Below are 72089 nucleotides of genomic sequence, written 5' to 3' on the forward strand. Positions count from 1 at the left end.
TGTTCAAAAATCCTTCCCAACATCTGCAGTGTAGAGTTCCAACGCGTGGGGACATCACACACCAGTCTGTGAGCCGGAAGCTGCAAACGCTGTTGAAACATGGCAAGGGCGGCGGAAGCTGTAGGTGACTTTCTAAAATGGGCACACAGGCAGCGTCCTTTAACAAGCAGATCCAGCAGCTCTGGGTAGGATTTGAGAAACCGCTGAACTACGAGGTTAAGCACATGGGCCAGGCATGGTTCGTGTGTGAGCTCACCTCGCCTCAGAGCCTCCACCAGGTTCCGGCCATTGTCACACACAACCATGCCTGGCTGTAGGTTTAGCGGTGTGAGCCACAGATCTGCCTGCTCTTTCAGAGCTGTCCACAACTCTTCAGCATTGTGCGGTTTGTCACCTAAGCATATTAGCTTCAGCATAGTCTGTTGCCGCTTTGCCGAGGCAGTGCTGCAGTGCTTCCAGCTTGTGACTGATGTGGGCATTTTGGAGATGGAGGCTGAAGAGGAGGAGGATGCTGAGGAGGATGAGGTGCAAGAGCTGTAGACTGTGGGGGCAACCCTGATTGATCTAGGGCTCGCAATCCTTGGCGTCGGGAGCACGTGTTCCGTCCCAAGGTCCGACTGGGTCCTGGCTTCCACTATGATAACCCAGTGTGCCATCAGTGAGATGTACCGTCCCTGCCCACAAGCACTTGTCCACATGTCCGTGGTTAGGTGGACTTTCCCGGTAACTGCGTTGTTGAGGGAACAGCTAATGTTTTGGGACACGTGCTTGTGTAATGCGGGGATGGCACACCAGGGGAAATAGTGGTGGCTGGGGACCGAGTACCGAGGGTCGGCTGCCGCCATCAGGTTGCGGAATGCTTCTATCTCCACGGGCCTAAAAGGCAACATTTCGAGCGCAAGCAGTTGTGGTGCTTTGCTGCCATGTGCCTGATCATGCTGGTGGTGGTCAGGCTGGTCGTTTTGCCACCCCTGCTGATGCTGTCCTGACAGGTGGTGCAAATGGCCTTTTTGGGGTTATCGGCAGAGTCTTTAAAAAACAACCAGACTCGGGAAGGCTTAACAGTTGTACTGACAACTTCCTTTGTGTTGGTTTTACGGGGACGCGTTGTCTGCCTTCTGTCTGCGGCCACCACACTGCTTCTTTCTGTCTGTTGGGGTGCTCTACCTTCTTCCCCCTGTGTGCTGCTGTCCTCGCTCTGCATGTCCTCCTGACAGGTTGGGTCAGTTACTGTATCATCCACCACCTCGTCTTCCACTTCCGCACCCTGGTCCTCCTCCTGACTTTCTGGCAAATGTGTCTCATCATTGTCCAGCTCTTGTGACACTTTCCCACCGTCACCTTCTTGTGACCGTGGCTGGTCAAATATTTGGGCATCACTAAATGCGATCTCCTCTTTCCCCGCTTCAAGTGGACCGGGCGAGAGACCCAAATCTACAAATGGAAAAATGAACAGCTCTTCGGAGTGTCCAAATGTGGGATCGGTTGTCTCTGGGCACTCTGCATGGTGGGAGGAAGGAGGATCAGGGTGAGAAATATCCAGACTCACAGCTACTGAGACTTGACCGTGTAGAAGACAAGGTGGTGTTGGTGGAGGCGAACTGACTGAAGCATTATCCGCTATCCAACCAACAACCTTTTGACACTGCTCTGAGTTCAATAGTGTTGTGCTGTGGTCCCCTAGGAATTTTGACAGGAAGGTCGGGCGAAAAGATGTTGGTGTTTGTTGCGACACAATTTCAACTTGCCCACGGCCTCGGCCTCTGCATGCACCATCACCATCACATCCAGTTCCCCGTCCCTTGCTACACGCCTTGCCCATTTTAAATTGCGGACAATATCTTCCACGCTAACTACAAATTGCTGAATTTGGAGCAAAGTTATATGTAATCCGTATGATGTAGAAACCACAGTTTGCGGGGTGTGGAAGACGAGGTGGTGGATGATATAGTAACTGACCCAACCTGGCAGGAGGACATGCAGAGCGAGGACAGCAGCACACAGGGGGAAGGAGGTAGAGCACCCCAACAGGCAGAAACCTGGCCTGTAGGTAACTATTTTGAACAGCAAACTGGTGTCGAAAACTTTGCTGACACACTGAAAAAAAATTAAAATGGAGGCCAGAAATGACAGAATTTTCAGAAAACGTATATGTGATCCGTGTGATGGACAAACCACAGTTTTAAATACCTGGCCTGTAGGTAACTATTTTGAACAGCAAACCGGTGCCAAAAACTTTGCTGACACACCGAAAAAAATTTGAATGGAGGCCAAAAATGGCAGTATTTTCAGCGCAATTACATATGATCCGTGTGACAGAGAAACCACAGTTTTAAATACCTGGCCTGTAGGTAACTATTTTGAACAGCAAACTGGTGTCGAAAACTTTGCTGACACACTGAAAAAAAGTTTGAATGGAGGCCAAAAATGGCAGTATTTTCAGCGCAATTATATGTGATCCGTGTGACGGACAAACCACAGTTTTAAATAGCTGGATTTTTAGCGCTGTAATATGGAAAGGACCTGGCTGTATTGTGCAGTGCCAACAAGCAAATGGTGCAGAAAAACGGTGTTCTCTGGATTGCTTTTTAAGCAAATAATGAGGATTAGTGTTGAGCCACCCCTGTAGTGTTCGGGCTCGGTTCGGTTCGTCGAACACCGGCATGTTCGCCGAACGGTTCGTCGAACACCGTCGAACACTGTTAAAGACAATGGCAGGCAAACAAAAACACATAGAAACACATAGAAAACACATAGAAAACACCTTCAAAGGTGTCCAAAAGCTGACAAACTGCTCAGAAGACACAACTAACACATGGAAAAGTGACAAGTACATATAGTCATGCGAAAAGAAAAGAGGTGGAGGAGTAAAAGGAGGAGGAGACACAGATATAGGCATGTCATGCCCTTCTAAAATCAAGAAAGGCTGGAGTAAAAATCTAAAATCAGCCTACCAACACCCAGACGTCGTGACAAGAAAATTAAAAAAAGAAATATCTTTAGGTAGCATGGCGGTTCCATTCAGAACACTTTCCTTACAAGACGTAGTGGTATCCCCGTTGGGATTCGTGCCAAGAACGGAACCCAATACATTCGGACTAATCCACCATTTGTCATATCCAAGGGGCAGATCAGTAAACAACAACATCGACGCGGAACCAAGTACAGTAGTATATACTGTACCTCCTTTGACCAGGCAATCAGGCGGGTCAAGAAGTTGGGAAGGGGCACCCTAATGGCCAAAACAGACATTGAGGGGGCGTTCCGGTTACTTACTACCTGTGCTTCCGAATAGTGTCCGCCTATTGGGCTGCTTCTGGGAAGGAGCATACTATATAGATTGCTGTTTGCCCATGGGGTGCTCCATATCCTGCTCACTATTTGAGGCGTTTAGTTGCTTCCTCAAATGGGTCGTCATGGACGTTTCTAAGGGGGCACATATTATCCATTACCTCGACGACTCCTTATGCCTGGGCCCAAAAGATTCGCCACAGTGTGAATACATGCGGTAGTCCACCTGTGCTAAGGAGAGAGCTGGAGGGAGAGCGGACACCACAGAGCCGAGGGGTTAGATGGAGAACGGAAGAAGGAAAGAGGGCGAGGGAGGTAAGGGAGTACGGTGGAAGGCCGACATGAGCTCCTCCATGTTCCTGCTGGGCGGGGAACAGCCCTGGGAAGAAAAGCCGGTTGCGCATCCCTTTGAGGTTACGGGCGTGAGCGGTCAGAGGGACTACGCTGGAGTGCGAAACCGACGCGGCCAGGCTGTTCCTGCCCGCCTGACCTCCGTGTCGCCGGGTTTGTGCCAGAGCCGCGGTGGACCCTGACGGCCAGCCCCACTCTCCCAATACTGGTGCCTGTCCGCTGGTGGGTCGAGACCCCCCGCGGTGGAGGCAGGTCTAAGCTCTGTAATTTAAATTGGCTCTGTAATTTGAATGAGTACACTTTAAATCCTTTTACAAGGATCTATTGGAGGGCAAGTCTCATGCCAGCAGCCGCAGTAGCAGGAAGAGGAAGAGGCGGAGCCTGCCGTGTGCTGCTGTGTTTGGGGTGTGGAGAGAGCTCCTGGGAAGGGAGGTTTTGCTTTTCCATCTGGTAGTTTTTGTCTGCCCCCTTCCCAGGAAAGCAGGCTTGTCCTGGGATTGGCCTCTGGGGCTGGGCCCCCGGCTCCTGCCCCCCTGTCCAAGCCGGCGGGGGGCGGGAGGAATACCATCCCAGCCGGTCCGGAAAAGGCTGGGGGTCCAGCATGAAGACCAGAGGGACCCCCGAGGCCACGGCCGCGGTGGCTCCTCCCCCCGGAGGTAGGCCGAGTACGAGCAGGGGTGCTGCCGCGGTGCCCCTTGAATGGGGCACCAAGGTGGCGAAGGAGTCCACGGTCAGCTATGGCTCCCGCATTCATGCGCACCTCTGCGAGTATGAGGACGCCTCTAGGAAGCTAAAATCCCTCGGGGGGAGTTGAGGGTAGCTCAGGAGAGGTCCGACAGGGCCTCTAGCAGCAAGAAGCCTGAGCTATCCGCCGCGGTCAGGAAGATCAAGAAAACCATTGAGGAGGTGGAGAATCGGCGGTGTACCATCCTGGCCAGCAGCGGGCCATTCCGAGAAAAACTCATGAATGATGACCGGTTCAGAGCCATGGCCGGTGGATCTCTGGAGGGGTCGCGGAGCTCCAGCCAGATGGTGGCGGTAGAGGATGAGCAGGAGGAAGAGGACTGTGAGGAGGAAGTCGCGCCCTACCCGCCATCTGGTGGCCTGGTAAGTGATCTCCAGGCGTCGCATAGCGGGATAGCCCCCGAGCAGATGGCTCTCCGGTCAGATTCTAGCCCTTCAGAGGGCAGCGGGAGCGAGGGGGACGATGAGGAGGGTGGTAGTATCAACAGTGAGGGGGGCTGCCTCGTCATGAAGCAGATCCGGCAGATCGAGTCCCCAGTACTTTTTAATCAGCTGATGTTCGGGGATGAGATCTGCGAGGACGAGGCAACCGGGAGGGGGATGAAGAGGAAAGCAAAGAAGGCAAGGAAAAAAAAAATATCATCTGTTGCACATAAATTTGTGTTTGTCCCCCTCTCTGGGGCCCCCCGGTCCCGTTGTGCGGCACCCGCTACCCACCTCGGCTCGGGGCCTGTTGTGGGTCCGCAGCGAGGGAGCGGGGAGACTATAGGCCAAGGCACGCAGAGCGCCGCCTCTGTTTGCAGTAATGAAGGTGGAGTGTCGGATGTGTCTGACATGGAGCATGGCACGGAGTGCGGCCCATGGGCGGACAAAAACCATGGTGGTGCTCAGGCTGGGTCCCCTGTGAGAGAGGGGGCTGGCCTGGCGCCTGGTGTGCCTGCTGGCGTGCGGGGGGTGGCGAGCGTAACTGCCGCTGCCATCTGCACTGCTGGCGGCACACCGGCAGCCGGGGCCGCATCTCCGGCGGCGTGTGCTGGGAAAGTGTCTGGGTCCCTCACTCACGGATCCGTTAAAAAATCTGGATCGCTTTTGGGGACCCAGGCACCTGGTACGGCATCTGGCAGGGCAAAAAGTGCTGGGCCGGCGACTCCGGCAGAGCCGGTTCGTAAAAGGAAGGTGGTGGGGCCTGCTCCCCTGGCGGGGTCCGTGGCGAAGTCGGGGCCCCCGGCGCAGGGGCCCAGTAATGGGTCGGTGCTGGGGGCTCCGCCGCCGGTGGACGCCGAGGGGGAGTGGCCTAGCCTGGGGCCGGCCGCCAGAGTTGCTGTGGCCAAGCTCTTTGTGGCCAAGAGAGTGACAGTGGGGGGTGCTGTGCCTCCGGGACTTGGTGCCGCTGGACCGGGGACCCCTGAGAGTAGACCCAGCTCTGGGTCGGCTTTGAGGGTCCCGTCGCGTCCGTTTTCGGGGGGCGTGGCATCTCTGGCATCCCCCGCCCATGTGGGAGTGGCCTCAGAAGGTTGCACTGCACTGTCGGGTGCAAGGGGCGTGGCTTCCTGGGGGCAGGGCCCGCCCATGTAGGAGTGGCCACAGTGAGCAGTACTGTGCTGCCGGACGCTGGGGGCGTGGCTTCCAAGGTCGGGTCCGCCCATGTGGGTGTGGCCACGACCAGGGGCGGGGCTTAGTGCTGGCGCCGGTGGCTGCTCCTGGAGCAGCAGAGACCACAGCTGCAGTCAGTGCCAGTGGGGGGGCTGCAGCCATGGTGAATACAGGTGCCTGCGTGTCGGGGTCCCCTGTGTCTGGGGGCTTACCTGGGGCAGGGGCTCTGGCAGTGCAGGTCTCCAAAAGGGCTGCAGCAGGGCTGGTTGGTGCAGGGGGAGGAGCTACACCTGGCTCTTTTCCTGCCTGTGTGATACTTAAAGGGCCAGCAGCACTGAGTGTGCAGAACCCCCCGGCAGGGAAGACGCCACCAGCAGGTGGCAGTACTGTCACTGATAATATGGACGGTGGTGAAACTGTGCCCAGAAAGTGCACCCAGAAAAAGAAAATTGTTAACCCCAGAGCGCATGGGAGTGGGAGCAGGGCGAGTGGGGTGACCGTGGATACAAATGGTGATGGTGTGGGTTTGGAAGTGGCCGTGGCTGAGGATGCAAATGGGAGTGTGTCTGCAGTAGGGGGCATGAATGGAGCGTCTGTGGGTAGCGGGGAACACTGGGAGGGGGCTGGTCCATCTGCCCCCCCCGGCCGCGAGTCCCCGGAGTTTTGCGGGGGGTAGTGGCCGGGGCCTCGGGGTCTTCTCGGGGGGTTTCCTCGCCCCTGGGCCTCAGGGATGGTGACTTGCGACGCCGTTTCCTGGAGGCTCTCAAAAAGGGAGAACAGACGATCATGGTAGAGGGAAGAGAGGTGGACCTGGCCTTTTGGCTGGATAGGCACGGCCAGGCTGCCTTCCAAGATAAAAGGGAGGGTGAAACGATATGGTCCCTCCCGACAGCTGGGCAGGGGGTGGCCAGGAGGAATGTAGTCCGTCTTCGGTGGAGGGGCAGTGAAGCGTGCCCGCCAAGAGCGAGGGTCGTGGAGCTCCTCCTGAAGATGGACTTTAGGGCGACTGACATCTTTGCCCTGATCCATCCTTTTGGTACCCCCATCTTTGACATCAGTTTTGTTCAGCCGGAGGGCTTAGAGCTTTTCTGGTCGAATTTTGAACTGGTGAAGGGGAAGCCTGGCTGGCGAGACTTTGCTGTGCAGGCAGTGTCTCGCCAAAATGGCGTAAAGAGGGTGACCGTTCTAACAAGTAACGAGTCACTCTCTGGGATCGATATAATGCCGTGGCTTTCTTGCTATGGGGAAGTCACGGAGGTCCCAAAGAAGAACAGGGACGAGTTCAGCATTTGGTCAGGGGGCTGGACCTTCATGATGAGGTTGAAGGTTTCAGGTGGTACTGTCACCCACATCCCCTCCTCAGCTTTTCTGGGGAGGGACTGGATCCTGATCTCCTACTAGGGGCAACCGAAGGTCTGCCACAGGTGCGGTGACCCCCGCCACTTCAGCGCGGGCTGCAAGGAGCAGAAATGTGCCTTGTGTGGTGGGGTAGGTCATCTGGCCGCGGCCTGTGGTGACATTAGGTGTCACCTGTGTGGTGATCTAGGTCACCCGTATAGCCGCTGCCCCCATTCCTTTTCCAACACCATCTCTGGCCTGGAGGGGGAGAGCCGTGGGGGGGTCCCCGGCGGTGCATCTTCTGCTGGAACTGGAGGTGGGGGCGGGAGGGGAGCTGAGGGGTCAGTGAAGAAGGGCGAGGCGAATACATCTGCCCACCAGTGGCAACAGGTGGGGCGCCGAAGGGGTAGGGGGCAGGATAAGCCTCAGGCGACTGGGGTGATGGCTGTCCCCTCCCCGGAGGTTGCAGCCGGAGCCTCTGAGGCCCTGGGGGAGGAGGCGGTGAGCGAGGAGATCAGGAGGATGGAGAGAGAGGAGGCGGCTGCTTCCGATATCTCCTCCCAGTATGAAAGTCTGGATGAGGAGGTGGTGGAGCAGCCAAAAAAATCGGGTGACAAAAGTACCAGTAGTCGGAGGAAAAAGAACAGGAAAAGGGTAAAAAAAATCTAAAGCCCCCCCCTCGACCGCTACGGTGCCTACGGAAGGGCTTACCGGCTCCCCTCTGATCCCCCTCTCCAATCGGTTCCAAGCCCTCGATGACTCTGCTGTGTCAGAGGTCGGGGGTAAGGAGCCGGAGACAACATCTGAGGTGCCTTCAGAGGGCGGCGGGGTCCGTCCCCCGGGGGACTCGGTTGCCCCTGGGGGGGGGGACTGCCCCGGGGTCCAGAGGTGAGGAAACCTGTGCTGGGAAGGAGGTGTCCGATGCTGGAGGGGCGGGCATGGACACCTCGGTATCTCTAAAGAGGAGATGTGACTCGGGCTCCTCCTCAGACAGCGAGAGGAAGAAGGGGGGTAAGGTGAAAAAGAAGGCCATCTAACTCAATCACCCATGATGGCGTAAACTACCCCGTTGACTCTGGCATCGATTAATGTCGCCTGTATAAAGTCAGATGCAGCCAGATTTACGGCCTTTGATTTTTTCACCCGAGTTGAGGCTGACATTTTATTTTTGCAGGAGACCAGATTAATGGACATGGGGGCCATTTATAAAGCAGAGAGGGAGTGGAGGTGTGGGCCCTCATACTGGTCTCTTGCGGCCGAGCCATATAGCGGGGTAGCGGTCCTTTTTAAGGCCGCTTCGGTGGAATGCAGATGGGTGATTGAGGTAGAAATGGGGAGGTGCTTGGTTCTTGATGTCTTCATGAGGGGACAGGAGCTCCGGCTCATTAATATCTACGGACCGCAGTCTAAGTGGGACCGTAAAAGTCTCTTCATGAAGGTCAAGCCCCATGTTTTTACGAGCCGGCAGGGGGTCTTTGGTGGGGATTTTAACACTATAATGAGATCCCGTGATAGGGGAGGCCCCGGAGACCGGCTGGCTTATGATAGCATAGCCCTGAATAGCATAGCAAGTGAAGCTCGCCTGGTGGACACATCCGGCACACCCCAGGTCACGGGGGTTTCACCTTTCATAGGGATAGCAGTAGGTCTAGGATAGATAGTTTTTTTTTAAAGGAGGAGGCCGTCTCTACTGCAGTGTCCGCTTTTGAGGTGGAATTCTCCGACCACTGTTTAATTTTCTTTTCCTTGAATGTTACAGAGACCCCCCGGATGGGGAGAGGCCTATGGAAGCTGAATTCGTCCCTGTTGGAAGAAGCGGGTGTAAGACAATCCTTTGAGGAATTTCTTCAGAGCCAGGTACCTCTTTTGGGTCTCTGTAGTACTAAGTCTGAGTGGTGGGAGATCTTCAAAAGAAGGGTTGCAAGGTTCTTCCGTCAGCTCTCAAGCCTCAGGGGCCTGAACAGGTACCCCCTGTATCGGGATCTGGGGAGGAAACTCGAGCAGCTCGTCTCGACTGGAGGGGACCGCGAGGAATTCTCCAGGGTGAAGACCTTGCTCAAGGGGTGTCAGTATGATAGGCACACATCCTTGGTTTTTGAGAGGGATTTCGGGAGGTACCGCTCGCCCGACCCTTACAGGAACTGCAGGATGTCAGTGAGTTGTAAGGTGGTAATAGGACTGATCGACAGTACGGGGTCCCTGAACAGATCCAAATCAGGGATCCTGGAGGTGGTCAGATCCTTCTACTCGCACCTCTTGGGGAGGAGGGTACCTGATCGGGATGAGATGTCGGCTTTCCTGGCTGAAACCATCCCCGAGCAAGGGGATGACCCCTCTCTTCATGTTTTGGCAGAAGTAATCAGGGAAGAGGAAGTGAGACGGGCGATTGATGGTCTTCGGCCCAAAAAGTCACCTGGTCCGGATGGCTTAACATCCGAGTTTTACAAGACTTTTAGGGACTCTTTGGTCCCCCTCTTGATTGTGGTGTTTAATGAGTGTCTCTCCTCGGACAGTTCAATGAGGAAGTCAGCCCTGATTATCCTGTCAAAGGGTAAAGACTCGTCCCGTATTGAGAATTGGCGTCCCATAGCGCTTCTCAATACGGACCGTAAGGTTCTGGCAAAGGTGCTTTTTAATCGGTTGGTGAAATTTGCACCCCGGCTCCTTTCGGGGGCCCAGCACTGCTCTGTTCCAGGCCGCAGTACATTTAGTGCTGTGCTCAGTGTCCGGGAGGCCGTGGAGCAGAGCAGGGCAGGTCACTGGAAGGGGTACTTGCTGTCCTTAGACCAGGCGAAAGCCTTTGACCGGGTTAACCATGAGTACCTCTGGTCCGTCCTTCTGAGGTACGGTCTGCCCGGGAGGTTTGTTGATTGGTTGAGAGTGTTATACAATAGGGCAGAGACTTTTCCGCTCGTGAACGGTTGGGTCGGAAACCCTTTTGAGGTGAATTCTGGTGTCCGCCAGGGCTGTCCTCTGAGCCCACTGTTATACGTGTTCGCGATCGACCCCCTTTTAAGGAGGGTGGAGCGTGGACCATTGGTGGGAGTCAGGATGGACCAGGCAGAGCCAGAGGCTACCTTGAGGGTAGTGGCTTACGCCGATGATGTTTCCCTTTTTGTATCCTCGAGAGGGGAGGCAGATTGGGTCATGTCTGAGGTTGAGCGCTACTCGGTGGCAACCGGGATAAGTGTGAGAGTCTCTGGCTGGGAGGGGGAGATCCTAGTTTTGATCTCCCGGACATCCTTCCAGGGCCTCAGGCCATAGCAAAAATTTTAGGTATCAGTTTCGGCCCGGGTGACTATCCCCAGCAAAATTGGGAGGGCAGACTTAAGATCGCCGCCCAGAAGGTGGATCAGTGGAAGGGTTGGTCCTTAACCCTGAGGGAAAGGGTTAGCATGGCCAAGGGTTATTTGCTCCCTTTATTAATATATCTGGGCAGCGTCTGCATCTTGCCAGAGCCTCTTTGGACACGGGTCTACAGCCTGTTCTTCCAACTATTATGGGGGAATAGGCTGAACCTAATCAAGAGGGAGGTCGCGTTCCGCACGAGGAGACTAGGAGGGTTGGGTATGGTCAACCCAGTGGTGTTCCTAGTAAACACCTTTATTAAGGCAAACATCGCCAACCTCTGGTTAGAGAGGGCTCCTCCGTGGGTATTCTCCTGTAGGGGGTGGTTTCGGCCTTTCTTCCAGGAATGGGAGACAGGAGGGCAGGTGAAGGACCTTCGAACGCCTCATGTGCATCTTCCGGCTTATGCTATCCCGGTTCTGAAGGTGATCTGCCGGTGGAGTCTGGGAGTGTGGGAGATCAGAACCTTGTCAAGGAGGTTACTTGACAATAGGGTCCTGTTGACCCACTTTCAGAAGCCCCTGGTGCTCAAGGATTGCCCGAGCCGGGATCTGGAGGTAGGGCTTGGGTTATTGAACTCTAAGCGGATCCCCTTGAAGTTTTGGGACTTGGCTTGGCGCTGCTTCCATGGGAGACTGTATGTGTGGGACAACCTGAAGTACAGGAACTCTGATGACCGGGATTGTCCCCGCGAGGAGTGTGGCGGCATGCTCGAGAGCATGGAGCACTTCCTGCTTCAGTGCCCCTTTAATACAGAGGTCTACAGTAGGGTGGGTGCTTCTATTGGCTGGTCCATGCTGGCAGGCCTTTCCTATGCGGAGTGGGCCTATGGGGCATTCAGGTCCCTTGGGGGCTGAGATCGGGGCACTGTTTTCTTAGTTAGCCTAGTGACTAGGTTTTACACGTGGAATGCACTGTGTTTAGTGTCCACCCAGCAGAAAGCCCTCCCCCGGGAAGAGGTGATTAGGAACATCCTGGGTGACCTGGCAAAAGTGCGTTCGCTGGAGTATGAGAGGCTGGGTGCAGGGAGGGCTTCCCTTCTATGGAGGGGGTTCTCATTTAATGTGCCCTAGGGAGAGTTAGGGTACGTGTGTCTGTGATAGGGTTAGTTTAGTCCCTTTCTATATTTTATATTTATTTGTAGGGTCAGATAGTTGTGTAGGGTCAGGAAGGGACAGATAGGGACAGTCCTTAGGGATAGTTAGTTAGTATTAGGTTGGTAGTGAGGGTCAGTGAGGGACAGGTAGGGAAAGATTGGTAGGGCGGTAGGGACATGGTTTTCTTGAGCTCCACTGCAGACTGACCTCTCTTAGGATTCTCTACTGCAGGAACTCTTCAGAGGAACTGAACTGCCTAGCTCCACCTTTCCTATTTATATCCCTAACAGGCTCCCTCTGCTGGTCTGAGGTGGAAGGTGGAGATGTGTGAATGTTTATGGGGGCCTCTTGTGGAGGATTCCATCAATACACTCTTCTAGGATCTGTGATACCAGGCGCAGCGGGGCGTCACAGATGCTATTGACGACGAGGTTAGGTTGCGCCTTCCTGGACAGAGACGGAGTACTGGAAGCACATCAACAACTGCATCCTCAACCACAACTCTGCCTCTGACCACAAGTCATAGTGGCTCTTCGGGTCGCATGGGCTCTAAGCCTTGCATAGCCTGGGCATTTATTCAGATCGATAAGGATGACCCAACTCGTGTTGTCTGTAATATTTGTCACCAAAAGCTAAGTAGAGGCCAAAAAATCCATAGTTTGAGTACTTCATGCATGTACCGTCACATGGATATGAAGCATAAGTTGCAGTGGGAAGCTCACTGTGCTACAATGCGGCCTAGCAGGCTGGGCCAACCACCGTCTGCCCCATCTTGTGCATCCGCGGCCTCTTCATCCTCTGTGACTGGGGGGACAGCAGTCACACATGTTTTTGGACGCAGACCTGCCACCTCTTTACCTGCAACAGCCAGTGTGATTGGCAGGTCGTCAGTTCATTGGGAAGTGGAAACACCTGCTGGTGTTGACCGCTCTCTGACATTGAGAGCACCACCTTTGGATCAAGGCAACCTAACATGTCCGCCTGCATCTTCCTCACAGACCGGCAGTTTGCCGGGGACACCCTACTCAACCCCGTCAAAGCACAACAGCCAGCCCTCGGTCCCTCAGATGTGGACAAGTAAAAGACCATTTCCTCCTAGCCATGAGAAAGCTAAGAGGTTGAATTTCACCATCTGCAAGCTGTTGGCTACAGAAATGCTGCCTTTCCGCCTGGAGGACACAGTGGATTTTCGAGACCTTATGTCCGTCGCAGTGCCCCAGTACCAAATGCCCAGTCGGCACTACTTCTCAAAGAAAGGTGTGCCTGCACTCCACCAGCATGTCGCACTCAACATCACCGCTTCTTTGAGAAACTCTGTGTGTGACAGGGTGCATTTCACCACAGACACTTGGATGAGTAGGCATGGGCAGGGGCGTTACATGTCGCTGACTGGGCACTGGGTAACTATGGTGACAGCAGGACAAGGGGCTGCTGTCCAAGTCTTACCGTCCCCACGAGTTTTGCGTCAATCCTCTTTATCTCGAAGTTCCTCCACTGCTTCTGCCTCCTCAACCTCCTCTCGGTCCTCCACCTGCACCCAAAGCCTGTCTGGTAATGCCACCTGCTTTCTAACTGCGCAGAAGGAATCCTGCACACCTCCTTACTATGCTGGCAGCAGGGCTTAACGGCATCAGTGTTTACTTTGAAATGTCTGGGAAATGTGAGTCACACAGCTGAGGACTTGTGGTCAGCTTCTGGAGACCCAGTTTCATGAATGGTTGGCTCCACTGGACCTGCAACCAGGGAAGGCCATGTGCGACAATGCTGCAAACCTGGGTGCGGCCCTTCGCCGGGGCAATGTCACACACGTGCCTTGTATGGCTCACGTGTTGAACCTGGTTGTCCATAAATTTTTAGCCCACTATCCCGGACTAGATGGCCTTCTGCAGAGGGCACAGTCGCTGTGTGCTCACTTCCGCCATTCGCATCCCGCAGCTCAACGACTTACATCTCTACAGAAGTCGTTGGGCCTGTTAGTTCACCGGCTGAAATGCGATGTGCCGATACGGTGGAATTCAACTCTACACATGTTGCAGCGACTGTGGCAGCACCGACAAGCCCTGGTGCAATACGTTCTGACGTATAGCCTGGGCCAACGAGATCCAGAGGTGGGGCAAATCACACAGCAGGAGTGGTCTCAGATCAGGGACCTATGAAGTTGACGCGCCCCCTGGGCTTTGGGGTACCCGGAGCCGGGCCGGTAGACGCTGGGGGTTGTAGTCACTGTGGCGGTGACCCGGTCCGTGACCCAGGGCGGTCAATCCAACGGTAATTTGTATATATGGATTTTATAATGTCCAACTACGCCACCTGTGGAGTGCGGCCAAAGGGGCCGCCAATGCGGAACAGTCCTCTGAAGCTGGTGGTTTTGCAGCAATGGTATTATTACTCCCCACAGGAAGAGAGTAGCTTCAGGGCAGTGTGGGTGGATGATGGTAGTTGTAGTGCAGGGAGTCAGTAATGAACACAGAGTCCGTGTGATGCAGTCCCAAGATCTTTACTCACAGTTGTTGCAGTCCAGATTACAGGTACCAGAGCAATCTCACCCGTCGTGCTGTGCGTACTCAGTGAGGGGCTCAGTCCACCCCCAGATAGCTCCGGAGTACTTAGCAGGACCCCCTTCTGTGTGTCCTTTCTCTGGCCTTCTCCCTGCACCTCACACCCAGTGACACTTCTATCCGGTATCCTCGGGCCTTGGCGGGCGACTTGTGTTCCGTCCCCTGGGTCCTATGTGGCTACCTTCTTAGTGAGACTGGTGTGGACTTTTGCCTGCAGTACATGAAATGCTGCAGCCTCCGGTTTCTAGTTGAGCCTTGCTGTTTCTCCTCTAGTTGAGGGACCGGTTCCCCTTATCTGGCCTGACCACTCTACCTCCTGGTAGCAGCGGGAGTACAGGTGGCCTTCTGTACGGCCCGTAGCCCTAGGGTCCCTTCGGTTCCTGGAGCCTTCGTGCTCCCACTCCTCTCTTCTCTTCTTCAGTCCTGGGCCTCCCAGGCTAGGCCCGCCTCCGGAGCAGAGCTCATGCCGAGCCTCTGCTCCTGTCACTTTTCCTCCTCTGACTGGCTTGCTCTTTCTAAGATGGCTTCCTATTTATACTCTCCCTGTCATGTGCTCCCCTAAGCTGCTCCCCTAAGCACCCACTACATAGGACCCTCCCACCAGCTAGGGACCTGGGACTGTGCTCTCCCTTAGGAGCAATCTCGCCCTACCCCCACTGCGGGTATGTGTTGGATGCAGGTGTTAGGGTCCCGAGCCATACGCCTTCCTTACCTGTGGGTGAGATACCACACCTCTGGGTGAGATGCAGTAACTCTGTGGCGACTGAACCCTCAGGGGCGCCACACACCCTTCTGCACAGTTTTGAAATGGCGACGAAGATGTTTAGTGCTGACGACGATGCCATTATCAGCATGACTATTCCGGTGATTTACATGCTGGAGCACACATTAAACAGAATTCAGAGTCAGGTGGTGGGACAAGAGGAGGTGGAGGAAGTAGAGGAGGAGTCGTATGCGGAAGGGATAACATCTCCAAGGTCCAGACGGTTGGCAGCACCAAGGCGGCAGGCATGGGAGGGTGGGGGAGAGGGATTAACCAGGACGCATGGTAGCAGCCAAACTGTTGAGGAAGGTGCAGGAGCCGAGGAAGAAGTGGAGGATGAACTGGCGATGGGCATGGAAGACTCATCAGATGAGGGAGACCTTGATCACATTTCTGTTGTGCGAGGTTGGGGGGTGAGGGCAGAGGAAGGAAGCATGATTCTTACCTCGCTACCAACACAACAAGGACTTGGTCCTCCTGGATGCGCAAGACACATGAGTGCATTCTTGCTGCACTACCTGCAACATGACCCTCAGATTGCAGAATTCGAAGTAATCCCGACTACTGGTTTGCCACACTCTTAGATCCCCGGTACAAAAGTAAATTTGCCTAAATAATTCCTGCCATAAAAAGGGATTGACGCATGCAGGAGTATCTGCAGACGCTGTTGCAGAATCTTACATGTGCTTTTCCACAAAACACCAGTGGTGCACGAAGTGAATCTCACAGTTCTAACTAGCCAACCGTGGGACTGTCGAGTCTTCATCACTCAAACCGTAACAGTAACACAGTATCTGCTGGTAACAGCAATTTTGTGGAATCGTTTCACCACTTTTTTAGACCATCCTTTGCAAGGCCAAAGGAGACAAGAAGTCTGACACATAGTCAATGCCTAGAGAGGATGGTGCTGGAGTATCTCCAAGTGAACATCGAAGCCATGACTGTGTCACTGGACCCTTGCTCATTTTGGTATTCCAATCTGGAAAAATGGCCGAAGCTCGCCACTCACGCCTTGGAGATCTTGTCATGCCCTGCAGCCAGTGTTCTCTCTGAACGTGTGTTCAGCGCTGCTGATTTTGTGCTGACAGATAAGCGAACGCGGCGGTCCACTGAGAATGTAGACAGACTCACGTTCATAAAGATGAACAAATCATTGATTCGCAAGGACTTTTCTAACCCTGTGTTATCCTTGGGAGACTAAAAGCTTGAGGATTTGGTAATATCACCTCACCAACCATTTTAAGCAACTGTGGGGCAATTGATGCCACTTAACTCTAGAACGCATGACCATAAAAATCTACACTTTCATATACCTGGGGCCTTTTAGGCCCGTGAGCAAATAACATGGAATAACTCAAACTCAAATGACAAACAACTATATACATGAAAAATACCTAGAGTTTCAAAAGTCTAACTAAAGTAATCTTGCAGAAAATAGAAAACAATTAACAGGGCGGGACTGCGAGGCCCCAGGTATGCGTTCTAGTGTTAAGTGGTGTCTGTGCCACAATTTTGGGAAAAAATGGAGACTCTTTTTGGAGTCCCCTTGCTGTGTCTTACGTGACGTTGGCATCGTCAATTCCAGGTGGGTTGGGTCGCTCCCCCCCCCCTTTTAACTGTAAGAAACTACATACACTATGGTTTGAGTCTGAAGAGCTGTTTACTCAGAGGTCTGCTCCAAATCTTCAGTGTCTGCTAGTCAGTGTAGAATTTTTAACTGCATCTAGCCTAGGCAATACTTTGGGCGTAGTAGCCCAGCTGCCAAGCAAGCTGCACCGCCTGTGTATCAAATAAGAATTTTTAAATGCATCTAGCTTAGGCAGACTGTGGGGACCCCCAACCAAACCCAGACACTCAGCCCCCCTACCGTCCCCCTTTCCTTGACAATACAATAATGTAACTCTTACAACTGGATGGGTGAGGATCGGTCACAGCTTTATTAACTCTTTATACTCATTCCATTAGAAAGGCATTTTATTTCTAAAACAATTCAGCTTGTTGCAGCATGCCCTGGGTCTCCACTCCGGAAACTTGGCCAACAACTGTAACTCTCCAACATGTCCCTTCTATTTCCAGGCCACGGAGGATCCTGCATACTCGTATGCAGGACTCTGACCCCCACCCATCACTCTTAACACTTGTTCCACTCCGTCCTGGAGTCCTGACAGGAATATGTCCAGTCCAATATCCATTAAGTGAACACCGTCGGGCCGTATGAGGCCTGCTTTATCTCCTTCCAGTTGTCGGTGTCGTACCCTTACACAGCCTCTGTCTCTTCTAAATTTTGCCATCTGAATATTTATTACCCGCCTTGTCCGTTCGATGGCCGTGATGTCTCACGCACCTTGCCATACCGCTATCGGCACAATCTCTGACCATACTATAGCTAGTTTTGTGAAAAATTCTCTGAAGCGCTCAGTGTCTAGTTTCATTATTGCCATTAGTTATGCGCTCTTGTGATGACCTAGGTTGTTTCCCCCGGCCTGTATAACTAAGATGACCAGACATCTTGCCTCTCTCCCTACCTTGATTACCTCCATTAGTACCTGTGGCCATAGCAGTCCTCTAATACCTCTCCAGTTGAAATATGTGTTATGAAACTCTAATTTCCTCCCGCCTGGGCGGACTTTCGCCCTTTTTTCTGCCCAATATATATATGAGTGGCCTATCACCCACACTGTTGGCTTAGCGTCACCTGTAAAAGTAAAAAACCACGTTAGGATAACAAGTCCGGTCTTATGTATCTTGCCAAACACGTGGATCGCCATCTCCCTATCCTCTGAAATTCAGTTTCTGACAGTCCTGCTCTTGCTGCTTCCGTGGCCGCTCCTATGCGGAATGAGTGTGTCCCGTAATCTTTGGGGCGGTTCCCTGCCAATGTTATGCATTTATTAAATATAGCTTGGAACTGGTATCTTGATAATGGCGTCCCATCAATGTGTGATAGGAAGAAATTACTTTGTGATCTGATGGTTAGATATGTTTTTACTATTGTTACCCGACTCAGTGTACCGTTTGTGGGTTGTAGAAGTACCCAAGTGCCCCTGCCCGCTGGAACCGTTTTCGATTTGTGTATGCGTAGACGTATTGCATTATTGGCTATGACTACGTCCTGGTGTAATAAGCCTCCACTGGTGCTAATTTTGGATTGAGGGACTAATTCGCTTATGCATAGCGCCCCGAAGAAGGCGATCACAAATGCAGTAGACAGTAGTGTTGCTTCAAATTGTGAGTGTCATGATAATGGTGTTAGGGATATGATGTGAGAAATCAGTTTTAGTGACACGGGACGGGACGTCTACACTCCTGACTTGGCTGACCCCTTTTCCACCCTTTTATGGATTGTCTGATGATGAATCTTTGTCACATCTCCCCAATTCAGTAGTTGGAAGTGAAATGCTATTCCGGTCAGACACCGCTGCGCTGACGCCCCTGATATGCCCCTCATCATTAGCTGGTGGAGAAATTCTATGGTGACTTGTGATCTGGCTTGTTCACATTGGTCAACCCATCTGCCTGCTACTAGTCGTGTCCACTCTTCCCATGCCTTACCGTATGCTTGCCACGTCGACGGGGCAACTGACGCTCTGATTAATGGCATCAACTATTCGCCACTAGATCCCATAGGGAAGGTGGGCAACTGTTGTCCCGATGGGTGGGCGTTGTGGAAGAGCTCTGTGAAAATCTGCCAATTGAATTGTTATAAAGCGTTAGCAGCAGCTTTAGACCCCTCAGCATAGTGGCTAGCGCGGACCCATACATTGTGCTTTAGGCACAGGAATGCTAGTCTGGGTAGTAGGCCTAGCACTGGGAGAGACGATGATGCCATCTTATTAATGCAGTGCGCTAGGCTGGTGTTTTTTGTTATGAAGCGTATATTTTTGTAAGCCAGGAGCGCGCCCCATATTTCTATTGCTACCACTATTGGGAAGAAAAATTATTTTCAGGGCTAGATGCAGCTAAAAATTATTATTAATTTAAAAGCTGGTGGAGCTTGGTATAGATGGCCTAATACAATGAGTCCCACACACTGCTAGAAGGCCAAATATTTTTTCAGAGGTAGATGCAGAAAAAAATTATATTCAGTTTGAAACCTGATGGAGGTCAGTATAGATGGACTAATAGAACAAGTCCCACACACTGCTGGAAGGCCAAATATTTTTTCAGAGCTAGATGCAGATAAAAATTATTTTTAATTTGCAACCTGATGGAGGTCAGTATAGATGGACTAATAGAACAAGTCCCACACACTGCTAGAAGGCCAAATATTTTTTCAGAGCTAAATGCAGATAAAAATTATTTTTAATTTGCAACCTGATGGAGGTCAGTATAGATGGACTAATAGAACAAGTCCCACACACTACTAGAAGGCCAAATATTTTTTCAGAGCTAGATGCAGACAAAAAAATATTTTGAATTTGCAACCTGATGGAGGTCAGTATAGATGGACTAATAGAACAAGTCCCACACACTGCTAGAAGGCCAAATATTTTTTCAGAGCTAGATGCAGAAAAAAATTATATTCAATTTGCAACCTTATGGAGGTCAGTATAGATGGACTAATAGAATGATGCTATGCCCAAAAGGTTTTACTTCACTAGGTGCAGTAAAAAAATTGGTATTCTATACACAGGTGGTGTAGCTTTGCAACACAGATAGGCTACTCCACTGACTAACACACTCTGCAATAGGCCAAAAAGGATTAGCTTTGCTAGATTTAGCCAAATGCTGTGAAAAAAGCTTGCACAGCACTGGCACAGACCTGCCTGGCAAAAACTGATAGGAACTGATGTAACTTAGTCCTGAAAAGGACTGCAATTAGAATTAGTCTTTACTTCCACAACCTATCTATTTAAGAGCACAGACCTGCCTGATAAAAGTCGTAGGAAATGCTGTAACCTAGTCCTTAAAAGGACTGCAATCACAAATCTTCCCTACTCCCAAGCTATCTGTAGATTTGTGCGAAAATTGGCTTGAAATTAACAAGGTATAGCGCACACAGCAACAGCGGTGCCGTCTAACACGCAGCTGCAGCAGTGAGAAAATGGTGGCGACGGGGAAAATGGCTGGGTCTTATAGGGCAAGGACATGTGACATACACTACCAATGACCCATGCCCTTGCTTGTGTGAAAAAAAGCACTTCGCTCCGTGTGTGCGCTGCTGATAGGCTGACAGATTGCACCTCCCCACTGTAAATGCGGGAAAGAGAAAAAAAAATGGAGATCTTCATTATTCCTGCAGAGATCCATCCCCTGCCCCTCCCCCTGCCCCGCTGTACACTCAAACTGCGTGTTAACATTAATTTTCATCATTACTGAGAAAAAATCCATTTATGATTTTGGTGCACGAACAGTTATCGAACATAACCTCGAACAGCCGAATTTTTTTCAAATCGTTCGTGTTCACCGAACGGCTCGAACACCGCCAAAAACAGCTCGAATTTGAGATTGGCGAACAGTTCGAGTCGAACAACGCTCATCTCTACCTACAAGTTAAAACTCCCGGCCACCTTATGGTTTCCCAACTCCTTCCACGTATCTCTCCTCAACCAGTTGCCTTTAATTCTTTTTCCAACAATCCAGGTTCTTCCCCTGCTCTGGTTTCTGCTGAGGACCTTTTTGAGGTAGAGAATATTCTGTCCACCAAAAGGGTAAGAGGAAAAACCTTTTTTCTGATTGATTGGAAGGGGTTTGGCCCAGAGGAGAGAACTTGGGAACCCAGGGAGAACATCCATGCCCCTATTCTCCTTGAAAAATTTCTTTCTGGCCTAAAAAAGAGGGGGTGTAAAGGGGGGGGTACTGTAGCTTCGGCGTGTCTGCCCCCTGCCAGGCAGAGACACCGTCCCTCTCACCTCCCCGCTCCCCGCGCGGCCTCCTCCTGCGCTCCTCTTCCTGCTGCTGCCGGCGCACGCAGCTTACCGGGCACTGTGCTTAGGGCGCACACGCTCTCCCCCTCTCTTAAAGGGGCCGCGCGCGCCGTCCTAAGGAGTCCCTGGCCAATAGCTGGAGGACCTCCCATATATAAGACACCTCCTCCAAAATGGAGGTGCCCGAGCAATAGTTGATGCACAGCATACTTACCTCTGCTTCAGCCCCCAGGTCCAGTTGCCAGCCTGACTCCTGTTCCAGTCCGCCAGTCTGACTACTCTCCAGCCCGACAGTCTGTCTTCCATTCTACCCGCCAGTTTGTCTATGGGCAAGTCCACCTGCTTACCAGGAAGCACCTGTCAGTTACCTGCCTGCTACCTGCCGTGCCAGCTAGCCCGCTCACCTGGGAGCACTCGCCTGTTACCTGCCTGTTACCTGCTAGCCTACCTGGAGGCTCTGCCGTCACTTGCCGTGACCATCTGATAGCCTACCTGGAGGCTCCTGCTGTCACTTGCCGTGACCACACGCCTGCTAACCTAGAGACTTCAGCCTGCTTGGCCGTCACTTGCCGTGACCACCTGATAGCCTACCTGGAGGCTCCTGCTGTCACTTGCCGTGACTACCTGTCTGCTAACCTAGAGACTTCAGCCTGCTCTGCCGTCACGTGCCGTGACCACCTGTCAACTACCCAGAGACTTCCGCCTGCTTGTTGTGTTCATCCGCTCTACCGGTCAGTCCCAGTCTGCCGACCCGTGGGAGCCACCTGCTCTCTTACAAGGTCGTCCCAAGAGTAGCACCTGGTCCCTCTGCTCGGTCCCTCCCTGGTCATGGAGTCGCTAGCCGCCGTACGACCAGGGTCGGTCTGAGTTGATACTTAGTTACGCCCCTCTGGGTCCCTCCTTGCACCGCGGCACAGAGGTTCCACCACCCGGATCCGTAACAATGGATTAGTCCTCAGAAGGACTGTTTGTTGAGATGAATATGTTCAATGTACTTGTTTTCTCCCTACACTACCTAATACACAACTAAATCTCTCCCTAGCTCAGCAGCACCTCTCCCTACTCTGCCTGATTGTGGAGTAGACTGACGAGCACAGCGGCGCCAGGTCTGAAATAGACCTGATGACACTGTGCGGCCAGCCAATCACTGTAATGCCACAACCAACATGCCTGATTTCGGAGTAGACTGACGAGCACAGCAGCGCCAGGTCTGATATAGACCTGATGACGCTGTGCGGCCAGCTAATCACTGTAATGACACAAACAACATGGCTGCAGCATTACAGTGAGTGGCAGGCAATCTCTGCATGTTCATTGGCGCTCTAAAGAGTGCCAAACATGCAGGGAGGGGACCCGAGCATCCGCCCGAGCATCTCGCAATTAGTCGGCAAGCTCCGAGCATCTCGAGTACTGAGATGCTCGGGCGAGTACCGAGTACTTGCGAGTATGCTCGCTCATCACTACTGTTTAGATATTTCCCTTGCTACTGTCTCTACGGAAATATTACCTGCTTTTCTGTCTGGTTTTGAGGACATTTTTTCTGAGAGAGGGTTTGCCTCCTCATTGTACTTATGACTCTCCTATTAACCTGACCCCCGGAGCTAAACTACCGAAGTCCAGACTGTATAATCTTTCTGGCCCTGAGAGACAAGCCATGAAGGATTTCATTGGGGAAAGTCTGGAGAAGGGACATATCAGACCTTCATCTTCGTCCGTGGCGGCTGGGTTCTTCTTTGTGAAAAAAAAAGATGACTGTCTATGCCCCTGTTTAGATTTCTGGGAATTAAATCAAATTGCTACCCGCGATCCATACCCTCTTCCTCTAATTCCTGATTTGTTCTGCCAGGTTGTGGGAGCCCAGGTATTCTCCAAGTTGGATTTAAGGGGAGCCTACAATCTAGTTATAATCAGATAAGGGGATGAATGGAAAACAGCATTCAACACCCCGGAAGGACATGTCAAAAGTTTGGTTATGCCTTTTGGTTTGACCAATGTACCTGCGGTATTCCAGCATTTTATCAATGATATTTTTCATCACTTGGTGGGGAGGTTTGTGGTGGTCTATCTGGACGATATTTTGGTTTTCTCACCTGATTTTGAGACACATCGGGGGCATGTTAAGCAGGTGCTCCAGATATTAAGGGACAACAAACTTTATGCCAAACAGGAAAAATGTGTTTTTGCTGTTCAGGAGGTGCAGTTTTTTGGGGCACTTGTTGTCGTCTTCGGGTTTTTGGATGGATCCGGAGAAGATCCATGAAGTCCTTGATTGGGAACGTCCCAAGAACCTGAAGGCTCTACAACGCTTTCTGGGCTTTACTAATTTTTACCGGAAATTCATCCAAAATTACTCTGTAATTGTGAAACACCTTACTGACATGACTAAGAAGGGGTCTGATTTTTCCAGATGGTCAGATGCCTCCCTCCAGGCTTTTTCTTCCTTAAAGAATCATTTTGTCACTGCACCTATACTCAGTCAACTCGATGTTTCCCAACCCTTTATTGTGGAGGCTGATGCATCGGATGTCGGGGTTGGGGCTGTGTTGTTTCAGGGTCAGTCCCCTGGTAAATGGCATCATGTGCCTTCTTTTCTAAAAAATTGTCTTCGGCTGAGAGAAATTATGACGTGGGTAATAGGGAACTTTTGATTATCAAATTGGCGTTTGAAGAATGGCGGCATTGGTTGGAGGGGGTTGTCCATCCTATTACTGTTATTACTGACCCTAAGGACCTATCATATCTCCAGTCAGTCAAACGTCTCAACCCTAGACAAGCCAGATGGTCTCCGTATTTTACTAGGTTCAATTTTGTTGTCACTTTTCATCCAGGGGTGAAAAATGTCAAGGCTAATGCTTTGCCCCAGAGCTTCCCTGGTGGTGGTGACCATGAGAACCCTGCCCCGATATTACAGAAAGGGGTGGTCATTTCGGCACTTTATCCTGAACTGGAGGGTGAGGTGTTGGGAGCACAGGGGGGCGCCCCTGCCTCCTGCTCTTCAGGAAAGTTATTTGTACCATCTAATCCGCGCCGCAAAGTAATTAAGGAACATCATAACTCTGTGCTTGCTTGTAGTATTTGTGCGTGTTCTAAGGTTTCGCATACTCGTCCGTCTGGTACTCTTCTTCTGCTAATTATCCCTAGTATGCCATGGACACACTTGTCCATGGATTTTATTACTGACCTACCAGTTTCTGCAGGCAAAATGGTGGTTTTAGTTGTAGTAGATAGGTTCAGTAAAATGGTTAATTTTGTCACATTGCTTGAGCTTCCAAATGCCAAGACACTTGCTCAGGTGTTCATAAATGAGATCATGAATCTTCACAGGGTTCCCTCCGATATGATGTCAGATCGAGGGACCCAGTTTGTTTCCAAGTTCTGGAAGGCATTCTGTTCTCGACTGGGGGTGCAGCTGTCCTTTTCCTCTGCCTTTCACCCTCAATGGACAGACCGAGTGTGTCAATCAGAATTTGGAGACCTACCTCAGGTGTTTTTTCTCGGAAAATCAGGAGGATTGGGCATCCTACTTACCCCTGTCAGAATTTGCCATTAATAATCATCGTCAAGAATCCACTGGCAGGTCACTGTTCTTTGGGCAATATGGTTATCACCCACAGTTTGGTACCTTTAGTGGGGGAGGAGCTTCTGGAGTTCCTGAAAAGGAACAGTTTGCTTTGTCGCTCTCCTCGGAATGGCAGCATGTGCTTAGTAATTTAAAGATCATGGAAGACAGGTATAAACATATGGCTGACAGAAAACTCTTACCAGGTCCAGACCTCAATGTGAATGACTTTGTGTGGTTGTCTACCGGAAATATAAGATTAAAAGTTCCTTCTTGGAAGCTGGGACCTAGGTTTATTGATCCCTATAAAATAACCTCTGTCTTTAACCCAGCAACATTTTGTCTTGAACTTCCTAAGGCCCTTAAGGTCCACAACATGTTCCACAGGTCCTTACTCAAAAAGTACAGTATGTGGAACCTATTGAGCCCTTACCTCTTCCACCGCCCCCAGTAATGGTTGAAAGTAATCTGAAGTTCCAGATTTCGAGGATTGTAGATTCTCGTCTCCAACGTCGTTCTCTACAATACTTGGTGCACTGGAAAGGCTATGGTCCAGAGGAGAGGATGTGAGTTTCTGCATCAGAGGTGAATGCTCCCAGGTTGGTTCATTCATTTCACGCCTCTTATCCTGAGAAACCCGGTCCTGAGTTTCCGGAGGCCAATCGTAGAGGGGGGGGATATTGTCACGGGTGTGCTGTGCTGCTTTGCAACTGAGCAGTTCCGGAACACTGGGAACAGTTGATCGGCTGGGGTGCCGGGTGTCGCATTCCCACCGATTAGACATTATTAGCCTATCCTAAGTATCGACCATCAATGTTAAAATTCCCTTTAAGGATATAATAGGAGTTATAAGTGATGTGATAGCAATATATATTGTGGGGCTATCTTGACAATGCATTTGATTACTGTACTTAATTTAGGGCTGTATTAAAGTAATAACGTTTGTGATGGGGATTTACTCACGTACTAATAATGGTTCTGTCACGGGTGTGTCAGAAGTGAAAGACAGTCGCCCTTCAGTTGGTTGCAGGAGATCTCTACGTTTTTCAATACAGACATCTTCTTAGAGGCTGTTTCTAGGACCTAGCGGCTACCTTCCTCTGGCAAATTAACTCCCTGGTCTGGGTGTATGAATACCTGCTGTGTACAGAGAGAGGTGTCGGCGATATTCATTACTCCTTGTGAGACTATGCATGGTCCCCTCACCCCCCAATCCTAGTATGCATGGCCTCCTCACCCCCCAATCCTCATATGCATGGTCTCCTCACCCTGCAATCCTGGTATGCATGGTCCCCTCACCCCCCAATCCTGGTATGCATGGTCCCTTCACCCCCCAATCCTGGTATGCATCGTCCCCTCACCCCCCAATCCTGATATGTGTGGTACCCCTCATCCTGGTATGCATGATACCCTCACTCCATAATTCTGGTATGCATGGTCCCCTCAACCCCCAATCCTGGTATGCATGGTCCCCTCACCCCACAATCCTGGTATGTGTGGTACCCCTCATTCTCCCAATCCTGGTATGTGTGGCCCCCTCACCCCCCAATCCAGGTATGCATGGTCCCCTCACCCCCCAATCCTGGTATGCATGGTCCCCTCACCCCCCAATCCTGATATGTGTTGTACCCCTCATCCTGGTATGCATGATACCCTCACTCCATAATTCTGGTATGCATGGTCCCCTCAACCCCCAATCCTGGTATGCATGGTCCCCTCACCCCACAATCCTGGTATGTGTGGTACCCTTCATTCTCCCAATCCTGGTATGTGTGGCCCCTTCACCCCCCAATCCTGGTATGCATGGTCCCCTCACCCCACAATCCTAGTATGTGTGATACCCCTCATTCTCCCAATCCTGGTATGTATGGCCCCCTCACCCCCAATCCTGGTATGTATGACGCCCCTCATCCCTTTCACTCTGTACACACATACAATCTTCCCTGTGCTCCAGCACTGCTGCGTCCTGTTCTTCCGGATGCCAGGGGAGGAGTGTGGCGCCGGAGTACGCGCGTGCCCATACAGCGCTGTCCGACGCCATTTTGCTGAAGACACACTGCAAATGTGTCTTCAGTAAAATGGCGCTGGATAGCGCTATTTGCATACACCGATCCCACTCCTCACTCCTGCCCCAGTCTCCGGCGAAGAGAGGTGCAGCGGCAACGCTCCTCCCGATCAGGTAAGTATGTAAGCATTGCACCGGAGATCGCGGTATGCGTTCAGTGTCTATGCATACCGTGATCTCCGGGACCATACACTCCTCATACCTGTAACGGCTGGATGCGTGCTTCTGTCTGGAGCCAGACTGCGCGTCGCGCATGCGCAGTCTATAAAGGCTTCAGACAGAGACACGCATCCCCCGTTATATTATAGATAAGCAATCAGACTATTGCAGGTTCAAGTCCTGTAAGGCGACTAAATAATGGTGAATGAATACTTTAAAAGCAAAAAACTATAGTGGAATTGTGTTTGCTTATGGCAGGTTTAAGTTGCACTACGGGGAGGGGCACCATTTCAGTTATCACCTCATGTTCTAGTAATATGTTGCATAATGCCAGAGGGAGCACCAACAATCCAATTGGCCAAATTGTTTAGATTCCAGCTTTGGCAGCAAATTGAATCTTTTCCTAAGATACTACAGTAAATGCCTTGCTATACTATGCTTATAAAGAAACAACTAAATGATAAATTCATTTATACATATAGACATTATACATTCTCCTATTTTTTTGGTCCTGATGACCCTTTCATTTCTGCTTTTCTCAGTTCCCTTCTTTTTCTCCTTCCTTGGAAATAAAGGCACACCACAATACAGAGTATATTAATGTACAGCCTTTTTTACGCGCCCATGATATTGCCCCTTGATTTGTGTACTGTTTTCTTAATACCTTTTCGTAACCTACAGTATCTTTTTATTTTTATTTGTGACTGCATGTCTTGCCGTTATGATTTGGATATCTATGATATAAACAGATTTTGCAAAAATAATTATTTGCAAGACGTAGAATAGGTTGTTTCTCTAGGTTGTCCACAGGACCAATTCACCTCTGCTATACAGAGTGGTAGGCTTTCTTTAGTTCAGTTTGCAATCCTAGCCCTGTATCTAAATACCATAGCCAAAGCAGAGTTGGCAACCCCCAGGCATCCAGCATCTGGGAAGCATGCTGTGCCAGCCGCCCCTCGCTCCACCTCTGCTTTAGTATGTAGTACAATCATTACTCATTTGTTTGAATTGGTGAATTATTTATTACTCTGTAATGTCTGATTTTGTTTGTGCAAGTGCTGTGCAACATGTCCGTGTTATATAAATAAAAACGTATTATTATTATTATTATTATTGTATCTGTTCACCCATACAGATACATGGCACAGCCTCACTGCACTAGTCTGAGTGCTCTGAAAACTTCATTCTGAATCAAGTGAGAGCGAAGAATCCTCCTCTCATCCCGGGCAGCCAATAACAGCGCAGCCCAATGTCAAACTTTCCTCCAGTAAAATACACAGAGAGGGGTCCCTGCCCCCAGCCCTATGCAGTGGTGCAGATGAGCCCCATCCTGAGTGTATAGAGCTGAGCTGCCTATTGGCCGGTGTGTGGCATGTCTATTGTGTGCATGCTAATGCTGCTGCCTGTGTCTTCAGCCTGCTCCTCTATAAGGGACATATGGAGAGAGCATCTCAGAGCGCAGAATATGCCGGGCTCTCTTACCCACTCATAGGATAAGACTTATTCCGGGGGAGCACCTTCCTGGGGGTCCTGCAATGAGTTGTCTGGATGTTATGTATCATCACCAAGTGTATGGCATGCACCAGTATCTGCCTGGCACGGCAGCTTGTACATCAGCGTATTACCACCGTCATCATAACCAACAGGTGAGTCTATGTTGTTCTTAGCCGACATTTTTCTCTGAACTCATAAATATACCTGGTAAGTAGAAATAATATATACTGATGAGCTATCAATCGTGTATGAATACGCATGATATTATTATTATTATTATTATTAATATAGCGCCATTTATTCCATAGCGCTTTACATGTGAAAAGGGGTATACATAGCAAACAATAAGTACAAGAATCTTGAGCAAAAATGAGTCACCGACTATTAACACAGATTAGATAATATTAGGAAGAGAAGTTATTACCTGGAATTGACTTTCCCAGTGTAGCAGAGCTGAATTTGTCAGATGGTTCAAGTTATTGAGATACAATGATATGAAATTGTGTCTGCATTTACCTAGGACTGCAGGTAAAGCTACTCATGCTTTATTCACCCATCAGTATTTTTGATCAGTATCTGTATGTCACAACCAGTAATGTCTCTAAAACACAGAACTGGCGTCAATCTTTCAATTACAGTTTTTCTCTGTAAGTTCCACTCCTGGTTTTGGCATACAAACACTGATAAAAAATACTGACCGAATACTGACGTATGAATAAACCCTTACATGGTATTTTAAGAATGATCACAATTTATAAATAGTACAGAACCAAAGAGTTACTAAACGACAAACTCATCTCTGCTATTCCTATAAAAGGAATAATGGGGCAAATATATTCAGGATATGATGTCACATCTCATATATAACAGGAAAGTATGAAAGTGATAAACCCACAATATAAACTCACTGGGTGACTGGGGTCCGAGCTGAAAATGGACCCTCGGCAATATTGACAGTCACTGCTACACATCTATAGTGCACAGCTATGTCAGCTGATGGTCACACTGGCCATATGACACAGCCTTCCTGGAAAAAATATGTAATGTTGGAATAAAACCTATTGCCTACAGCCCCAGGAACTTTCTGTGTTCTGAAAGACTCCATGGTTTAGATACATAATAATAGCATGTGAGTGTATGATTATTATTATTTATTTATAGAGCACCATTGATTCCATGATGCTGTACATGAGAAGGGGTAACATACAAAATACAGATATCACTTACAGTTCACAAACTAACAATGACAGACTGGTAAAAAATTTCTCATATCTACAGTATCTATCTATCTATCTATCTATCTATCTATCTATCTATCTATCATCTATCTGTCGTCATCTATCTATCTGTCTATCATCTATCTATCTCTATCATCTATTAATTATCTATCTATCATCTATCTATTATCCATTTTTATTCCCTACTCTATCTATCTATCTATCTATCTATCTATCTATTTATCATCTATTTATTATCTATCTCATATCTATCTATCTATCTATCTATTTATCTATCTATCATCTATCTATTATCTATTTATCATCTATCCCATATCTATCTATCTATCTATCTATCTATCTATCTATCCCATATCTATTTATCCATCTACCTATTATCTATCTATCTATCTATCTATCTATCTATCCCATATCTATATATCATCTATCCATCATCTTTCATCTATCTATTATCTATCTATCTATCATCTATCTATCTATCTATCTATCTATCCCATATCTATCTATCTATCTAGCTATCTATTTATCCATCTACCTATTATCTATCTATCTATCTATCTATCTATCTATCCCATATCTATATATCATTTATCCATCATCTTTCATCTACCTATCATCTATCTATCTATCTATCTATCATCTATCTATCTATCTATCTATCTATCTATCTATCTATCTATCTATCCAATATCTATCTATCTATCTATCTATCTATCTATCTATCTATCTATCTATCTATCTATCTATCTATCTATTCTACCCATACTCCAGTGTGACCAGGAGTTACCTCCTGTGTGCTGGAATGTACAACTCTGCAGACATAACAGCACCTGGAAATGACATAAGTGTTGCATACACCGGCTGATAGGCTCTGAAGTCAGTATACATAAAGTACAGTACACTGTCCGAATGGATATCTCTAGCTTGAAATGTGGTAACTGTTTAGTGTTCATTAATTCATTTAGTGTTCATTTATTAGAGGCTAATAAAATGCAAAATGACAGCGTGTAAAGCAAGGAAATACTGCAAAATTCAGATAGAAAGTGTATATTCTATTTCCAATTGTGTAGATAATAATAAAACAATTATATAAAAATACAAAAAAACTAAATTGCCTTTAAATATCTAGATATATTTATAGAGTAGATATATATATATATATATATATATATATATATATATATATATATATGCAGATATAGCAGAGCTGAATTTCTCAATTGTGCCATGCTTTGTTTTACAAAACACAACAGGTTAACTTAAAGTGGAACCGTGACCAGATATCACAATACAGACTGTATATATTATTAAATGCATACATATATTAGACCTGATGAGGCTGATGTACTGAATTTGAAAATCCCATCTAATCGTGAAATTAAAATGAGCACGTTATAATTCCAGACAGAACTATAACTGGGCTACTAAAATACTCTTTTAAAATGAGTCAGGAAAACTTTAAAAAATAAATATAAAGCCATTTTGACATGGATATTCAAAGTAAATACATCGGCCTCATCAGCTCTAAGCAATCTATTTAATAATGTGTGCAGTTTAGATTGTGAAATCTGGTGACACACCCACTTTAATTAAATTCATCAACTTTATGGAAAGGGAAAATGTCCTTGCATTTATTGTGGACTTGGTGGACATTGTTAGTTTTCATGCTGCGTCCCATATAACCCGTTGCTGCTCCTGTCTGGTAGTAGGGATAGAAATGTGTCCTCTTATCGGCCTGACAGCAGACTAGAAGCATGCACAGAGCGGGGGTGTGAGGTGGGGCCTGCACTCTTTTGGCTCAGACATCGCAGTCATTAGGGACTACAGAATTCTGTTGTTGCATTCCATAAAGTTTTATCATTATTAAGCATGAAGATCATTCTTTACATGGGAAGTGTCTCGGAAAAAGGAATCTCGCCAGTAACAGAGAAGTATTTCTGAGCTGTTCTGGCACTGTGTGCAACTACAGGAAGATTTGGTGTATTGGAATTACAATTGCAATACAGTCATAAAGTCACTTGACTAGGTTTGACTAGGTCATTTGACTGTAGTATTATGTCAGGTATTGATCAAATATAGTTAATTTAGCGATATGTCCTTATATCTAGTTGGATGTTGACTTCCACTAGATGCACATGATCAGCCAAAACTTTTAGTGGAACTCTCACTTTATAAAACAATATATATTACAGGCGGTGCATAATGATGCTGATCGGTGAGGGATCGAGTCCTAAGACTCCCTCTGATTGGTCGAAAAATCACTCTAAAGTCCGCAGCTCCTGCATGAGCAGCGTGAACCGAGCGGTGTGTGGGTTAAATAGTACATCTATGGCTCTGTACACTCACTGTCACAAAGCTGTATACGGCCCCATCAACTTACTATGGCGCTCTAGATGTGCAGCACATGCAGGAGCTTTGCACTTCAGAGCGTTTTTTTGACCGATCTGTGGGGGTTTCAGGTCCTATTTAGAGCCAATAATACATAAAACGTTTTATAAAGCGACTATTAGACATTAGTCTAGAGTACTATACTGTGCATCTAGCTTGCGAACCTGAAAAATAGAAAAATATGTAGGGAGCAGGGATGAGCAGATCCATGGAAGTTCGGGTTCGTCTGATTCAAGAGAACTTTAGTCCAAAAGAGCTCTACCTGAACTTGAACCCAAACCCCATATAAGTCAATGGGTACCCAAACTTTGGTGTTGTAAAATGGTAAAAGTAAGGACTAGGGGGCTGCAAATGTCTCTCTCTCTCTCTCTCTCTCTCTCTCCCTCTCCCTCTCCCTCTCCCTCTCCCTCTCCCTCTCCCTCTCTCACTCTCTCTCTCTCTCCCTCCCTCTCTCTCTCCTCTCTCTCTCTCTCTCTCTCTCTCTCTCTCCTTCACCTGGGTCTCTAAACACTAAAAAGGACTTCCAGGAGAAGTCTGTGTTCGGAATTCAACACCGGACACTAGGTGTCCGGCATAAACCCTAAACTTTATATTTTGAGTTTGTCTGGTTCGAGAGAACTTTAGTCCAAAAGAACTCTACCTGAACTTGAACCCGAACCCCATATAAGTCAATGGGTGATTTGGTGATGTAAAATGGTCATAGTAAGGACTAGGGGGCTGCAAATGTCCCTCTCTCTCTCCGGACTTCTCCCAGAACTCTACACACTATAAAGGACTTCCAGGAGAAGTCCGTGTTCAGAGTTCAGCACCGGACAATAGGTGTCCGGTATGAACCCCAAACTTTACAGTTCAAGTTTACTCATCTCTAGTAGGGTGAAGATGCTGAGAGTTGTACTTCAGCAACAGGAAAAGTAAGTTGAGTTAAAGGATTATTCCCAAAATAGTAAGTTATCCCATATCCAAAGGAAAAGAGGAAAGCTACTAATTTTTAGGGGTTTGATCGCTGGAACCTCCTTAATTCTCAAGAATGGGACTCTGGAGCCCACGCTCAAAATCTTCTCTATTTCTTGACTATGGCACTGTGTTCTTTCTGTGGCAGTCCCATAGACAATTAATGTAGCGGTTTCCCTGCTCTAGACCCTTTTTCTCAGTGCTTGGAACCCAGTGATCAGCAGGTTATCCCTGTCCTATGGAAAAGAGATAGCTTTAACCTTGGGAATGACCCTTTAATGCTGTTTAATCAGGGACATTTATTGCACTTGGATGGAGCCCATCTTAGGTTGACCCATTGGGTGTTAAGAACAAACACAAAGTTCTCCGGTCTCCACAGACCCCACTAGGCAACATTGTTCTGGCTCGTCTCTCTTGCAGACATATAAAAGTGTTAGGGGGGGCAAACAACAGGTAGAGAGATGTAATGTGGTGGCTTAGATAGCATGAGGAAAAGGCCTCATTTTTTAATCCCTCATAAACCTGCTGTTCCTCAATGTGCCCCTCCTTAATGTTAACTTTTTAACTTGTCTGTGTGTTAGATAAAACTGTATAAAAGAAGAAAAATGTCTTTGTTGCCCATAGCAACCAAAGCATAACTTTCATTTTTCCCAGAGTAGATCAAGAAGAATTCTGAGCTGTGATTGGTTGCTATGGGCAACAAAAACAATTTTTATTTTAGATAGTTTCAACAAATGAGGATCTGTGTTTTTTCTGTCTAAACCCCCCCCCCCCAAAGATGTAAAATATTCTTCTATAATTCCTAAATCATGTATAAGTCTACATATGCCACTGTAATGTATCGAGGGACTATGGGAAAGATTACAACCAGCTAAAGAAGATGGAGGTTTTGCCTATAGCAGCCAATCAGAGCCCATCTTTCATTTCTTAACCTGCTCTGGAAAAGTGAAAGCTACAATGTGATTGGTTGCTATTGACAATAATGTTTTGTTCTAGAAAGTTTTTTGTTTATTTTTGTTGGAGATGATGCCTTTTCTTAAAGGGGTTGTCCAATGAAAACAAGTTATCAGCTATCCACAAGATAGGTGATAATTGATCGGTTGGCGTCCAACCACTGGTACTCACACTGATCCCCAGACAGAGGAATTTTTATCTCTGACAGGGCACTTTTATCTCTGTTAGAATAGAGTGGGTGAGCACATGTCTGACTACCACTCCATTCATTCTCTATGGGGCTGCCAGAAAAACCTGTTCACTGCACTCAGCAGCCCCATAGTATAGTGAATGAATAAACCCCATTGATTAAGCCCTTTTTGACCTATGACGTATAGGTATGTCACACGTCTCCTCGCCCTCTTTGATTCGGGCTCTGGCGCTGAGCCGCATCTTTTTCGGCACATGACAGCTGATTTCATCAACTGTCATGTGCCCCTAACAGCCTTGAGTGGAATCGCGATCCACCCGTGGCTGTTAACATGTTAAACTCAGCTGTCAAACTCCGACAGTGGCATTTGACATGGCCGCGCTGGAAGTGCGTCACTAGCTCCGCCAGTCGGTGTCCCTGTCACGTGATTGCGGGGCCTCGAAGGGTTGGCATCACAACCCGAGGTCTGCAGGAGACCCCTGCGGTTGACATTGCCAATCTGCTATGAGCGCCGCCCAGTGGCCGGCGTTTATAGCAGATGAGCTGAAGCCCTGCTATGTGTAGCACAAGCGATCAGACGATTGCAGCTTCAAGTCTCCTAAGGAAACTATTGAATCCAGTAAAAAGTAGAAAAAAAATGTTTTTAAAAATACTAAAAAGATTAAAAATATATAAAAGTTCAAATCACCCCCCTTTTGCCCCATTCAAAATAAAACAATAAAAAATACAAATATTTGGTATCGCCGCGTTCAGAATCGCCCGATCTATCAAAATAAAAAAATAATTCATCCGATCGGTAAATGACGTAACGAGAAAAAAATCAAAGCGCCAGAATTAAGTTTTTGTTGGTCGCCGCAACATTGCAATAAAATGCAATAACAGGCACTCAAAACATCATATCAACCCCAAAATGGCATAAATATAAACTTCAGCTCGATGCGCAAAAAATAAGCCCTCACCTGGCCGCAGATCCCAAAAAATAGAGACACTGCAATTTTTGGAAAATGGCGCCTTTTTTTTTTTTTTTTTTTACAAATTTTGGATTTTTTTTCACCACCTAAATAAAAAAGAACCTACACATGTTTGGTATCTGTGAACTTGCAATCACCTGTAGAATCACAATGACAGGTCAGTTTTAGCATTTTGTGAACGTGGTAAATAAAAAACCCAAAAAACAATTGTGGAATTGCTCTTGTTTTTGCAGTTTCACCGCACTTGGATTTTTTTTCCAATTTTCCAGTACACTACAGTATATGGTAAAAATAATGGTGTCGTTCAAAAGTACAACTCCATTGCCTAACAAACAAGCAATCCCTGCATGTGTCACAGGTGTCTATCAGCCATGACACATGCAGCCCCGACGACACTAACATAGATGACGAGCACGTCGAAAATACTCGCCGATAGGGTTAACAGAACACACTCGCTCATCACTAATGGTGAAGAAAATATTGGAAATTTATAAAAAAAATATTTTTTTAATTGTCGCGATTTTACGGAATGCTAAAAATTTTCCTTTTTCAGTAGTAGAACTATGTGATGGCTTGTTTTTTGCAAGGTGACATTTTTATTATTACCATTTTCAGATTGATATGACACTTTCATAATTTTTACTACATTTTTTTTGATCCGTAAATCCGGTGTCGGGAAGGAAATTTTTTTCCCCCGAAAGTGACCAAAATAATGGACCAAAAATAAGGTCTGAGGTAACGGAAATTGACCATAAAAAAATTATATTCCCTTATTAGTAACATCTTCTTAACTAAATTTAAGCCATAACTTAACTTGTCCATTCATTTCTCTCTTTAGACTAAGAGCATATTTTTGTCTAAATATATCCAGCATTGCCCCTCATTTTCAACTTAAAGTTAAGTGTATATTAGATAAGAAGTGAGACCCCAATTCATTGCTTGAGTTTTTTGAAGTGACTTTCCTTTTCTGTCTTGTGCTCTATAAAATAGCCCAGTGGGTTTGTGAATTTTGCACAAAATCAAAGATGCTCTTCTTTCTTTTCTTTTACCTTTTTTTTGCTTTATTTTAGAGCATAAAAGCTACAGGGTTCTTTAAAATGTAGCACGTTAGTCTTCAATTGTGCAAAAATAAACTTTGACAGAATTTGCACTTCATTAGGGTACTGGAGTATAACTATTAAAATAATACAAAATTTTGCAACATTTTGAAAAGTCGTAAATTATAGTTCCCACGATGCAGAAATCCTCCGGATTTTTCCTGAGCGTTTCTGCATCTCCCTGGCAGAAAAAACGCATGCGGATTGTACATGCGGATTGTACATGCGGATTCTACATGCGTTTTTCCTGCTAGGGACTTGTGGAAGTGAAGCGTTCTTCACATGCATTTCCACATACGGGTTGTCAAGCGCTTTCCAAGCGATTTTAGCATCACTTGGAAAGTGCTTGACAACTTGGTCACACTATATAAATCCATGCAAACGGCATGGATTTATAGTAGTGTGACCAAGTTAGTTAAAAAAAAGAATAAAAATGGTAAAAAAAACAACAAAAAACAACACATACTCACCTTCCGATGGCCCCCGGTCTCCTTCTCCGATGCGTCCGGTCTTCCCGGTGTCTCGCAGTGGTGTAAAAGGACCTTCCATGACGTCATTTAGTCATGTGACAGGTCACGTGACCGCCGACGTAAGCGGTCGCGTGACCCGTCACATGACTAAATGATGTCATGGCAGGTCCTTTTAGACCATTGCGTGCTGCCAGGTAGCCAGGACACATCGCTTTGGAGACCGGGGGCCATCAGAAGGTGAGTATAATGTATATTTTTTATTTTAATTCTTTTTTTTTCTACAGGTACTATGGTACCCGGGTCTGGATGAGAGTCTCCTCTTCTCCAGACCTGGGTACCATCCGCACATTGAATCGCTTAATATCCGCATGTGCACGTGTAGTGATGCTGATATTATGCGAATCAATGCAAGTCAATGGCGGCGAAAATGCTGCGATTCCACAAAATAATTGTTAGTGCTGCGGATTTTTCCGCAATGATAATCCGCAGCGGAAATTTCCACAGCAAGAGCACAGCACATTCGGATTATCATTGGGGAACATGGCAGACCTTCTACCAAGCATTTTCTAAGTGTTTCTGCAGCGGAATTGCCGCTGCGGAAACGCTTAAAAAACGCATCGTGGGCACACAGCCTTAGGCTAAAACATCTACATAAGGAAAATCATGACAACATTGTCGAAAAAAAATAGAGAATGAGAGGCAACCAAAATAGTCACTATTAGGGCTCGCTCACACTAGTGTACAGCATCTGATGATTCACTCATGCTAGAGCATCGAATGCCATATTCAAATGACTCTTGGCTCAAACTCTGCTGGGAACGTGAGCCGAGTGTATGTTTACTGTGATCCGATTCTCTCGCATGCGCGAATTGTATCACAGGTATGGAGGAGATGGAGAACTTGATTTCTCCATCTTCTCCATTCTGGGAGTCAGCATATATCGAACTGCACTCAGATGACATCCGAGTGCAGTCCAATGTTTTGCATGCACTCATAGACTTGTATAGGTGCGCGCTGTCTGATATATTCCCTGCCAATCGCAACATGCAGACCTTTTTTTTCTCATGCCGACTCGGCATGAGAAAAAAATGCTAGTCGGCACTGCTCCATAGTATAACACTGGAAAGAGTGCTATCCGATGAAATATCAGATAGCACTTGTCCGTGTTATATGCCAGTGTGAGCGAGACCTTAGAACTATCTATACTCTAGAAAAAAATACATAAAAGAAATAATGAATTGATGCCTCAGTGTTTTTTAAGGGTGGGAGAAATACAACATGAACATACGGAGATTATCCAAATTCCACAAATATGTTGCGTTATATTAAAAAATGCACCAAGACAAGAAAACCTCAGTATTGCAATATATGATGTTGTGCAAACCAATGCGCCTATGAGTAATTATTTTGAATTCTTAATTTTAGGTTATTCAAATTATTTTCCCCATGTTTCATGTTTCAGCAATTTTTGTACTTTTCCAGTAAATTCACAAAAGTTCAGTCACTTAGCAAGGTCAATACAAAAAATGATGTGTCTAATCTCTGTAGTGCAGGGGTTTATTATAATCGGACTCAGATATGATAGGATTTCTAATTAGTGTTGAGCCACCCCCGTAGTGTTCGAGTTCGGTTCGGTTCGTCGAACACCCGTGTGTTCGCCGAACTGTTCGTCGAACTGTTCGTCGAACACCTTCGAACACCGTTAAAACCAATGGCAGGCAAACAAAAACACATAGAAACACATAGAAAACACCTTCAAAGGTGTCCAAAAGCTGACAAACTGCTCAGAAGGCATAACTAACACATGGAAAAGTGACAAGTACATATAGTCATGCGAAAAGAAAAGAGGTGGAGGAGTAAAAGGAGGGGGAGACACAGATATAGGCATGTCATGCCCTTCTAAAATCCAAAAAGTGAGAAGCCGACACGGCCAGTCCGCTCCTGCCCGTGCCACCTCCGTGTCGCCGGGTTTGTGCCAGAGCCGCGGTGAACCCTGACGGCCAGCCCCCCTCTCCCAATACTGGTGCCTGTCCGCTGGTGGGTCGAGCGAGCCCCCCTGTGGTGGAGGCAGCTCTAAGCTTTTTAATTTAAATTGTCTCTCTAATTTGAATGAATACACTTTAAATCCATTTACAAGGATCTATTGGAGGGCAAGTCTCATGCCAGCAGCCGCGGTAATTCCAGCTCCAGTAGCGTCCACTAAAGCTGCTGCAGTTAAAAAGCTTTTATAAGGATCGAGCTCGGCTGTCCACCGCAAGGCATCCTACTGCCAGTCCCAGCCCCTATGCCTTGGGGTGCCTCCTGATGCTCTTCACTAAGTATCCCATGGTCCCGAAGCATTTCCTTTGAAAAAATTAAGTGTCTAAACTACAGGTGGTGCAGCTTGCTTAACAGCCGGGATAATCCGCTTACTAGCAGACACTGCTACTAGGCACAAAGTATTTCCTGGGCTAGATGCAGGTAAAAATTTGTAATTAGATACTCTCGTTGGATGCTGAGAAAGCATTCCATAGAGTCTCCTGGCACGCCATATATGATTCTCTTAAAAAGCTTGGGGTAGGGGTCTAGGGGACCCTTTTATAGCCAAAATCACGGCCCTGTATCGCAATACGTCACCTAGGCTGAAGATAAATGGAACTGTAGCACCCTGAGGGCTCGGTTGCTAAAGACGTATTGCACCTCACCCAGAGGTGTGATATCTCACTCTCAGGTAAGGATGGAGTGTGGATCAGGACCCGACACCTGCATGCATTACACCACATTGCCGTGGGGCAGGGCGACCAATATGCCCCTGAGATGGGCATGACAGTCCCTGTCCCTGGCTGGAGTGGGGGGAGGGAACACTGAGGAAGGGGAACCCTGTAGTGCAGGAGCAGGGAGGAAGCAGTTCCTGGGTGCATTGAGAAGGGAGTATAAAAGGTGGGCACCATCTTAGTTCAGTGCAGAGAAGTCTGAGCAGAAGTGGCAGGGAGCAGGGGCTCTGCATGAGCTCTGCTCCGGAGGCGGGCCTAGTAACAGAGGCCCAGGCCTGGAAGAGGGAGAAGGAAGGAAGAGGAGCGGAGAAGGCTCCAGGAACGAGGAATGAAGGGATCCCAGGGGTGCGGACGGGCGAGTCGCCACCGCACGCCCGAATCCACCTGCGTGGAGGGGTCAGGCCAAAGGGGGAGACCGGTCCCCGAACTAGTGGAGGCAGGAAACGACCCTCAGCTAGAAACCGGAGGCTCTGACATTTTATGTGGCGCAGCCCCTCGCTACACCCGCTAGGAAGGCACCACATAGGGTCAGGGAAACTGGCGCCAAGTTTACCAAGAGGAGGCCCGAGGCAGCCGGACAGAAGTGTTGGTAAGAAAGGCCAGACAAAGGACACACAAAGGGGGTCCTGTGAAGTGCTCCAAAGTTATCTGGGAGTTGTCTGAGCCCCTCACCTGGTGAGCACAGTACGACGTGGGCAGCCGTTACCTGCAGACGTGGTCTGGATAATAAGAACTGTGAGTAAAGGCCCTGAACTGCATCACTGACTCCGTGTCATTACTGCTGCTGCCCTGCACCATCACCCCCATCCTCCGCATACACTGCCCTGAGGCTATACTCCTCCCGTGGGGAGTTATGCTACGCTCTGCTGCACCCACAACACCAGCCTCAGTGGTCTGCCCTGTAGCGGCGGTTCACTCTGACCGCAATCCACGGGTGGAGTAGTCGGACATTTAAACATGAAAACCACATAAATAGTTCCGCCACTGGTTTGACCGCCCTGAGCCACGGAACTGGGTCGCCGCCACGAAGACTACAACCACCAGCATCCACCAAAAAGGGTCCGGCTCCGGGTGTCCCAAGGCCCAGGGGGTGCGTCAGAACATTTTCATCACCTTTCACAATCACCAATGGGACAAGGCAGTGATGTCCTCTGTCCCCTCTCTTATACATCCTAGTGACGGAGCACCTGCTCTCATCAATTCGCCATAACCCCAATATTAGGTGGATTGAGGTGGGAGGCACCGAGTACAAGTGCTCTCTATTTGCTGATGATGTCCTAGTATATATCACTCAATCACATATATCCATCCATGCTGTTATGGCTGAAATAGATCACTTTGTTACATGGTAAAATTTTAAAATCAATGCAGCGAAGTCTGAGGCCCTCGATGTCTCCCTCCCCAAATCCATATAGGATTCCATCCAGTCCAACTTTCCCTTTGCCTGGCCCTCACAGGGTATCAAATACTTAGGAATTCCTATTCATAGAGACCTCTCCCATCTATGTTATCTTAATTTTGGGCCCTTTATTGAACAACTCCATACAGACCACGGTGGGCAAGTTAGAACTGTAAGATTCACTACGTGAACCACTGGTGTTTTGTGGAAAAGCACATGTACACTGCGTTCCAAATTATTATACAAAAAGTGTTTAGGAGTGATAAGGGAAGAATTTGTTTGTTTGTCAGTTAAACTCATTGATGGTGATGTGTGTCAGGGCTCTTTATATCACTGTAAGCAATTGCAGACACCTGTGCTAATTAGTTTGGCAGGTGTGTCCAATGAAAGGCAAGACTACTTAAGAAGGCTCTCTCACATTATTAAGCAGCCTACATTTTGTGCCAAAATGGGAAAGAAAAAGGATGTGTCGGCTGCTGAGAAGCAACAAATTGTGGAGTGTTTAGGTCAAGGCATGACTACAATCAACATTGTGCGATGATCAGGATGAAGTGTCCTGGCAATCAAGAAGTATGTAGCTGATTCACAGTACACACGTGTGCGTGCTGATAAGGGCAAATTGAGGACTCTTTCCTACAGGCAATTACGTCAGGTTGAAAGAGCAGCGGCAAAAAAGCCTTGTCATAGCAGCAGACAAGTTTTTGAAGCTGCTTGTGCCTCCAACGTCCCCCGAACAACAAGATGCAGGGTCCTTCAGAGGTTTGCAGCTGTGCATGCGCCATCCTGTCGACCTCCTCTATCCACTTCACACAAGCAGAAACGGCTCCAGTGGGCCAAACATTACATGAAGACTGATTTCAAAACTGTTTTGTTCACGGATGAGTGCCGTGCAGCGCTCGATGGTCCAGATGGATGGAGTGGAGGATGGCTGGTTGATGGACACCCCACGCAAACACGGCTACAGCGCCAACAAGGAGGAGGTGGAGTAATGTTTTGGGCTGGAATCATGGGGAGAGAGATTGTCGGCCCCTTTAGGATCCCTGAAGGCGCTAAAGATGAACTCCATAATGTATGTGGATTTTCTCAAACAGCACTTCCTGCCATGGTTCAAGAAGAAGAACCGTGTATTTCACAGCAAGATCATTTTTCTGCATGATAATGCACCATCTCATGCTGCACATAAAACATCTGCATCTCTGGCTGATATGGGCATAAAAGGGGACAAACTTATGGTGTGACCCCCATGCTCCCCTGACCTCTACCCCATTCAGAACCTTTGGAGCATCATTAAAAGGAGTGTCTATGATGGCGGGAGGCAGTTCACATCTAAGCAACAGCTCTGGGAGGGTATTCTGTCCTCATGCAAAACAATTGAAGCAGAAACCATCCAAAACCTGACAAATTCAATGGACGAGAGAGTTCAGAAGCTCCTTTCGAACAAGGGGTCCTATGTGAAAATGTAACATCACCTAGAATAAAGTTTTGAGTTGAAAACTGTTTGATTTCAGTTTCTAACAACCTGCTAATGCTTATAATTTCAAAAATGACCATTTTTTTGGTCTTTATTAAAATGAAAAGGTTGATCGAAAAGTTTGGGGGATCTAAGAGTGTGGCAACCCAGTAGTCATGATTACTTCGAATTCTGACAATATGAGGGTCATGTTGCAGGTAGTGCAGCAAGAAGGCACTTATGTGCCTTGCGCATCTCGGAGCCCCAAAATTATTTTCCGGGCTAGATGCAGCTAAAAATTATTTTTAATTTTAAATCTGGTGAAGCTTTAGTATAGATGGCCTAATAGGATCAGTGCTGCACACTGCTACAAAGCCCAAATTATTTTCCAGTCAAGATACAGATAAACATGATTAGTAATTTGAAAGCTTAAAACGGTTGGTAGGGTGATTTTAACCAATCATCAAGCTTTTACTCTCCCCAGGATGACACAGGGGTAGAAAAGTCGTTTCGGATCCATGATTTGTTCATCTTTATGAACGTGAGTCTGTCTACATTATCAGTGGAGAGCCGCGTGCGCTTATCTGTCAGCACACCACCAGCAGCGCTGAACACACGTTCAGACAGAACGCTGGCTGCGGGGCATGACAAGATCTCCAAGGCGTAAGTGGCTAGCTCCGGCCATTTATCCAGATTGGAAGCCCAAAAAGAGCAAGGGTCCAGTGACACAGTCGTGGCTTCAATGTTTACTTGGAGATACTCCTGTACCATCGTCTCTAGGCGTTGACTATGTGTCAGACTTCTTGTCTCCTGTGGCCTTGCAAAGGATGGGCTAAAAAAGTGGTGAAATGATTCCGCAAAATTGATGTTACCAGCAGATACTGTGGTTCTGTTACGGTTTGAGTGCTGAACACTTGACGGTCCCACGGTTGGCAAGTTGGAACTGTGAGATTCACTACGTGCACCACTGGTATTTTGTGGAAAAGCACATGTAAGATTCTGCAACAGTCTCTGCTGATACTCCTGCATGCGTGCATCCCTTTCTATGGCAGGAATAATTTCTGCAAATTTACTTTTGTACCGGGGATCTAACAGTGTGGCAACCCAGTAGTCAGGATTATTTCTAATTCTCACAATTCGAGGGTCATGTTGCAGGTAGTGCAGCAAGAAGGCACTCATGTGTGTTGCGCATCCAGGAGCACCAAGTCCCTGTTGTGTTGGTGGCGAGGTAACAATCATGCTTCCTTCCTCTGTCCTCTCCCCCCAACCTCGCACAACAGAAATGTGATCAAGGTCTCCCTCATCTGATGAGTCTTCCATCAGTTCGTCCTCCACTTCTTCCTGGGCTCCTGCACCTTCCTCACTAGTTTGGCTGCTACCATGCGCCCTGGTAAAACCATCTCCCCCACCCTCACATGCCTGCCGCCTTGGTGCTGCCGACCGTCTGGACCTTGCAGATGTTAGCCCTTCCGCATTCAACTCCTCCTCCTCTACTTCCTCCACCTCCTCTTGTGCCACAACCTGACTCCGAATTCTGTTTAACATGTGCTCCAGCATGTAAATCACCGGAATAGTCATGCTGATAATGGCATCGTCAGCACTAAACATCTTCGTCGCCATTTCAAAACTGTGCAGAAGGGTGCATAGGTCCCTGATCTGAGACCACTCCTCCAGCGTGATTTGCCCCACCTCTGAATCTCGTTGGCCCAGGCTATACGTCAGAACGTATTGCACCAGGGCTTGTCGGTGCTGCCACAGTCGCTGCAACATGTGCAGAGTTGAATTCCACCGGGTAGGCACATCGCATTTTAGCCGGTGAAGTGGCAGGCCCAACGACTTCTGTAGAGATGTAAGTCGCTGAGCTGCGGGATGCGAACGGCGGAAGTGAGCACACAGCGACCGTGCCCTCTGCAGAAGGCCATCTAGTCTGGGATAGTGGGCTAAAAATTGCTGGACAACCAGGTTCAACACGTGAGCCATACAAGGCACGTGTGTGACATTGCCCCGGCGAAGGGCCGCACCCAGGTTTGCAGCATTGTCGCACACGGCCTTCCCTGGTTTCAGGTCCAGTGGAGACAACCATTCATGAAATTGGTTCTCCAGAGCTGACCACAACTCCTCAGCTGTGTGACTCACATTTCCCAGACATTTCAATGTAAAAACCGCCTGATGACGTTGAGCCCTACTGCCAGCATAGTAAGGAGGTGTGCAGGATCCCTTCTGCGCAGTTAGAAAGCTTGTGGCATGACCAGACAGGCTTTGGGTGCAGGTGGAAGACCGAGAGGAGGTTGAGGAGGCAGAAGCAGTGGAGGAACTTTGACATAAAGAGGATTGACGCACAACTCGTGGGGACGGCAAGACTTGGACAGCAGCCCCTTGTCCTGCTGTCACCATAGTTACCCAGTGCCCAGTCAGCGACATGTAACGCCCCTGTCCATGCCTACTCGTCCAAGTGTCTGTGGTGAAATGCACCCTGTCACACACAGAGTTTCTCAAAGAAGCGGTGATGTTGTGTGCGACATGCTGGTGGAGCGCAGGCACACCTTTCTTTGAGAAGTAGTGCCGACTGGGCATCTGGTACTGGGGCACTGCGACGGACATAAGGTCTCGAAAATCCTCTGTGTCCACCAGGCGGAAAGGCAGCATTTCTGTAGCCAAGAGCTTGCAGATGGTGAAATTCAACCTCTTAGCTTTCTCGTGGCTAGGAGGAAATGGTCTTTTACTTGTCCACATCTGAGGGACCGAGGGCTGGCTATTGTGCTTAGACGGGGTTGATAAGGGTGTCCCCGGCAAACTGCCGGTCTGTGAGGAAGATGCAGGTGGACATGTTAGGTTGCCTTGATCCAAAGGTGGTGCTATCGATGTCGGACAGCGCTCAACACCAGCTGGTGTTACCACCTCCAAAGAAAATGATGACCTGCCAATCACGCTGGCTGTTGCGGGTAAAGAGGTGGCAGGTCTGCGCCCCAAAACAGGTGTGACTGCTGTCCCCCCAGTCACAGAGGATGAAGAGGCCGCGGATGCACAAGATATGGCAGATGGTGATTGGCCCGGCCGGCTAGGCCGCATTGTAGCACACTGAGCTTCCCACTGCAACTTATGCTTCATGTCCATGTGCCGGTTCATGCATGAAGTACTCAAACTATGTATTTTTTGGCCTCTACTTAGCTTTTGCTGACAAATGTTACAGATAACACGAGTTGGGTCATCTTTATCGATCTGAAAAAATGCCCAGGCTATGCAAGGCTTAGCACCCATGCGACCTGAAGAGCCACCACGACTTGTGGTGAGAGGCAGAGTTGTGTTTGAGGATGCAGTTGTTGACGTGCTTCCAGTACTACGTCTCTGTCCAGGAAGGCGCAACCTGACCTCGTCGTCACTAGCATCTTCCTCCACCTCCTCTGCTGACCTCATCTCTTGGCTGACTGTGGGTTGACAGTAAGTGGGATCTCCGACCTCATCATCATCACCCTGTGCGTTATCACACCCGTCGTCCTCAGAGCCAACCTGTTCCTGCCCTGACAAAAAACTAAAGTTGTCGCTCCAATCAGGTATTTGAGTCTTATCATCGTCTTCCTCATTGTCTCCACCAACAGGAGTTACAGTTTGGGAATGAGGGTCTACATTATGGTCAGAACCTTCTGCGTCTGGTCCTGGATCCGACTCATAAAGATTCTGGGCATCAGTGCAGATCATTTCCTCGTCTGGATTCACAGAAGCGTTGGAGTCGACCTCTGATTCCCAGGCTATAGTATGAGTAAACAGCTCTGCAGACTCAACCATCTGTTCTACCTCACACTCAGACGGGCAGCTGGAGATTTGGGAGCTGTGAGGAAGCAAGTGCGATTTGGGTGACACCTTTGAGGACTGGAGTATTTGTGATGTTGAAGTTGATGTGGAGGAGAGCCCACTTAAAGGAGCACTTGATATCCGTTGAAGCACCTGCTGTTTTTGTGCCTCATCTGGAATTTGTAGCGATTGGCGTGGCCGTAAGAAAGGGATCTTATCACATTGTCCGCTAAAAGAAGTAGACATTTTGGTTTGGCTGGAAGATGGTCTTTCTTCTGCACCTACCCCACGGACACAACCTTTTTTCCCCTTCCCAACACGCCTATTCCCCTTTCCACCAGCAGCAGGCCTTTTTCCACTCATTTTGGTGGTTAACTAATTCACAACTCTGGAGTTGTTTGCACAAAAAAACAATGGATGGTAACCGAGCAGAGCTGAGTGGCCAAACTGTGGTATTAGGCCAAAACTATTGGCTGGGTTAGATGCAGAAAAAAATTATTTTTAATTTGCAACCTGATGGAGGTCAGTATAGATGGACTAATAGACCAAGTCCCACACACCGCTAGAAGCCCAAATATTTTTTCAGAGCTAGATGCAGAAATTTTTTTTATTCAATTTGCAACCTGATGGAGGTCAGTATAGATGGACTAATAGACCAAGTCCCACACACTGCTAGAAGCCCAAATATTTTTTCAGAGCTAGATGCAGAAAAAAATTATTTTTAATTTGCAACCTGATGGAGGTCAGTATAGATGGACTAATAGACCAAGTCCCACACACTGCTAGAAGCCCAAATATTTTTTCAGAGCTAGATGCAGAAAAAAATTATTTTTAATTTGCAACCTGATGGAGGTCAGTATAGATGGACTAATAGAACAAGTCCCACACGCTGCTAGAAGCCCAAATATTTTTTCAGAGATAAATGAAGAAAAAAATTATTTTTAATTTGTAACCTGATGGAGGTCAGTATAGATGGACTAATAGACCAAGTCCCACACACTGCTAGAAGCCCAAATATTTTTTCAGAGCTAGATGCAGAAAAAAATTATTTTTAATTTGCAACCTGATGGAGGTCAGTATAGATGGACTAATAGACCAAGTCCCACACACCGCTAGAAGCCCAAATATTTTTTCAGAGCTAGATGCAGAAAAAAATTATTTTTAATTTGCAACCTGATGTAGGTCAGTATAGATGGACTAATAGACCAAGTCCCACACACCGCTAGAAGCCCAAATATTTTTTCAGAGCTAGATGCAGAAAAAAATTATTTTTAATTTGCAACCTGATGTAGGTCAGTATAGATGGACTAATAGACCAAGTCCCACACACTGCTAGAAGCCCAAATATTTTTTCAGAGCTAGATGCAGAAAAAATTTATTTTTAATTTGCAACCTGATGGAGGTCAGTATAGATGGACTAATAGACCAAGTCCCACACACCGCTAGAAGCCCAAATATTTTTTCAGAGCTAGATGCAGAAAAAAATTATTTTTAATTTGCAACCTGATGGAGGTCAGTATAGATGGACTAATAGACCAAGTCCCACACACTGCTAGAAGCCCAAATATTTTTTCAGAGCTAGATGCAGAAAAAAATTATTTTTAATTTGCAACCTGATGGAGGTCAGTATAGATGGACTAATAGACCAAGTCCCACACACCGCTAGAAGCCCAAATTTTTTTTCAGAGCTAGATGCAGAAAAAAATTATTTTTAATTTGCAACCTGATGTAGGTCAGTATAGATGGACTAATAGACCAAGTCCCACACACTGCTAGAAGCCCAAATATTTTTTCAGAGGTAGATGCAGAAAAAAATTATTTTTAATTTGCAACCTGATGGAGGTCAGTATAGATGGACTAATAGACCAAGTCCCACACACCGCTAGAAGCCCAAATATTTTTTCAGAGCTAGATGCAGAAAAAAATTATATTCAATTTGCAACCTGCTGGAGGTCAGTATAGAAGGACTAATAGAACAAGTCCCACACACTGCTAGAAGCCCAAATATTTTTTCAGAGCTAAATGAAGAAAAAAATTATTTTTAATTTGCAACCTGATGGAGGTCAGTATAGATGGACTAATAGACCAAGTCCCACACACTGCTAGAAGCCCAAATATTTTTTCAGAGCTAGATGCAGAAAAAAATTATATTCAGTTTGCAACCTGATGGAGGTCAGTATAGATGGACTAATAGAATGATGCTATGCCCAAAAGATTTTACTTCACTAGGTGCAGTAAAAAAATTGGTATTCTATACACAGGTGGTATATCTTGCAACACAGATAGGCTACTCCACTGACTAACACACTCTGCAATAGGCCAAAAAGGATTAGCTTTGCTAGATTCAGCCAAATGCTGTGAAAAAAACTTGCACAGCACTGGCACAGACCTGCCTGGCAAAAACTGATAGGAACTGATGTAACCTAGTCCTGAAAAGGACTCCAATTACAATTAGTCTTTACTCCCACAATCTATTTAAGAGCACAGACCTGCCTGATAAAAGTCGTAGGAAATGCTGTAACCTAGTCCTTAAAAGGACTGCAATCACAACTATTCCCTACTCCCAAGCTATCTGTATATTTGTGCGAAAATTGGCTTGAAATTAACAAGGTATAGCGCACACAGCAACAGCGGTGCCGTCTAACACGCAGCTGCAGCAGTGAGAAAATGGTGGCGACGGGGAAAATGGCTTGGTCTTATAGGGCAAGGACATGTGACATACACTGCCAATCACACATGCCCTTGCTTGTGTGAAAAAAAGCACTTCGCTCCGTGTGTGCGCTGCTGATAGGCTGACAGATTGCACCTCCCCACTGCAAATGCGGGAAAGAGAAAAAAAAATGGAGATCTTCATTGTTCCTGCAGAGATCCATCCCCTGCCCCTCCCCCCACCCCGCTGTACACTCAAACTGCGTATTAACATTAATTTTCATCATTACTGAGAAAAAATCCAGTTATGATTTTGGTGCACGAACAGTTATCGAACATAACCTCGAACAGCCGAATTTTTCTCAAATTGTTCGTGTTCGCCGACCGGCTCGAACACCGCCCAAAACAGCTCGAATTTGAGATTGGCGAACAGTTCGAGTAGAACAACGCTCATCTCTATTCCTAATAAGACACCTATCTTCTCTACAGAAGGCTCTATGTAGTGGGTTGTGCAGACATGTTGTCATTGTCCTGCCGCCCGCTGTCACTCACCCTGCTCATTGTGCCTTTTATATGGAGGTGAGGAGGACGGCGCCTCCTGTGCTCCGTCAATAAGAGGGAGGACAGAACTCACAATTTTTCTTGCTCAGTAAAAGAAACTTCTGTAATGCAATCCTAAAGCTATTGTGTGTACGGGTGGACAGGGGAGTTTTGATATGCTAAAAAACTTGTTTTGTTCTTGTGCCCTTCAATCTTTTATGTACATAGAGCAGGTACTACATGTCAAATGATGTGATGGATATCATGAACGCTTAGAAATTATTCCAAGAAATATCCAGTCAGAATGACAAAGAAATATTTTAGTAGCAGCATATAAAGGTACACCAACTGTATATAGCGGTAACGAGATACCCTAATATACAATATCTGTCTATCATCTAGATATCCATATATCTGTCTCAAAGAAGCTTTATTGCCAGGACTAAATACACATTAGTTTTGCCAAAACAAGTGTACAATAGAGAATAGGGATATGGACTGTGGGTATAATGGATAGGGACTGTAGGAACGATGGATTGGAGCACATCCAGGGTGGGGGCTTCTGTCTATATCTATCATCTATCCAATATCTTTCTATCTATCTATCCAATATCTATCTATCTATCTATCTATCTATCTATCTATCCAATATCTATCTATCTATCTATCTATCTATCTATCTATCTATCTATCTATCTATCTATCTATCCAATATCTAACTATCTATCTATCCAATATCTATCTATCTATCTATCTATCTATCTATCTATCTATCTATCTATCTATCCAATATCTATCTATCCAATATCTATCTATTTATCTAATATCTATCTAATATTAATCTATCTTATCTATCTATCCAATATCTATCTATCTATCTATCTATCTATCTATCTATCTATCTATCTATCCAATATCTATCTATCTATCTATCTATCTATCCAATATCTATCTATCTATCTATCCAGTATCTATCTATCTATCTATCTATCTATCTATCTATCTATCCAGTATCTATCTATCTAGAATAAAAAATTAGAACAGCACATTAGTAATGCTAGAATCATGGATGCAAGGCCTCCCAAGCAAAATATCAAATTTTGCAAAATATATAAAGGTGAAAAAAGCAGGTAACCCTCCAATAACACCAAATTAAAATTGACTTTAATTAGCCACATGGACTGATTAAAGTCCATTGAATGTTTGGTATTATTGTAGGGTGACCTGCTTTTTTCATCTTATCTATCTATCTATCTATCTATCTATCTATCTATCTATCTATCTATCTATCTATCTATCTAATCTATCTATCTAATCTATCATTTTTTACTAGCACTGAGTATTTTATAAAATATGATAGCATATAGTGAGCTGCAGTACACTATATAATGAGCTTTAGCAGTGCCCATCTTTAGCACATCGTACACCTATATGTATTTAAGTGTATGATCCCTCAGAAACATTAGGACCAGCCATTACCTATCTGTATTAGTGTCTTAGGATGTGTATAGTGTATCTTTATCTGTGCCTGTGGATGGAGGCCAGGTATTGGAAGTATGTTGTGCAGATCATGCTCGTGATCACTGTGTCTACCGGAATGGAATTGAAACTATTTGGTAGCGCATTGTGCCAGAATCCTGTGCGATGTCTGCACGCTTATTATTTTTTATATTTTTTTCATATCAGGATTCTTGTTCGGTAATAGTCTCCGGTGTCTTTGGTAACAGATAAGTATACACTGTGAATAAGGTATTATCCTTCTTACCATCGTTGAAGTAGAAAAACACATTTCCTTATGCAGTGAATACATTTATTCTTTAGCTTTCGTGAGATATTTGCATACTTTATATTTTTCACATAATGGAATAATTCCTCCCATTGATAGAATAGTCATAGTATTAGAGCGGATAGAAGATGAGTAACTGGAAAATGAACGACTGGTCCAATGTGAGGATCTCCCTAATCACAGTCATGGAGATCCTTCGTTCCTCCACACCAGCGTAGAAGGAGATTGTATGGAGCAGTAACATTTCTCTTGAATTGCTCCTTTTCTAGGGGTGTAGTTATAAGGGGTGCAGGTGTAACTTGGCACCCACTGGTACCTGAGGGTAAGAAGTTGCTGGCACTCTATATGGAAGTTAATGGGCCCCGTTACATATTTTACATTGAGTTTGGCCCAGAACTTCAAATGAAAGGGATTTTCCGAGACAAGAAAGAAGTTGCAGAAAGAGAAAAATGCCTTAAAATAAGAGATTGCCTGCAGAGGTCATGTGGTAGATGGACACATCGTTGCCTCGCAGTATTAATCAAAGAATGGAGGGGACAGATAGAATGGATTCACCGTTTTCGCCGCCATTGACTTGCATTGGAACGCATGGATTCCTCATCACAGTATATGTAGATGCGCATTCCATGCGTTCCAATGTGCGGATGGTACCCGGGTCTAGAGGACAGGAGACTCTCCACCGGACCCGGGTACCATAGTACCTGTAAAAAAAAGAATAAAATAAAAAATAAATATTATACTTACCTTCTGATGGCCCCCGCTGCGCTCGTCCTCCCATGCCGGCAGGTCGCGATGGATTGAAGGACCTGCGCAGTGTACCGTGATCTGCCGGCAGCCAGGACGGAGCGAAGCAAGACTCCGGGGGCCATCGGAAGGTAAGTATAGATTTATTTATTTTTTTTTAACCATTCTTTCGGTCACAGTACATAAATCCATGCCGTTTGCATGGATTTATATAGTGTAACCAAGTTGTCAAGCACTTTCCAAGTGATGCTAAAATTGCTTGGAAAGCGCTTGTCAACCCGCATGCGGAAATGCATGTGAAGAACGCTTCACATCCGCATGTCCCTGGCAGGAAAACGCATGTACAATCCGCATGTACAATCCGCATGTACAATCCGCATGTACAATCCGCATGTACAAGCCGCATGTACAATCCGCATGTACAAGCCGCATGTACAATCCGCATGCGTTTTTTCTGCCAGGAAGATGCAGAAACGCTCAGGAAAAATCCGGAGGATTTCTGCATCGTGGGCACATAGCCTAAGTAAGTTCAGTAAGTAGTTAAGTACTTGAGATAGTACTTGAGATAACAGTAGTTGATAGAAGTTTAGAATTCTCAGTTTTGATTATTTTTATAACTACTGGCTAACACAGCACAGAGATATATTTTTCCCATCTCTTGCATTTAGAGAACTCAAGTGTTTCATGGCTATAGGGGTCAGTAATGGATTCATGATCTGTAACTCCCACGGTCCAGGTTCTTCTACTACATTATTTGATAACTGTGCAGAGAGGATAATTATACATTTAAAGGTTGTAAAATCTTGTGGCTTCAAATTTCTTTTTTTCCTATGCAGAAGAAGATTGTTGCATACAGTAAGATGCAGGAAGCCTTAGAAATGGCCGTCCCAACCAAGCAAGAAGAAGACGAAAAAGACCAGCCTGCTGAAATGGAATATCTGAACTCTCGCTGCGTCCTCTTGACCTATTTTCATGGAGACATTGGAGCGGTCGTGGATGAACATTTCTCCAGGGCCTTAAGTCAAATAAGAAACTTCAATCCAGAAAACATATCCTCAAAGAGCAAAACAGGAACAAGTCGAGGTAAACGTAAATTTTATTTCCTAACATTAGCACAATGGCTGCTTTTAGAAAATAATGCAGAAAATAAATCTTATATATGGTAAAATTTAAGAATTTTTCAGAAATGACTTTTCCAGTGCAGCAAGAAGAAACCTTTCCATTTTTTTTTAGTTTTTTTTAATTTAATGTTACGATTTTTAGGTTTCTAGATACTTTCATAAACAGCAGTCTAACAAATGTATCAAGTATCAAAACCTTTTAATGAGCAGAACTAAAATTATAGAAAATATCAGCTAAAAGGGGTCTTGCAAGGAATAACAATATATATTTTTAAAGAGCTGGGTGTGCTTAGTGGGGTTTTCCGGTCCAAATCGATGACTCCAGTCACTTTGTGTGACTGAAGACTTATGAAATCCCCCCAGCGCAGACACTGTCTGCTGCAGGGATTCGCTGTTTTCTTAGCCGGCGAATGGAAGGTATGTATGCGTTATGCATACTCCCAGCCAGAACCCGTCTAGTGGCCATGGCCTCGCTCTCCATACACTTGTATTGAATAAGGCCGTGCCCTCTAGTTGGACACGTCCACTGAAAAGCCGCATTACTAGTCGGGGAGTTGCCTTGCGCAATCCAAGTGTATGGAGCAAGGCTGCGCCTACTAGACTTTCCCTGGCCGGGAGCATGTATAACACATACATATCCTCTGGTCCCGGGTCAGAAACCGCCAAATCCTCGCAGCGCACAGTGTGTGTGTTGGGGAAATTTATAAGTCTGCAGTCACACAGAGTGACTGCAGACTTATCGATTTGGACCAGACAACCCCTTTAAAAAAAGAAACAATTTAAAACTCACCTTCACTAATGCCCCGCAACTTCCACTGTGACACCCCGTTTCTTCTGATATATATTTCCTGGTCCTGTCTCAACACAATGACTGAGATGGTTCACCGTCACCACTGCTTCCAGCAATTACCTTAGTGGGCATTTCTGGCCATTTTTGGAAAGTCGAGGTGGTACCAGTAAGTAGAAACTAGCAGGGACTGGGTAAGAATCAGAATGGGAGCTGTGGACAATCGAGGAGGGTCGGTATTACTTCTTCTATTTTTCTTAAGGGTGAATGTGTCATCACAAAATTACTTACATTTTAAATCAGGTTTCTATGTTATGTAAAAATCTTAAAAAATGTTTGAATTTTTTTTTTATTTGTATTAAAATAAACAAACAAACAGAAATCTTGCAATTTTAATACTGGCTACTAGGGCTATTCAAAAGGCAATTCTACACTCATGTTTCCTGTTCTTTCAAGAAATCCACATGTAATATAAGCAGCAATAGATTGACTCAGGCATTATCCTTTTCATTAAAGCATCTAATATGCCTTTGTTAAGGTCATTGTGAGCCTTTAAATCACCTATTGTGTGTATAGAGGTGTTACCTGTCATTGTCATTTTTCCTGTGATAATAATGAGACTGCTGAAAAGAACAGGACATGAGAGCCTAAAATATCCCCAGTGGCCAGTGTTAAAATTGGAAGCTCTCTACTTTTTTTTTTAATACAGATTGTGATATGAAAACAAAAAATTGGCAATTTATTTTTAAAAATGCATTTAACACAAAAACCTGAGCCCTACATAAAATAATACTTATTCCTTCAAAGATTCCTTTATATTAACATATGGGCTCAAGTATTTTACAAGTCAACATATGAGACATCCTACAGGTCATTGAACTTCTGCAACTTTTAATAAAATATGTGTCCCTTGATATGAAATATTGTACCTGCCATTGATTTAGGGCATCCTTGTGACTTTCTGATTAGCGGCCTCCTGTGGAATATCAACCTTATCTCATTCTAAGATATATAAAGAATTTGGACCACATTTTAGACTCTTGACCTTGAGCTTTAGTGTAGAAAATTTCTCAAAAGAAATAGAGGGCCTAGAAACACAAACAATAACACAAAGCTTCGCTGATTCTTCATACCCTTTCTGTTAGACATGTAAAGGAAAATCTAATCCAGGCATCAGAAGCTGTTCCCATGGGATGTTCCCTCTTAAAATAGTTGACATTTTACTTATAATTAGAAAAATGAGCGAGCTTAGCCCCGAACAAGGGAACAAACTCCAGAAAACTATTATTCAGTAGACAAATTTATCCATTCTTGAATAAGCAGCTTCCCTTTTTTCAGTCTTGACTATAAAAGGCATTTTAGTAAGTCATGGATTTGTTATATCGATTATATCATTCTATCTGGAAGACTTTCTTTGAGCATTTGCTTACTGCAGACGTCCTTGTAGTACCTATGGGTTACATTTGCCCTATAAGGCTCCGGTCACACATCTGCGTGAAATGTTTCTGTGCTGCACAATTTTTTGTAGGATGGCACATGAACCCTCAGGCCCCGATTCATCAAGACCGACGATTTTCTTACGGGGGCGTGGTGGAGTCCGATGCTCCTGATTCATTAAGAGGAACATGTCTCTTCATGAATCTGATGAGTGGTGTGAGCAGGCTTGGACTGGCCCACAAGGGAACCGGGGAATCCTCCGGTAGGCCCCTGTGAAGGAGTGCTAATGAGCAATGCTATTACATTTGATTCACAATTTGCAGAAAAAATTATCATCTAATCATTTATTAAACAAGAGAGCCAAATTAATATTACATAGAAGCAAAAGTTAATTTGTGTACTAGGGTGAGATTACTTTTTCATATAGCTGAACAGTGGGCTCCAAGAATAAATGTCATTGGGCAGCCTTTGCCATCCTAGTCCAACACTGGGTGTGAGCCTCCATGAACCATGCCAGAAATCTCACTCCATTCAGGGACTGGAGTGAGATATCTGGCATACAGAATGCCACAGCTGATCATGAATTACATGAGTTGCAGTGTCATGCCCCACTGTGCCCTCTGAGTTGAGCCAATATTTTGCGATTTTTCAAAGCTTTTACGGCACTTTTTTTTTTTATAATAAATGCTTTGATAAATCGGGGCCATAGAGTTTCATGGATCTGTTCACAAATCCGTGAAAATCAAGAATCTGAGTGTGAGACTCACAACATGCACAATGTTGAGTATCAAAATAGGACATCCTCAATGAGTCTGTGTGCTCTCCGAGAAAAAAATCTGACAGCACAGAGACACTTCTCACAGATGGATGAATGTAGCTTTAGAATGAAATAATTAGGATAATGCTTTAATGAATTGAATTGAATGAATTGAAAGCAATCCTGAAGGTCAGTTTGCATGAATGATAATTTATACAAACCTAAAGAAGCTCTTATTTGCACCCAATATTGCTGCGTGCTGTTTCCAAGCACGAGAAGATATAAACAAAGATACAGTCCAATTATATTAATCACTATGGGTCACCTAAAATTTTTAAGCCCATGTAATGTTATTAATGTGTATTTACCTATTTATTTTTTATACTCCTGTTTTTGCATACATTAAAGAGAGGCTGTACTTTCAAGTAACTTTCAGAATAAGCTGTCCTTTGTGTGTACATAAGGAATAACACTATTTCTGACCATTATATCACTTGTATTCTGCATTTTTTACCATTTATTTCCTTGAAAGCTCTATCTCTTATTTTGTAATCAACTCTGAGCTGGTGGGGGGGAGACTGATTGCTTTGATGTCTCATATACCCAGCATAGCAGACAAAAAGCTATTCCTGGTCTTCATTTCTTAGTTTGTACATAGACAGAAGCAGCAGCAGGATGGAGGACAGTTTTCTAGAGTACTGAGAAGTGTAGATGTGAGTTCAGCTCTGGTGCCGGGAAAAAGACGTGTTAGAATACTGTGTACCTTTCTGTGTCTCCCTTTGGTTATTTTTTCAATTTGAACCTCTCTCCTCCCCTCTTCTAATCTCCATAGAGTATTTGTGCAGAACCATGGCTCAGTGGTTAGCACTATTGTTTTGTAGCTCTGGGGTCCTGGGTTTAAATCTCACCATCTATAAGGAGTTTGTATATTCTCACAGTGTTTACGTGGGGCTCCTTCTGGTTCACTGGTTTCCTCCCACCCTCCAGAGACATACTGATAGGGGAATTTATATTGTGAGCCCTAATGGCGACTGTGGAATTAATGGTGCTATATAACTAAGCCTTATAGGTATAGTCTGACACCTCCCTGTGCTGGCAATTCATCTTGTCTTGAACAAGATGGAGTTGAGCTATTTTATCAAGTGGATGAGCTCAGGAGGCAGGGTGGGGGGCATAGAAGGCTCATAAGTGGAGATAAAAGCAAAATTATCCGATAATATATATAAAAAAAATGATGTTAGTATGTACTATCGATTTATACAAAATGTGTTGAAAGTGGAGTTCCCATTTAATATCTATTATCCAGTGATGTTTTAAAACCTGCTAAGTTTGTGGTGCCATATTGAACAATGTAGAGTTGATGAAAGTAGACAACCCAGTTTCATTTAACAATTTAGTGTTCATTCTTTTCTGTCTTCAACATAACACTGTCTGGTTATCCCCAGTTTCCTCTTGAACTGGTTTTCCAGAAGAAAATAAATATAACTAGGGGGTATGTGGATTTATATCTCGCCCAAAAGGTACTTTTATAGTGAGACGTGTACAGTATATAGATATATCACTGATCCATGAACCAGTGTATTTTGCAGTTGAGGCCTTCCAAAATCAGTGTTTGTGATCTGGATTATAACAAAGACTAAATGGAACAAATTCGTACACGGAAGGGTCATTGTATACAAATATGTATAAACAATGGAGATTTAATTTATACTACCATTTATAAAATTTGACATTTTTATTCTATTTTCCATTTTTAGAGAGTCCGTCGGTATCATGTCAAAGGACTAGTTTACCTCGGTCACTATGGACAAGCTCATATCAATCATCACCACCAGCTTGCTTGAGCGGAGCTCATCCAGACTTTACAACGACAGCCACTGGCACTTTCTCCACCAGCGACCCTAACAGCTGGTCTGGAGAGAATGTGCACCAGACTATACCTCATCCTTCACCAGAATCCTGGCATTATCCATTGGCTTCACCAACCAGTTCTCCTTATGCACACATGCATGATGTTTACATGTATCACCACCATGCTCATCCACATATGCATCACCACCATCACCATCACCACCACCCTGGCTCCCACTTAGACCCACGATATGGACCTCTTCTAATGCCCTCAGTCCGTACGGCCAGGATTCCTCCATCGCAGAGTGATGTAGCTAAATCAGAGCCAAGTACAGACACAATGGCTACCACAACCTGGGCCGGGGCATTCCATGGCACTGTGGACATCGTACCAAGTTTTAGCTTTGAGTCAGGTAACAGTTTTACAGCCTAAATGTTTCTCGGCACGTCAGGAGGACAGTACAACTGCAATGAAGCCAAATCCGGGATTTTAGCTCGCTTTACTATTGAGTTTGGAAAAGGACCTATCTAGGCCTAAAAGGACTTCATGATTGTATTTTCTTATACAAAACCAAATACGAATTTCTATGTAAATGTTTTTTGTGTCTTTTTTTTGACCAAAGCATTCTGTGAATAATTAAAAAGAAACAGACTGGTTTTATATTAAATATTAATGATTTCTTAATCAGTTTCCTCCAGAGTGATCCTACTTTTGTGTGTGGTCTTTATTCATACTTTACAATTGCTCCGGTGGAAAGATTGAAACCAGATTATTCTGGGTGAACAAAATAAGTCATCTAACTCACAATATAGCCAAAAAGCAGTCTGTGGTTATGTGTGAAAAGCCATTGAATTACTCCTAATGGTCTTCATGCAATCAGTATAGTAGGAATAGAAAGATGGAATGGAGCACAATGAGTTATGAAGCCGTATAAGGCATTATTCATTACATCCCATATATATCAGAACGATGCTTTTCATGGCATCATAAGATCATATCGTCTGCTTATTACTGTAAAAGCAAATAGAAAAGGTGGCTGAGGTTTCTCATAAACTAGGTTTAGAGTAATAATGCTCAATTCTTTATAAACTCCATATGGCTCGACACCTAAACCTCATAGGAGAAAATGCTATAAAAATCTATACGTGCGGTACGGTCAGTGCAGAGCATTAAAATCACATTTACTTATACTGTACGCTCTTGTAAATTTGCAATTGTGATCCCCTGATTTTCTACCACCAGTATGTCATATAAATATTCTAAGGTTTCCTGCCATTTAACCACTTGGCTACACAACCAATTTTCATTTTTTAAGTTGCTATTTTTCCCTCGCCAACTTCAAGACCTAAAACTTTTATATTTTTCCATCGACGCAACCATATCAGGGCTTGTTTTTTGATGGAAGAGTTGTACTTTTGAAGGACATCATTAGTTTTAACGTACTAAAAAATGGGAGAAAAACTCCAAGTGGGATAAAAGGGTGAAAAAAAATGCAATCCCACCATTGCTTTTGATTTTTTTTTTACAGTATTCATTTTAGGGCAAAAATGACCTGGAATCTTGATTCTCCAGGTCAATACAATTACAGTGACACCAAAGTTTCAGAGATTTCTTTTTTATTTAAATAGTGAAAACAAATTCAGCAGTAAAAAAAAAAAATTGGTTTCTGTTGCCATTTTTCAAGACCCCCTAACATTTTTATTTTTATGTTGATGGAGCTATGTGAGGGATTGTTTCGTTGTGTGCAATCAGATGGTTTTATTTTTACCATTTTGGGGTACATACAATGTTTTTATCAGTTTGAATACTTTTTTAGGGAGGTGAGTTGACTGAAAAAAACTCAATTTTGGCATTTTGATTTTGTTTTCTCTTTATTGGCGTTTACATATGGGTTTATTAATTTTATATTTTGATAGACTTTTAATAACATATGATTTTTTTTATTTTGTTAAAATTCTTTGCTTTTAACCCCTTCACCTCAAAGCCTGTTTTCACCTTTTTGACCAAGCCAATTTTCCAATTCTGACCAGTGTCATTTTATGAGGTAATGACTCTTTTTCGTGACACATTGTACTTTATGGTACTGGTAAATTTAGGTCGATATCTTTTGTGTTTGTTTGTGAAAATAAAGGAAATTTGCCGAAAATTTTGCAATTTTCAAATTTCTAATTTTTATGCCCTTATACCAGAGTTATATCACACAATATAGTTAATAAATAACATTTACCACATGTCTATTTTACATCACCATCATTTTTTAAACATTATTTTTTGTTAGGAAGTTAGAAGGCTTAAAAGTTTATCACCAATTTCTAATCTTTCCAACAAAATTTCCAAAACCATTTTTTTAGGGAATTTGAGGAGCCCATGTGATAGAAAATACCCAAAAGTGACAATTTAAAAACTACACCCCTCAAAGTGCTCAAAAAATTGTTTAAGACGTTTATTAATCCTTCAGGTGCTTCACAGGGATTAAAGCACCACTTCAGCATTTTTTTTATTGCCTCATACTCACCTGCTGCCCCCTTTATCATTTTCCAGTATTGCTCCCGTTGGTCTCCTGCGAAAAGTGACCTCCAGTGTTTCATGGAGCTGCGCGAATGTCACTTTTCAATACAAGTCTAAGAGAGCCTCGTTCTGGCTCTCATAGACTTGCATTGAGAGCTTGTGACGTAGCTTATGACTTCCCACCAGTCAGAAGCTGCACTCACAAGATGGCGTCATGCAACCAGGAGCGGTGCAGAAATGCCGGAGGGTGAGGAGATGACTGGGGGCAGGAGCCTTACATTTAAAGCGTCACTCCAGCATTGAAAAAAAACCCGCACTGGAGTAGTGATTTAAAGGGAACCTGTCACATCCTAGTTTACTATCATCACTGCCCCCATTGGTTTGTTAGTGATGCAATGTGCATCACTAACAAGCTGTTTTTATGAAAATCGGTGGTAGTATAATGATTTTATAACATTTTATATACTTTGTCCTACCTGCTCGTATTCAGCCATAGGGGTGTGATTCTCAGATTCAGTCAGTGCTGGCGCCACCAATGACAATTGAATACTGCTCCTGGCATGCGCTATGTTTGTGGGGTGCATGCGCATTTGCACACGTGGAGCCGCTGGTCTGGCGCATGTGCACTGAGGCTGTGTGATTACCAGCTTCAGTGTGCACGCACTGTGTCCTGTGACTCCCGGCGCGTGCGCACTAAGGCTGTATGATTACCGTTTTCAGTGCGCACGCGCTGTGACCTGTGGCTCCCGGCGCGTGTGCAGTCAATGTATCTTGCAGTTACCGCTGCAGTGCCACTGCTCATGCGGTGACCGCAAGATACATTGATTGTGCACGCATTGGGAGCCACAGGTCACAGCGCCTGCGCCCTGAAGCTGGTAATTACACTGTCTCAGTGCGCACGCGCCGGACCAGCGGCCAACGTGTGCAAATGCGCATGCGCCCCACAAACATAGCGCTTGCCAGGAGCAGTATTCAAATGTCATGGGCGGCACCAGCAGTGACTGAATGTGGCGGCCACCCATGATTGAATCTGAGAATCGCACCCCTATGACTGAATACGAGCAGGTAGGATAAAGTTTATAAAACGCTAGAAAAGCATTATGCTACCATTGATTTCCATGAAAACAGCTTGTTAGTGATGCACATTGCATCACGAACAACCCAATGGGGGCAGTGATGATAGTAACTAGGATGTGACAGGTTCCCTTTAAAGTAACATGGAAGGAAAAAAAGAAAATATTACATTTTCCTACAAAAATTTTCCTTTAGCCCGAAATTTTTCATTTTCACTAGGTTAACAGGAGAAAATGGACATAAAAGTTTGTTGTGTAATTTCTCCTGAGTACGCTGATTTCCCATATGTGGTGGTAAACAACTGTTTGGGCGCACGACAGGGCTCGGAAGGGAGGAGCATTATTTGACTTTTACCGCAGAAAATTAGCTGTAATAGCTATTGGACATCATGTCATGTTTGTAGAGCCCCTGGTATACCTAAACAGTGGAAACCCCCAACAAGTGACCCTATTTTGGAAACTACATTCCTCAAGCAATTTATCAAAAGATGTAGTGAGCACCTTGAACCCATAGGATCGTCACTGAATTTGATAACATTGAGCCGGGAAAATAATAAAAAAAAAAATTTCTAACAAAAATGTTGCTTTAGCCCCAACTTTTCCATTTTCACAAGGGTAACAGGAGAAAATGGACCCAAAAATTTGTTGTGCAATTTGTCCTTAGTACGTCAATACCCCATGCGTGGTGGGAAACTACTGTTTAAGAACAGTGCCGGGCTCCGAAAGGAAGGAGCGATATTTTTGAGCGCAGACTTAGATGAAATGGTCTGTGGGTGCCATGATGCATTTGGAGAGGCCCCGATGTGCCTAAACAGTGGAAAGCCCTGACAAGTGATCCCATTTTGGAAACTACACCCCTCAAGGAATTTATCTAGAAGTATGGTGAGCATCTTGGACCTGCATGTGCTTCACAGAATTTAGCCCCAGATTTTACATTTTCACAGGGGAAATTGGTAAAAATGGCATCAAAATTTCTTACATAATTTCTGCTGCATGTTATAATACTCCATACATGTCTGTACAGTACTGCTTAGCCACACCGCAAGACTCAGGAGGGAAGCAGTGCTATTTGACTCTTGGAGCACAGATATTCCAAGAATAGTTTGTAGCTTCCATATACAGAGCCCCTAAGTTCCAGAACCACCTTTCAAGAGACCACATTTTGAAAATTACAGACCTCTGGGAATTTATCGACTGATGTAGCAACGATTTTTACTCAATTGGTGTTTTTTAGAAACAATTATCATTATAGCTCCAGCCTCCTGAGGAAACCTGTCTTGGCGAAACATGTTGGGGTGGCTATATGATTATTTTAGTTACCACAAGTAAACCTGTGTATATCCTAGTAAATAGAGACTCTGATTAAGCCGTTTTTAACCCATGGACTGCAGCCATGGTGGAGATACCATAGCCTTAGCAATATAATCATATTGATCACTGAATTATACAGGTCCTAGAGATTATAATTGATATAGAAATAACACTGGTGTAATTTTAATTTGATTCACCACTTTTTTAAAATAAAGAAATAATAAAAGTCATGTTTTAATGCACCCCTTAAATAGGGCTTATTTACCCCCTGGGTAATTGGGTAATACAAATTTTTCCATAAAGGGGTGTATGCACTCTTTGGTTTAATCATTTTGAAAATTACACCCCTTTTGAAATTTATCTATAGGTGTAGTGATGATTTTGACTCCAATGGTGTTTCCACAAACAAACATCAATAGATGTTGCTAAGTGAAAATTGCAAATTTGTCATTGTACTGCCAAGTATGTTGTAGTGCCCAGTATGTTGTAGTGCTCAGTGCGTTATACCCAGCTTGTTCTTCTAGAGTCAAGCATTCTTCAAATTAAGTGGGCTCTCATCACTACAGTACTGACAAACATGTGAACACTAAATGTTGTTTAGGCACACTGAGGCTCAGAAGGGAGGGAGACATTTGGCTTTGAGAGCAAAAAAATTTCTGGATTTCTTTTGAGTAGAGCCATTTTGCTTTTCCAGAGCCTTTGTATTATCAGTAACGTGGAAGCCTTCTATATTTCCGTTAAAAGATGACGGACATGAGTGGGAACTTGATTTTCTTGTGGATTGAGTTGAAGCTTTTACAGGGAACATTTTATATACCATTTGGGATCCCATTTATCCTGCACTCTATGCTGAGTACTAACATTGGGGGTTTCCATTTAAATCTCTGAGTGAAGTAATTCAGATGAAACCCCTGAGGGATCCAATCACTATAATGAGGCAGCATCATTACTCTGGACTCCATCTGGCCTCTGTACAGTGGTGTCCTTCTTTTCAGAAGCGCACAATACCGTGGCCGACCGCACTTTTATGCACATCTAAAAAACAGACACTGCCGGATCACAGACCAAACGGCATCCACAGTGCCTCCATCTGCCTCATTATAGTGAATCTTCTGCCGGAGGTTCCGTCTGAATCACGTATTTCAGAGATTTACAAGGAAACACCAGTGTAAGCACTCAGTGCAGGCGCAGGATAAATGTGAGAAGAGCCTTACTGCCATCTTTGTCCCACAGTTTTTAACAATATCCGAGAACTTATGCGGACCTAAGTAGATTACTGTTTGCTTGGCCCATCTGAGTGTTGCCAGAATTATCAGATGGGCCAAAGATGGATAGGTTGATAAGAGAAAGATGATGCATACAGTAAATAGACAATAGTAAACAATTGGCGATAAAAGAAATAGATAGATAGATAGATAGATAGATAGATAGATAGATAGATAGATAGATAGATAGATAATGAAAAAGAGGCAGCATCTTTTCCATTTTTGTCTATAGACACAATGGGTTTTAGTCCTGGATCTTACACCCTTTTGCAAGTTTGACTAGTGGATGGATGGATGGATGGATGGATAAAGTGACAAAGTCACTAGCAAAGTATTGGAGGGGAGTTATGTATAACTGAGGTTATCAGCTTTAATGATATGAACCTAGGAAAACACTCCAGCACACTAAGTGCTGAAAGGGGCTCATTGGCCATGTTTGGGCAAGGTTGAGTGAACAGCTTTAAAGTGGGTGGGAGGCTTTTCACCATATCTCTACCCCAGGGTGGAGTCTAGAAAATAAATACACAGCCTTCTGGCTCATTCATTGTTGGGTGTGTCTGGAGTTGGGAGCTCCAGAGCTGTGTTTGAAAATAAAGAAAGTTGAACCTTTTTTATGTTTGTTCCCTGAGTGGGCGGATCCCTGCAGCAACAGGGACTGTACCATTTGTTTTTTGTTTTGTTTTCCCGTTAGGCCAGCAAGGCCACATTTATGTTGCTAACTCTTCCCAGGTTTATGCTGTATCTCTATAAACCAGTGGAAAATTTAAAGATACAGTGTTCCTGTGTCTACCTCTTTGAATAGCCGAGTGAGACGATCTGCCACAATACTTAAATAGATGAACTGATTAGATTGTATATTCACTAGTAAATTTGTATATATCAATGAAGGTCAATGGTTTATAACTTCCAATTCATACGATATCCACAAACAAACTCAAGCTACATGAGCCCGGTTTTAAGTAAGATATGAGTACAATTATTTAAAATTAAATCATTTTTATTTCAATAATTAAAAGAATTTTTTTTTATAACAAACAGGTACCTTCAAAATTTACAGAATCAAATCTCCATTAATGGCTTATATCATTACAGTAAGCTCTCTCCTCTGATATGAAAAAAAAACTCTATTATATTTCTATTGCACTCTTTCCCCAATAATAAAGTGCTGAAAAAAGTTAAACCCCTTTATCAAAGAACTCCAGAGAAATAAGGTGCAAGTGCAAAAAAGGTGTTTTCCTCTCTATTTTGAAAGGTATATAAATATAAATATACTTGTAAGCATATAAATAGGTGAATTTTGTTACATTTTATATTGTGTCTTTCAATTAGAGTAATGGCTAAAAGGTAGGGGAATAGAGACAGCAACAATTAGTTAGTACCCTAAATAGGGACAGATTTATTCAGAATTTATAGTCCATAGACACATGGTCCTAGGGAGAGTACTTACATATTTCAATGCCAGTGTCAGTATCCAGCCTGTGGAGATAAGATAAGATTGCGGTTTACCACGACGACGCCGTTTTGCCTTGGGCTTCTTCAATGGGTGGCATAAATTTGTATGTACAGTACATCCACAGGGGTCCAAATATCTTCTGCTTTAAACCAAAGAGTACAGGTAAGACCACACACACACATTAGGCTAAAATTGACCCATCAATATCGGCAGGTCTGGCCAACAGTCTATTGTCCATGGGGCCTCCTAATTCGAAAGGTCGGTAGCTTGACTTTTTACTTCCGACCTTTTTAGTTATTCAGGAGATGAACTGCTTGCAGAGCTGTTTGGCAGCTTCCTCCTCACACCCCTTTGAAAACAAATGAATGTTCGGCTGGGTCAACCGTTCTTGTGAATGGTGGAGTGAGTAGAGATAGCTGATGGCTGAATGAGTGCTTGATCATCAGGTATCACATGTGTATGGGGGCATTACGTACTTTGAGAGAAGGGATAGGTTTAAGGTGTCTGCCATATTCAGGCCTATGTGTGATGATAATTAGTGTTGAGCCACCCCCGTAGTGTTCGAGTTCGGTTCGGTTCGTCGAACACCCGTGTGTTCGCCAAACTGTTCGTCGAACTGTTCGTCGAACACCTTCGAACACCGTTAAAACCAATGGCAGGCAAACAAAAACACATAGAAACACATAGAAAACACCTTCAAAGGTGTCCAAAAGCTGACAAACTGCTCAGAAGACATAACTAACACATGGAAAAGTGACAAGTACATATAGTCATGCGAAAATAAAAGAGGTGGAGGAGTAAAAGGAGGGGGAGACACAGATATAGGCATGTCATGCCCTTCTAAAATCCAAAAAGTGAGAAGCCGACACGGCCAGTCCGCTCCTGCCCGTGCCACCTCCGTGTCGCCGGGTTTGTGCCAGAGCCGCGGTGAACCCTGATGGCCAGCCCCCCTCTCCCAATACTGGTGCCTGTCCGCTGGTGGGTCGAGCGAGCCCCCCTGTGGTGGAGGAAATCTAAGCTTTTTAATTTAAATTGTCTCTCTAATTTGAATGAATACACTTTAAATCCATTTACAAGGATCTATTGGAGGGCAAGTCTCATGCCAGCAGCCGCGTAATTCCAGCTCCAGTAGCGTCCACTAAAGCTGCTGCAGTTAAAAAGCTTTTATAAGGATCGAGCTCGGCTGTCCACCGCAAGGCATCCTACTGCCAGTCCCAGCCCCTATGCCTTGGGGTGCCTCCTGATGCTCTTCACTGAGTATCCCATGGTCCCGAAGCATTTCCTTTGAAAAAATTAAGTGTCTAAACTACAGGTGGTGTAGCTTGCTTAACAGCCGGGATAATCCGCTGACTAGCAGACACTGCTACTAGGCACAAAGTATTTCCTGGGCTAGATGCAGTTAAAAATTTGTAATTAGATACTCTCGTTGGATGCTGAGAAAGCATTCCATAGAGTCTCCTGGCACGCCATATATGATTCTCTTAAAAATCTTGGGGTAGGGGTCTAGGGGACCCTTTTATAGCCAAAATCACGGCCCTGTATCACAATACGTCACCTAGGCTGAAGATAAATGGAACTGTAGCACCCTGAGGGCTCGGTTGCTACAGAGGTATTGCACCTCACCCAGAGGTGTGATATCTCACTCTCAGGTAAGGATGGAGTGTGGATCAGGACCCGACACCTGCATGCATTACACCACATTGCCGTGGGGCAGGGCGACCAATATGCCTCTGAGATGGGCACGACAGTCCCTGTCCCTGGCTGGAGTGGGGGGAGGGAACACTGAGGAAGGGGAACCCTGTAGTGCAGGAGCAGGGAGGAAGCAGTTCCTGGGTGCATTGAGAAGGGAGTATAAAAGGTGGGCACCATCTTAGTTCAGTGCAGAGAAGTCTGAGCAGAAGTGGCAGGGAGCAGGGGCTCTGCATGAGCTCTGCTCCGGAGGCGGGCCTACTAACAGAGGCCCAGGCCTGGAAGAGGGAGAAGGAAGGAAGAGGAGCGGAGAAGGCTCCAGGAACGAGGAATGAAGGGATCCCAGGGGTGCGGACGGGCGAGTCGCCACCGCACGCCCGAATCCACCTGCGTGGAGGGGTCAGGCCAAAGGGGGAGACCGGTCCCCGAAAATAGTGGAGGCAGGAAACGACCCTCAGCTAGAAACCGGAGGCTGTGACACCCGCTAGGAAGGCACCACATAGGGTCAGGGAAACTGGCGCCAAGTTTACCAAGAGGAGGCCCGAGGCAGCCGGACAGAAGGGTTGGTAAGAAAGGCCAGACAAAGGACACACAAAGGGGGTCCTGTGAAGCGCTCCAAAGTTATCTGGGAGTTGTCTGAGCCCCTCACCTGGTGAGCACAGTACTACGTGGGCAGCCGTTACCTGCAGACGTGGTCTGGATAATAAGAACTGTGAGTAAAGGCCCTGGACTGCATCACTGACTCCGTGGCAAGGCAGGGATGTCCTCTGTCCCCTCTCTTATACATCCTAGTGACGGAGCACCTGCTCTCATCAATTCGCCATAACCCCAATATTAGGTGGATTGAGGTGGGAGGCACCGAGTACAAGTGCTCTCTATTTGCTGATGATGTCCTAGTATATATCACTCAATCACATATATCCATCCATGCTGTTATGGCTGAAATAGATCACTTTGTTACATGGTCAAATTTTAAAATCAATGCAGCGAAGTCTGAGGCCCTCGATGTCTCCCTCCCCAAATCCATATAGGATTCCATCCAGTCCAACTTTCCCTTTGCCTGGCCCTCACAGGGTATCAAATACTTAGGAATTCCTATTCATAGAGACCTCTCCCATCTATGTTATCTTAATTTTGGGCCCTTTATTGAACAACTCCATACAGACCACGGTTGGCAAGTTAGAACTGTAAGATTCACTACGTGAACCACTGGTGTTTTGTGGAAAAGCACATGTACACTGCGTTCCAAATTATTATGCAAAAAGTGTTTAGGAGTGATAAGGGAAGAATTTGTTTGCTTGTCAGTTAAACTCATTGATGGTGATGTGTGTCAGGGCTCTTTATATCACTGTAAGCAATTGCAGACACCTGTGCTAATTAGTTTGGCAGGTGTGTCCAATGAAAGGCAAGACTACTTAAGAAGGCTGTCTCACATTATTAAGCAGCCTACATTTTCTGCCAAAATGGGAAAGAAAAAGGATGTGTCGGCTGCTGAGAAGCAACAAATTGTGGAGTGTTTAGGTCAAGGCATGACTACAATCAACATTGTGCGATGATCAGGATGAAGTGTCTTGGCAATCAAGAAGTATGTAGCTGATTCACAGTACACACGTGTGCGTGCTGATAAGGGCAAATTGAGGACTCTTTCCTACAGGCAATTACGTCAGGTTGAAAGAGCAGCAGCAAAAAAGCCTTGTCATAGCAGCAGACAAGTTTTTGAAGCTGCTTGTGCCTCCAACGTCCCCCGAACAACAAGATGCAGGGTCCTTCAGAGGTTTGCAGCTGTGCATACGCCATCCTGTCGACCTCCTCTATCCACTTCACACAAGCAGAAACGGCTCCAGTGGTCCAAACATTACATGAAGACTGATTTCAAAACTGTTTTGTTCACGGATGAGTGCCGTGCAGCGCTCGATGGTCCAGATGGATGGAGTGGAGGATGGCTGGTTGATGGACACCCCACGCAAACACGGCTACAGCGCCAACAAGGAGGAGGTGGAGTAATGTTTTGGGCTGGAATCATGGGGAGAGAGATTGTCGGCCCCTTTAGGATCCCTGAAGGCGCTAAAGATGAACTCCATAATGTATGTGGATTTTCTCAAACAGCACTTCCTGCCATGGTTCAAGAAGAAGAACCGTGTATTTCACAGCAAGATCATTTTTCTGCATGATAATGCACCATCTCATGCTGCACATAAAACATCTGCATCTCTGGCTGATATGGGCATAAAAGGGGACAAACTTATGGTGTGACCCCCATGCTCCCCTGACCTGTACCCCATTCAGAACCTTTGGAGCATCATTAAAAGGAGTGTCTATGATGGCGGGAGGCAGTTCACATCTAAGCAACAGCTCTGGGAGGGTATTCTGTCCTCATGCAAAACAATTGAAGCAGAAACCATCCAAAACCTGACAAATTCAATGGACGAGAGAGTTCAGAAGCTCCTTTCGAACAAGGGGTCCTATGTGAAAATGTAACATCAACTAGAATAAAGTTTTGAGTTGAAAACTGTTTGATTTCAGTTTCTAACAACCTGCTAATGCTTATAATTTCAAAAATGACCATTTTTTTGCTCTTTATTAAAATGAAAAGGTTGATCGAAAAGTTTGGGGGATCTAAGAGTGTGGCAACCCAGTAGTCATGATTACTTTGAATTCTGACAATATGAGGGTCATGCTGCAGGTAGTGCAGCAAGAAGGCACTTATGTGTCTTGCGCATCTCGGAGCCCCAAAATTATTTTCAGGGCTAGATGCAGCTAAAAATTATTATTAATTTTAAATCTGGTGAAGCTTTAGTATAGATGGCCTAATAGGATCAGTGCTGCACACTGCTACAAAGCCCAAATTATTTTCCAGCCAAGATACAGATAAACATGATTAGTAATTTGAAAGCTTAAAACGGTTGGTAGGGTGATTTTAACCAATCATCAAGCTTTTACTCTCCCCAGGATGACACAGGGGTAGAAAAGTCGTTTCGGATCCATGATTTGTTCATCTTTATGAACGTGAGTCTGTCTACATTATCAGTGGAGAGCCGCGTGCGCTTATCTGTCAGCACACCACCAGCAGCGCTGAACACACGTTCAGACAGAACGCTGGCTGCGGGGCATGACAAGATCTCCAAGGCGTAAGTGGCTAGCTCCGGCCATTTATCCAGATTGGAAGCCCAAAAAGAGCAAGGGTCCAGTGACACAGTCGTGGCTTCAATGTTTACTTGGAGATACTCCTGTACCATCGTCTCTAGGCGTTGACTATGTGTCAGACTTCTTGTCTCCTGTGGCCTTGCAAAGGATGGGCTAAAAAAGTGGTGAAATGATTCCGCAAAATTGATGTTACCAGCAGATACTGTGGTTCTGTTACGGTTTGAGTGCTGAACACTTGACGGTCCCACGGTTGGCAAGTTGGAACTGTGAGATTCACTACGTGCACCACTGGTATTTTGTGGAAAAGCACATGTAAGATTCTGCAACAGTCTCTGCTGATACTCCTGCATGCGTGCATCCCTTTCTATGGCAGGAATAATTTCTGCAAATTTACTTTTGTACCGGGGATCTAACAGTGTGGCAACCCAGAAGTCAGGATTATTTCTAATTCTCACAATTCGAGGGTCATGTTGCAGGTAGTGCAGCAAGAAGGCACTCATGTGTGTTGCGCATCCAGGAGCACCAAGTCCCTGTTGTGTTGGTGGCGAGGTAACAATCATGCTTCCTTCCTCTGTCCTCTCCCCCCAACCTCGCACAACAGAAATGTGATCAAGGTCTCCCTCATCTGATGAGTCTTCCATCAGTTCGTCCTCCACTTCTTCCTGGGCTCCTGCACCTTCCTCACTAGTTTGGCTGCTACCATGCGCCCTGGTAAAACCATCTCCCCCACCCTCACATGCCTGCCGCCTTGGTGCTGCCGACCGTCTGGACCTTGCAGATGTTAGCCCTTCCGCATACAACTCCTCCTCCTCTACTTCCTCCACCTCCTCTTGTGCCACCACCTGACTCCGAATTCTGTTTAACATGTGCTCCAGCATGTAAATCACCGGAATAGTCATGCTGATAATGGCATCGTCAGCACTAAACATCTTCGTCGCCATTTCAAAACTGTGCAGAAGGGTGCATAGGTCCCTGATCTGAGACCACTCCTCCAGCGTGATTTGCCCCACCTCTGAATCTCGTTGGCCCAGGCTATACGTCAGAACGTATTGCACCAGGGCTTGTCGGTGCTGCCACAGTCGCTGCAACATGTGCAGAATTGAATTCCACTGGGTAGGCACATCGCATTTTAGCCGGTGTGGCAGGCCCAACGACTTCTGTAGAGATGTAAGTCGCTGAGCTGCGGGATGCGAACGGCGGAAGTGAGCACACAGCGACCGTGCCCTCTGCAGAAGGCCATCTAGTCTGGGATAGTGGGCTAAAAATTGCTGGACAACCAGGTTCAACACGTGAGCCATACAAGGCACGTGTGTGACATTGCCCCGGCGAAGGGCCGCACCCAGGTTTGCAGCATTGTCGCACACGGCCTTCCCTGGTTTCAGGTCCAGTGGAGACAACCATTCATGAAATTGGTTCTCCAGAGCTGACCACAACTCCTCAGCTGTGTGACTCACATTTCACAGACATTTCAATGTAAAAACCGCCTGATGACGTTGAGCCCTACTGCCAGCATAGTAAGGAGGTGTGCAGGATCCCTTCTGCGCAGTTAGAAAGCTTGTGGCATGACCAGACAGGCTTTGGGTGCAGGTGGAAGACCGAGAGGAGGTTGAGGAGGCAGAAGCAGTGGAGGAACTTTGACATAAAGAGGATTGACGCACAACTCGTGGGGACGGCAAGACTTGGACAGCAGCCCCTTGTCCTGCTGTCACCTTAGTTACCCAGTGCCCAGTCAGCGACATGTAACGCCCCTGTCCATGCCTACTCGTCCAAGTGTCTGTGGTGAAATGCACCCTGTCACACACAGAGTTTCTCAAAGAAGCGGTGATGTTGTGTGCGACATGCTGGTGGAGCGCAGGCACACCTTTCTTTGAGAAGTAGTGCCGACTGGGCATCTGGTACTGGGGCACTGCGACGGACATAAGGTTTCGAAAATCCTCTGTGTCCACCAGGCGGAAAGGCAGCATTTCTGTAGCCAAGAGCTTGCAGATGGTGAAATTCAACCTCTTAGCTTTCTCATGGCTAGGAGGAAATGGTCTTTTACTTGTCCACATCTAAGGGACCGAGGGCTGGCTATTGTGCTTAGACGGGGTTGATAA

The 72089-nt window shown here is 45.8% G+C and overlaps 1 protein-coding gene across 1 annotated transcript; it reads left to right on the forward strand.

Annotated features, from left to right (window-relative positions):
* Positions 1-28017: 28017 nt before the first annotated feature.
* Positions 28018-58234, forward strand: VGLL3 (vestigial like family member 3). Its single transcript, XM_073670810.1, has 3 exons — positions 28018-28379; positions 52433-52679; positions 57456-58234. The coding sequence occupies exons 1-3, from the start codon at positions 28269-28271 to the stop codon at positions 57980-57982; spliced, it is 885 nt and encodes a 294-aa protein (XP_073526911.1). The 5' UTR covers positions 28018-28268; the 3' UTR covers positions 57983-58234.
* The last annotated feature ends 13855 nt before the right edge of the window (positions 58235-72089 follow it).

The sequence above is a fragment of the Phyllobates terribilis genome, unplaced genomic scaffold (assembly GCF_046119375.1).
Source record: "Phyllobates terribilis strain yellow unplaced genomic scaffold, ASM4611937v1 Scaffold_2__4_contigs__length_985480577, whole genome shotgun sequence".
Taxonomy (NCBI): Eukaryota; Metazoa; Chordata; class Amphibia; order Anura; family Dendrobatidae; genus Phyllobates; species Phyllobates terribilis.

Coding starts and splice junctions, on each gene's coding strand:
- VGLL3 (XM_073670810.1), top strand. CDS start 28,269: ATGAGTTGTCTGGATGTTATGTATCATCACCAAGTGTATGGCATGCAC. Junction 28,380..52,432: donor ACCGTCATCATAACCAACAG/GTGAGTCTATGT, acceptor TTTCCTATGCAG/AAGAAGATTGTTGCATACAG. Junction 52,680..57,455: donor CAAAACAGGAACAAGTCGAG/GTAAACGTAAAT, acceptor TTCCATTTTTAG/AGAGTCCGTCGGTATCATGT.